The sequence below is a fragment of the Lactuca serriola genome, chromosome 3, assembly GCF_051521515.1.
Source record: "Lactuca serriola cultivar US96UC23 chromosome 3, Lser_US96UC23_V15, whole genome shotgun sequence".
Taxonomy (NCBI): domain Eukaryota; kingdom Viridiplantae; phylum Streptophyta; class Magnoliopsida; order Asterales; family Asteraceae; genus Lactuca; species Lactuca serriola.
This window is the reverse complement of record NC_136410.1, coordinates 1,319,984-1,392,072: the sequence shown is the minus strand read 5'-3', so window position 1 is coordinate 1,392,072 and position 72,089 is coordinate 1,319,984. Positions and strand designations below refer to the sequence as shown.

The 72,089-nt window shown below is 37.7% G+C and overlaps 1 protein-coding gene and 2 long non-coding RNA genes across 5 annotated transcripts in view; 2 read left to right on the top strand and 1 right to left on the bottom strand.

The window, feature by feature from the left end:
- The window catches only part of LOC145091311 (uncharacterized), a 2,147-nt gene extending 1,734 nt beyond the window's left edge, over positions 1 to 413 (bottom strand). Inside the window, exon 1 of the long non-coding RNA XR_013702117.1 lies at positions 1 to 413. This exon is cut by the window's left edge and continues 332 nt beyond it. This is a non-coding gene — a long non-coding RNA (uncharacterized LOC145091311).
- A 39,805-nt stretch (positions 414 to 40,218) lies between these two features.
- LOC145091309 (uncharacterized) lies at positions 40,219 to 64,011 on the top strand. 3 transcript variants are annotated; one of them, XM_079029003.1, is made up of 4 exons: positions 40,219 to 40,503; positions 47,928 to 47,996; positions 62,782 to 63,676; positions 63,769 to 64,011. In XM_079029003.1, exons 3-4 carry the CDS (start codon positions 62,782 to 62,784, stop codon positions 63,783 to 63,785), a joined length of 912 nt encoding a protein of 303 aa, XP_078885129.1. In that variant the 5' UTR covers positions 40,219 to 40,503; positions 47,928 to 47,996; the 3' UTR covers positions 63,786 to 64,011. The 3 variants fall into 3 exon arrangements, 2 of the variants coding, with proteins under 2 accessions (XP_078885129.1, XP_078885127.1); XM_079029001.1 differs by lacking the exon at positions 40,219 to 40,503 and adding an exon at positions 46,459 to 46,889; XR_013702116.1 differs by lacking the exons at positions 40,219 to 40,503; positions 62,782 to 63,676; positions 63,769 to 64,011 and adding exons at positions 46,475 to 46,889; positions 48,349 to 50,337.
- Positions 52,468 to 55,036, top strand: LOC145094224 (uncharacterized). The gene is made up of 2 exons (XR_013703227.1): positions 52,468 to 54,728; positions 54,815 to 55,036. It is a non-coding gene; the product is annotated as an uncharacterized LOC145094224 (long non-coding RNA).
- Positions 64,012 to 72,089: the final 8,078 nt, after the last annotated feature.

Below are 72,089 nucleotides of genomic sequence, written 5' to 3'. Positions count from 1 at the left end.
TTTAGCAATGTATAGTACGAAAAGTGTTCATTTCGAAAAAATTGACATATCAGGTTACTCCTCATGTAAATAGAAATCAATCCAACTGAAGCAAAAGAAGGCCCCAATTGATATTACAGGAGGTGGCGGTGATAGAGAAGAAGCAAAAGGAAACGTAATCTATAGCACCGACCAGTACGACACAACTGATTCTAATTGCCAAATAAGGTTATGGTGACCATTCAAGGGACGGTGGAGGTGGTTGTCGATGGCGGAGGCTGTCGCAGGCAGCGTAGCTGGAGATGGGTAAGAAATCAGAGAGAACGATGAAAGAGAGAGGGAGGGGTGGAATTGAAATGAGAGAAGGTTTGAGAGAAATCAATAAACGGAGAGGCGGTGATGAGCGATCATCAGTTGTCCATGTGTAATCGGGAGGGGAGGCGGGAGAGGTGAGAAAAACCGCATACCAACTAAAATTGATCGTATAAACTGCAACCAAAAAATCGCAATTACAATAAAAACCGATGGTGAGGTTTTCTGTTTTTCAAAAACTGCAAATTTGTGGTGCGGTGCGGTTGTTAGTTTTCAAAAAACGTAAAAAACCACAAAAAACCGCATCGCATATATTTTATATAATTTATTTTTATCAATTATTATTTTATTAAATATTAAAAATAAGACAAGTTTCATGAATGAAAGACGGATAAAATACTAGTAGACAAAAGTGTTAGTTTTTCTTATGTTTAACTTTGAAAAATGATGAAATTAAACAATTTTAAGATATTTATTGTTAATTACTATTGGCTTGACGTTTTTAAGATATTAGTTGTTTGTGGTTTAAATTAAATAGTTAATTGTCTTATGAGTTATGGTTTTTTTATTATTACAAGTAATACGTTTGAACTCTTAAAACTATTTGAGCTCTAAACTGTGGTTAAAAATCACACAAAATAACTGCACCAAATCCATGCGGTTAATAACCGCAACACAGAAAAAACAAAACTGCACCGCAAAAATAACCACCTAACCGCACCGCAAAAATAACCGCATCACGCGGTTTTGAAATGGATTAACCGCATTTACGGTTAGTAGTGAGGTTTTGACTAATAACCGCACCGAACCGTACCGCGCTCACCGCTGTTGGGAGCAGTGAATAACACGTATGCCACCAGAAAGCTACATCAAATGAGTATTAAAAAAATGGTCCAATAGAAAGGAAGTATTGTTGGTAAAAGAACTCAAAATTAATATGATTATAAATGATCATACCAAATTTCTAGTAACTGGAAGCCTAGCCTCTATTTTAGTTTTGGTCGGGCCTCAAATATGTTTGGGTCGACCCTGCTAAAAAATATAACGTGTTTAGTGATCAAAAGATTCATATCACTTGCATAATATCTATCAAAAAACTATTTTGATACATAAATAAATATAATAAAAAATGTTTTTTTGCATAAAATCTCTATTTGACTAGTTTTACTTTTTATATAAATTTTTTATTTAACTTAGTTTACTAAAAAGTTATTTTTACGTAAAAAAATATAATTGGAATCACCTTATCGAAAATTTTAAATTATTTATTGAATCATTATAAATAAAATAAGATATAATAAAAGACAAAAATATTTGTAATAAAGTTATTCCAAACTACCATTTTACTGATATTAAGTTATATTTTGCAAATAGAGTATTTACAAAATCAAAAATATGATTTATAAAATATAATCAAAGTCTGATAACCTATTTTTTATATTACTTAATCGATTAATATATGTAACGACGTAAAAATTAAACAATTTTTTGCAATTGTAAACACATTTTTAACAAAACCATTCATTCATAAAATGTCATAGCATCATGTTTTTGTTCACAAAATATCTCCCAAGATCAAAATACATCAAATCCCATATTCGTGTGTACGAATCAAGCCGGCGCCTTCCCGCGGTCATCACTGATACCTGAAACACATAACACTGAACACTGTAAGCAAAAGTTTAGTGAGTTTCCCAAAATACCACACTAACACATAATAGCCACTCGAGGCTGTAACTCTGTTGACCATCTGGTCAATGTGTCTCAGTGGGGCCCTCCAGCCCCAACTCTCTGTGGGCCCTCTGGCCCTAACTCTAGGGACCCAAAAGTCCCAACTCTATAACTCTGAATCATGCATATCACATATCACCATAAATCACAACACATAAATAACATGCAATCACATTGGCATATAACTCTATAGTACTCTGTCACATAACTCTATTAACACACTAGGTAAAGTATAGTGAGAAGACTCACCTCGGTATCTCGGTAAATCTCTGACCCGGTAAACGCTGGCCTAGCCTCCCCCTAATCATATGAAATAAACACTTTATTTAATATAACTCTCAAAGGCTAGGCTTTGCTCTCTTATGACACTCTCAGAATGGTAAAAGACCATTTTACCCCTCTCATAACTCAAAGGCCCCACAGTAGACCATACCCTAAAAGTCAACCAAAAGTCAACTCTTCGGGTTACGCTGCGCGTACCAGATGTGTACGCTGAGCGTACCCGGCTGCACCTCAGAATCGGGGAGCGCCACCCAGTTTGCGGTGCGTACTAGGGATTACGCCCGGCGTACTCCCCTACTTCAGCCCTTTAGCTCTTGAGGTCTTAAACAGTTAAGACCTACGTCCATATTTTAGATCTGACCCCATCTAAGCCCCTTAATCCATAAAGTTGATGACTTTAAGCCTTTGCATGGCTGAACAAGTCACCAACTCTCACAATGATCCAACCTTCAACTCTAGAAGGCTAAATACACATGCATGACTTCAAACTAACATCCAAGATGGAAACTTTATGACTCTAAATCACCAATAACACTGAAAGGGGACAGATCTCGGACCATGGAGCACTTTACACTCATAAAGTCTCCACCTTTGGGGTTTTTAGCCCTAAAAAGGGCACATACAACAACAACCAAAAGAAGAGGAAAGTTTTGAACTTTATACCTCCAAGTGTAGCCCTTTTCTCTGTAGATCTCAGATCCAAAATGGCACCTCAAGCTTTAGCTTCCAAGAACTCCCTTCCTTCTTCTTCACCAAGTCACTAAAGCACCAAGAAGCTCAAATCAACACTCTCACACACTAAGGACGATGGGGCTCTCTTTTAGGGTTTCACTCACTGATATGGAGGCTAAGGAATGAGCCATAACACCCTTTAAATAGTGCACAAGGTGGATTAGGGTTTTGCACCTGGGCCGGGTACGCCCGGCGTAACTCTAGGTACGCCCCACGTACCTTGGCGACTCCGCGTCCAAATTAAGCGCATGAGTACGCGCAGCGTACCCCTATGGTACGCCCAACGTACTCACTTGCTACAATCCCACCACTCAAGGACTAAACATGCCCAATCAATAAAGAACAAGGATGAAAGAAATATACCTGAATCTCGGGGTGTTACAATATAATCAAAAATTTTCATCTCTAATCTCTAAATATTAGTAAAAATGAACCATTAGTTCACCAATGAAGCAATTAGGGCCCTTGATTGTATTTTAATCCTATTTTTTTCACATTTAGATTAAATTACTGACATCATCTTCTCCAAATAGAATTCAAACGCAATTATATTTAATTATAGAATCTTTAAATTCAATAATTATGTTAGCAATTGAAACATATCATTCTATTTATATACGAGATATCAGTTTCTTTAATTAATATTGCTTTTGACTTCAAAAAAATAACATTGCTTTTAACTCCTTTATTTATAGCTTTTGACTTTAAAATTCATAACCGTTTAGGTTTTTTTTTTTTAAAAAAAAAACTCATTACATAAGCATATCGATAATTCGGTTATTAACTTATAAAATCTATTAAATCAACAAAATATTTGAGAGTCAAAATTAAAGTCAATATTATTCATAATTTATCTCTCAGTATATCACATGTAAAATGAATCAGTTTAAAATAATGATTTGAATTTTAAAGCTCATTAGCGACAGTAATTCCTAGCTCCATCACACAACAGACACACCACAAATCCGACATTGGCCTCGACCAAACAAAAGTTGGCAAGAAAGGCACTCTCAACATCGGCGATCCAACGCATACTGTGACATCCCCATTTTCACGGCCAGAAAAGACCGATTTGTTTATGCTTTGTTTTATAAAATCAGAGTAATCTTTTAAAGAAAACAGTTGCGGAATTTGTTCCCAAAACAAAATATGATAAAAATTATCAAAGCATTTCTTTAAAGAAATGTATTTTCATTATATAACAAAATCTCGGGATGTCATGTTCAATACAGACCAAAAGCATAAACAGAACAAAATAGACCTTACAACAGTTATTCATAACTACTGGCCTATAATCCAAAATCTCTCGTCAAGTCCACCAACTTATACTCTTGTGCCATTACCTGTAATGCAAAGAAAACTGAGTGGGTCAGTCTTGGGAGCCTGGTGAGCATATAGGGTTTTCAACCCACAATAATATAATTATTATATTCAACCATCAAACAATCAACTCAATTACCCATCCCTATTATCTTTCTTAGGATTTTACCCTAGGAATTCAACTACCCGTCATTCATTCATTCCTAAGGATTGACCTAAGGAATTAGCACAAACTTCCATTGCTACATAAGGTGCATCTGCCAACATTATCCTTTAAGCGCCTCTGCCAGGATTACGTCATACACTATGAGGCGCGACTGCCAGGTTTATGACATTCTCTTTTAGGCGCATCTGCCGACATTATCCTATAAGCTCATCTGCCAGGATTATCCTATAAGCGCATCTGCCAGGATTACGACATTCACTACTTGGTGCATCTACCGATATTATTCTTAAGCGCATCTGCTAGTATTATGATATTCTCTAATTGGTGCATCTGCCAATATCATTCTTAATCATCTTTCATACCTCATCGTTTTATCACATACCAACTATCTCATCTACCCATGTTCTACCCAACATATTTGTAGATACAAAATACATATACAGTTTAACTCATTTAAAAACTATATAAAACATCCATTCCACACTCATCTCAAATAAACAACAATATATAAACACATAGCACGTATTTTATAACAAATACTTCATATTTATGTGTTAGAAGAAAGTAACCACACACTCACCCAAACATATACTTAATACATTCAAACAATACTTGTATTATACCTGTGTTTATGAAAGGGACTATACACCCACACATATAAACAACTTCATATTATACACATAGCACGTATTTTATAGCAAATACTTAATATTTATGTGTTAGAAGAAAGTAACTATACACTCACTTGATCAGAAGATGATCGGACAACACTACGACTTGTAGAAGTAGTATTCTTCGGCAGATATGGAAGATCTTCACAAAAACCGGACTCCTCGCGGGCAGAGCTTCGACTCGGGAATCTCACTTCTCGGGATCCTCGGGATTTCGGAACTTTCTTCGGGGCTCGGGAATAATATCGGGGCTTCGGGATATGATTAGCACGCAAATCGAGGCAAAAACTAGAGAGAAAGTAAGAAAAATCGCAAGGAAAATGGCTGATCTCGAGTTCGATTTATAGGCTGCTGGGTCTGGGATTACGCTGGGCGTACTCGGGTTACGCTGGGCGTACTTTGACGTCACTGCGTGCGTCGACTGGTGGCACTCGAGTATTGGTCAGACAAGTTGCATCCGACTGAGTACGTTGGGCGTACTTGACTCGTCAACTTCTAAATTGCGTAACTTTCGCATACGAGCTCCGTTTTCGACGTTCTTTATATCCACACGTAGGTCAGACCATACTCTACAACTTTTATTTAGACTCCGTTGGCTAATTTTGACTTTATTTTTATTATATTATTTTTAGTAGGCCGGGACGGGAAAACTTCGTTATAAATTCATAACTTCTTCATCTGACGTCTATTTTCGCCTATCTTTTTTATCGTTTCACTACAATTGACGAGATCTTCGATTTTCGTTTAGATTGTTTTGGCTAAAAACCGCTCGATCTCAAATCGAGTATTCGGGCTGTATACCGCTAAGTCGAAACTTAGAAAAGTCATAACTTCCTCATACGAAGTCAGATTCGGACGTTCTTTTTATGCATGCTCATGGTTTAACGAACTCTACGACTTTTGTTTAGATCGCTAAGGCTAAATATCTCTCTAACGTAAATTCACTATTTACGTCGCGCTGTGTCGTGCCGGTTCAGTCGCAAAACTTCGACAAGTCATAACTTCTTCGTTATAACTCGGATTTCGGCGTTCTTTATATGCACGGAAACCTTGTAACATATACTATAACTTAGTTAAGATTATTCATTCTAAATAATATTTCATCAAAAAGTCATTTTTTTACGCTTAACGTTTCTAATTGACTAGCCCGGATCTACGGGCGTTACATATACCGACGATGGGCTCCCTTATCCACATAAATCGAGGATCCCCACAAGCATCAAAATCTCGGAAGGTGACATCATGAGTCTTGAGTCGACCAACCTCCAAATCAGCCCGAAGAATCCTAAATCGCTTATCTATCACTAAAGTCAACTCATCCTTGACCAAACCGATCATGCTAGGAAAATCCTCCAGCATGAACCTCGAAACCTCTGCAGGTATAATGTTGCGGACATCCCTCTCACTCAGGCCTAAACCTCCGTCACGAATGGTCACTATACCGACTATGGAAGATAACGAAAAACACATCAAAATTAATGCGCAGAGCTAACTTACACTATACATACATGTCCACAAGTTTTTTGGTATCCTTTATAACACTTCCTTGAACTAGTTATGGATCATGTACTTTCAATAATACGACCCATAATACCTTCCACACATATCCATACTTTTTTCAAGGATTGTTCCAAGACTCACAAGTCACTTTGCATGACTCCCTTAAACTCCTGGCACGCATGCATATGTCTAATGATGGCCAAAGTATTGGACATCATTAGAGTGACAGGCCCAGGATTGGGTCTTAAACTAAATATCATGAAAGTCGAACTATTTTGGCCTTCATGTAATAGTAGTAAGCTTCGTGTAGGTTTATTCCCTGGTAACATTGAGAGACCGTTATTTGGGGGAAGCTTCTTCGGGGAGCTGTTATTAGAGATGCGAGTTTTATTAGTGAGTTAGCCATGAAGAGAGCTACAAACACTGTTGATTTGATAACCTTCTTCCATAGTTACCGTGACATCCTTTAATTTCAAAACCATTTAAAACTTTTCTTCACACTTTTAAAATCATTTATTTATATTTGCGGAAAATCCCAATACAAAATATCATTTTGATTTACAAATGTTTGTTTCCAAAAAGTAAAACCCTAAGGATGTCATAATCAATACATATACATAAGTTACAACGTAAAGACCTAATGGTCCTGAATACTATTGCGGGTTGTCTCTTAATCACTTAACATCCTAATCAAGTTCCACTAGCTTAAGTCTTAATACTTGTGATACATATAAACTGAGTGGGTCGGGTTGGGGAAACCAGGTGAGATACATAGGGATTTCAATCCCACGATATTGATATGATATATCAGACCCACAAAACCAACTGTTACCATATTAAATTCATATTGGCTTACATTCCTACATATCTATTCCTACCGATCCTCACATATCATAGTCCAAGATTATCAATGAGAAATTATCTCGCCTGATGAACCATTAAAAGATTGACTACACAACTAGGGGCTTCCTCTGCAAATGTAAGTCATAAAGGCATATGGGCCGTTAGAGTAATTGATGAATATGGTTTTCCAGTTCATATACTTCTGTGAGTAATGAGCTCACACTAGTAATGTAATTCACAAGATTGTCGAGAATGATCAAATGTTGTCACCTACTATGTGGGGTGACTAGACATGCTGCTAACAGTTGCCCAATCGAGACCCACCATTTCTGGTCATCTCGTACGGAGCTATCGTACATCGACACCTGATAGTGTCATGGAGCATAACTTTACTCTCCATTCCTAGGTTACACACATTCTCCTAGTGAGACTACCTACTATCAAACTTAATTGAGCTAGGTAGTCTAAGTTTATCCCTATACTAGATTACAGTGTCTATAACCAACCTTAACACCAACTCTATTCTTGGGGTACACTAACCTAATTCTGGTGTATTTATAATCCCTACAGTGCATTAGGTATTATTATTCTTTTATCTTCTTAGCAATGTTACGTTTAATACTATTATATGATGTTATCTATTTAATCCTAACATAAAATAGAACCGTATCTAGTTTGTACATAACACAACATATATCCAAGCAATAAGTACATAATTCACATACGAATTCCAACAAATATTTAATATCGTAATCAATACTTGTATTAAATCATGTTCATGAAAGGGACTATGCACTCACTTGACTTAGGTGGGTGACTGATGATCTGGGCAAAGTTTTGCCTAACACCTTAGATATTCCTTGACGTGACCTAAGTATAACTAATACAAAGTTTTAGTCTAATGATCCCTAGAGAATAATAATAGTCTAGATCCTCATTAATCCCAATGTCTACATCAGGATCTATCAAGTAAGGATCAGCCAGGCAGGACAGTTGGAAGGTTGGATCAGTCAGGCAGGTTAGTTGGTAGGTAGGATCATTTCGACATAATAGCTTTTCTGAAATAAAAAAACCAATCCAACGTATCCATTCAAGACCCCTCTCCCGTAAGTAGATAAATCAGTATTACGACATGAAATTACTGATAAATCTTATTTATAGGTTCATATTAACGGCTTATGACCATAATTATAAGTTACACAAAAAGTGATAGAGTGTAGCTTAACTTACAGAGATTCTTCCTGACCAAAGCCTAAAAATTTGCAATGACAGAACTCTGGCCTGATAGCTACTAGTCGGCGGGCTCCTAGGAATCTCAAGGCTTTTTGTTACTAACACTCCAAAAGTTAATAAAATCGGCTCCTAAGAGAGGAAAACCGATCCAGGGAGAAAGGATATGAAACGTTGTGTGAAAATGGATGGGAAGGAACATTTATTTATAGGAAACGGAGGGTACGCCGCGTAGGGACAAGAGGCGCACCGTACACTCTTGCCTTGTCGGCTCCTCCATCCTCATGTCACGTGTCACATGCTCGTTCGTCTGTGTCTTAGCCTTCTAGAAACCGCCACGTGTCACCATTTCATGGTGCCACGTGTTGCCATTTTTCATGTGACACGTCGTCTTGTCTCAAAAGAGAGAAGGGCATCCGACACTACCACGTATTGCCCCCGGAGAGTGCCACATCATCGGTGCACGGGACACACCCACATGTATGCGTAAATTTCCAGATTTTCAAATTTCCATAAGTTCTTCATACGAGTTTCGTTTTTGACGTTCTTTATATCCCCAAAAATCTCTCGACGAGATCTACAACTTTCATTTAGACTCTGTCGGCTAATTTTCATTTTATTTTCAAAACTATATTTTTAACATGATTAGACTGTTAAATCCCGTTAAAAAATCATAACTTTCTCATATATTATATATTCTCGACTGTCTTTATATCGACAAAACCATATGGACGAGATATTTAGCTCTCGTTTAGATTGTTTTTGCTAACAATCAACCGATCTCTACTTTGGTTTCTGAGCCGTATACTGATGCGTTGAAACTTCGAAAAATCATAACTTCCTTTAATGAAGTCACATTTGGACGTTCTCTATATGCACGCTATCGGTTTACAACTACTATGAATTTCGTTTAGATCACTTAGACTAAAAAGTAATCTACTGAAAATTTACTTTTTTTTACGATATGTAGAGACATGTAGGTTTTATAGTGAAACTTTGAAGAAGCATAATGTCTTCATACGAAGTCAGATTTTAGCGTTCTTTATATGTACGGAACCCTTGTCGCATACACTATAACTTTGGTTAAGGTTATTTATCATAAATAATCTTCAATCAAAAAGTCATTTTTATAGCTTATTCTATTTAATTGACTGGCCCGAATCTGCAGGCATTATAGTTACATGACCCCTAGAGTTAGCTTATTTTGCTTCGATCTTTTATGGGGATTGCCAAAATTTTATTTGGCCAAAGGACGCACCCACGCATTTACATGGAGGAGGCAACTTTGTATTTTGATAAAGGGTTACATGGGTCGATTGAGGACATTATGGTTTGTATGGGTCCTTTTTTGGGGACTTTGAATGGCGACTTGCTTCCTTACCAATTAGGTTTGGTGGTTTGGGGTTGTACCCAGCGGTAGAGGCTTCCTCTTATGCTTTTTGGCCTCATGAGCTCAATCATGGGTGTTACAAGACCACATCTTATGAGATAGCAACATATGTGGTATAGATTTCGATTATGTTTGTGATTTTGCATGTCTTCGTGATTCGATTTCGACCTTTGAGTTTAGAGGTTTCGCTAATAAGGACACCTCCCTTCCAAAAGTCCAACATTCGTTGGCAATTGCCCATTTAGTAAAATTGTCCAAGTCATGGAAGTTCACTTCAACATGAATATTAGCAAGAAAGCAGTTTTGAGTGTCTGAGAGCACCACATGCTCATGATTTTCTTATGACTATTCATCTTAACGGTCTTGGCCAACAGATGTCGCCAATGGAGTATCGTGTTATTCTCAAGTATCATCTTCTGATCCTTTTATTTTCGGTTAATGAGACATGTCCTGTTTTGTCGCAAGGCATGACTAGACTCTTTTGAGGAGCATGCAGTTCATTGTAGAGAGCTCTCAGGTTTCAAGTAATGACATGATCTGGTTAGGGAGGTTCTTTTCAACATATTTAGGTGCGCCGATGTTTTTGCCAAGAAAGAGGCACATGTGAACTTTCTAATTGTCTTGTTGGAAGGAAGTTCAATACTTAGACCAACTCATCTTGTTTTGATTTGCATTATTCATAAAAAATTTACATAGACGTAGAGGGTAAACAAGCAACAAAATACGCCACAGCCCCTTTTTAGATAGCAAACCTAATTCTTTTAAAAACAACATCCATAGATCTTAGGGTCATAACATTATTATGTATGATCCATTAGAATCTATTGAGGAGCTTTACAACATCTGGCACACGGAAACCGAAAGTACCAAATGCAAAAGGTATAAACATGTGTTGATTTCCATGCACACTTTCAGTAGTATTAGTCAATGATTCCACAACACATATTTCAATCAACACATATAAGGCATACGATGCATCTATACAATCAAACAATTCTAGCATGCAATTCCTGAACACATTCTTAATCTATAATCTTGCATGCATATCAATCCATTGAAGGGTTTTGAGCACTATAACAATCCTATGGTGCACATACAACCCTAAATGATTTGGATCTAAGTTTTATCAAGTTGTATATACAATTTCATTTTATCCAAAGCATAAACCCTAACTAGCACACAATTGGAGATTTACAACATAAAAACTAGTTAGATGAATACCTCTTGTTGTAGCTTGTAGTTCTTGGAGTTTTAAAAGCTTAGTAATTCAAATATGATACCTCTAATAAGTTACAAACACCAAAAGCAAAAGGAGGCTTATAAGAGAGAGGTTAGGAAGCACCAAAATCAGCTAGGGTTTCACCTTGGAAGTCTTGGCCGATTTTAGGGGTGCTAGGGGTTACTTTTGTAGTGTGGAATTCCTAGAGTTTTAACTTGTAAACCCTAATTCATCATGACTCTTCACATTTGATAGGCCCTTTGGACCAAACCTTCATGGACTCTCATATAGATTTAGTCCATCCCTAATCAACATGGATCATTAGCCCAAACTATAAGTATTACTGATTTACCTAATCAGTCGCCGTAAATTTAATTAGTCTCTTTTAAACTCTAAATTAATTCCAAATTAATTATTGATTAATACCAATTAAATAATATGATTTCTCAATTAATATATTATTCATATAATATATTAACAAATCACAAATAACCTCTTTCTCAAAAATCCGTCCTATCAAATTTTTTCGGTGAAGGCAACCCAAAAGGACAATGCTACTATCGGGTCAAGTACATACCAATTACAGTTATTGGCTTAGACACCTAATCCAAATAGTCTCCCACTTGGATAAATCTAATAACTATAACTGCCAATGCGACTCCAAAATCCGATTAACAATTGTAGCACTTAAAAGCCGCTTTCCAACTCTAATCTAGTCAATGACTCGTCCTTTAGATAAGGGATCATATAATCCTCTGTTCTTCAAGATATCGTGTGGACAAAGACATGGAATAAATTCATACTCATTGTCCAACATTTTGTTTCCCGATTTCGGATTTGTTTAACATAGAACTTAATTGAACATATCATTTGAGTCCTGACCGGGCCCGACACATAAGTCAAAAAAAATCATCGATGGGCCCAAGATATCGTTTTTAATCCTCTTAGGATAAAAGGAACAGATAAGCTTTGACTTATATGCTTGTACTAATTACTTGTTAAATTATACGCAACAACATATTTTATAACATCAAGTTACTGATGCATTTTGGTACTATCAATGCACAACCAACTCGTAATCAACAACTCATATATCTTGGTTTGAAGACTATACGATATTATCATCTCACAATCACTTGTGATAAATTCCATGAAGTGATTCATGCTGTCACACCCCCAAACCAAGGATGGCGAAAACGTCCGGGGGTGAAGGACTTCATGTACAGTATCACAACAACGTGTATAATAGTGCTCAAAGTAAATACAACCATCATAAATATAATTGAAAAAGTTACACCAAAGTATATGTTTACATGTTTCAAAATCAATTACATTATGATGACAAAAATAAATTGTTGACGGTTTAACGTCCCATCCTCAAGGCGTTGAAGTTTTCCTGTTTCACTGATTTCCTGAGAATACAAGTAGTTTTGAAAAAGTGTCAAAAATTAAGTTGGTGAGTTCATAAGAGTTTTGTTTGAAGTAGAAACCGTTTTCCTTGTAAAATCGATAAAGTTTGATTTCCAAAAAATCCAATATTTTCTTAGTTAAGTATGAACAGAATATTTCTATATGATGTGTTAATAAATCCTAAAATGTCCCGTAGATTTCCTGTAACGCCCGCAGATCCGGGCTAGTCAATTTAGAGGCAATAGGGGTCGAAAACGACTTTTTGACAAAAAGATTATTTAGAATAAATAATCTTAACCAATTTGTAGAATATGTCACAAGGTTTCCGTACATATAAAGAACGCTGAAATCCGAGTTATAACGAAGAAGTTATGACCCGTCGAAGTTTCGCGTCGGAACCGGCACGGCGCCGGGAAGCGTAAATAGTAAATTTATGATATATAGAGATTTAGCCTTAGCGCTCTAAACAAAAGTCGTAGAATATGTTAAACTAAGAACATCGATAAAAAGAACGCCCAAATCTGACTTCGTATGAAGAAGTTATGATTTTTCGAAGTTTCGGATTAGCGGTGTACAGCCCGAAATTCGAATTTTAGATCGATTGATTTTTAGCCGACACAACCTAAACAAGAATCGAAGATCTCGTTATTAGTAGCGTAACAATAAAAATACAGACGAAAATGGACATCGAATAAAGAAGTTATGAGATTTTAACGGACCAATCCTGTCCTGGCGTGTTAAAAATATAACTTTAAAAATAAAGTCAAAATTAACCAACGGAGTCTAAACGAAAGTTGTAGAGTATGTCTCCACCTACGCGTGGATATAAATAACGTCAAAAACGGAGTTCGTATGAGCGAGTTACAAATTATAGTAGTATATTTACGTATTAAAATAAAGTATAAATCATGTATACGTACATATATATACATATGTATATATCATTAGAAAGGTATCGACGATGCGGTTATTATAAAACTAATGTTGAGTTCTTTCGACATTAGTTTAGTACAAAGATCATTAAATCCATTTAAAATAGTATTATAGAGGGGTGTTTAGTTGTTTATATAACTAAAAGGTCATTAAGTAATTATGGAGGGTAGTTTTTGAAAATTCAATTAGTATAAATAAGAGCCTTGGGCTCTCATATTTCTTGCACCATTCTCTTGATTCAAGAGTCTTTCTCTCCTTATCCCCCGAGCATTTCGGTCCCTCGTGATTCGACTTCTCTTTCTGTAGTTTTAGTATAGTAAGGTGAGCGCTGAAGCGCTGCACGAATCTTTCTTAGAAAGATTCAGCGACGAAGTTCTGCCCCTGCAGAGCCCGACTCCTAGCTAAAATCCCCTTGAAAGTAAGTTATGTTTACCCTATTTTAAATATAGTTTATATTTAAAATTAGTATTGTTATTATAAATTTATAATAAATATTTGGGCTATTATTATGACTTATATAAGTGTCGTTATAATATCTTTTAACTACTCGCGGTACGGGGAATCTGGTTTAAAGGGCCGCATAGGGTTGTTGGATTTCAGAAGTGCTATACGCCAAAATGGTCCTGCCCTCCGGTGTTTTATGTCTGGCCCCTGTCTGTACATAGTAGTTGGAAAGTATTGTTTAAACGCTTATATAATAATAATAATAATAATAATAATAATAATAATAATAATAATAAGACTAATAATTAGTCACGGTAATATTAGACTAAAATCTAGTGGTGATAATACTAGGTTTCGTCAAAGGAAATTATTTTAAAGTAAACGAAGCGCTGTCCGAGTACCGAGTCACCACCTTCTCAGGTGAGTGCATAGTTACTTTCAGCTTACACATAGATATGAAGTATTTTATATAAATTACGTGCTGTGTGTGTATATTATCTGTATACTTGTTATCTATGCTGGATGAACGTTTTATACATGTTTTCAATGATTTAAACTGTATATGTATTTTATATCTACAAAATGTGTTGGGTAAAACATGGGTAGATGTATTAGTTGCTGTGTGATAAAATGAAATAATGAGATGCCTCGTTATAGATGTTCTTGATGATCTAGTCATCTAGCGGAGTATAGATGACGACCACGGACTATTCTAGACAGTCCAGTGGAACACTAACAGGCTCGCAACCTGTAGGTGTTTATTCGAACTTTGTGTTTAACCGAACTGTGTGTTTATTCGAACTGTGTGTTTATTCGAACTGTGTGAACTGTGTGCTCACCAGATATACTCCATCCCAATGATAGTCCTTTGACTAGGTCCCTTGTGTTAGATGTTTTAGGGACGTAATGTGAGGATAACGGGAATGGGTAATTGGGTTGATTGTTTGATGTTTAAAAATAATAATTATATTATTGTGGGTTGAAAACCCTATGTGCTCACCAGGTTTCCCAACCTGACCCACTCAGTTTATTTTTATCACAGGTGTTGATATGAAGTCACAATACACTGAGAGATTTAAAGAGATGTAGATCACTAGTGTAAATAATTGTAAGTTCTGTTTATGCTTATGTTTCTGTATTAACGATGACATCCCAAACGTTTTAAAATGAAATAAATACGTTTCATCGAAAATGTTTTAATAACGTATTTACCATGTTTTTTTCTGGGAACAAATTCCGCAACATTTTTATAAAATGAAGTACTCTGATTTTTATAAAGCATAAACAAAATCGGTCTTTTCTGGCCGTGAAAATGGGGATGTCACAGTTGGTATCAGAGCATTAGTTTAAGCGAACTAGGAATATGGATTTATTTCTAGACTTAAACTTAGAATGCTAAGCGATGATTGTGAGGTGTGAGCACTAGCTTATTTTAGGAATTGTGCCTAAAATGCTTTTATGTGCTAAATACTTGTGCCTGATATGCTGTTAGTTGTTCGGATCTATGGTCTGTTGCCGACCGGATCTGGAAACCTTATGTGTTTAGGATTCTAAACGTACGACTATGATATTAGAACTAGCATATAAACATTTCGGAGTGATAAGGATGATTTAACCGTCAATCCTAAGTAAAGATCTGGATTCACCTTATTCGGTGTATAGATCAAGATGGAAAGAACCCGTAGTGGAAACGTGAATGCAAATGGGAACGGACACCAACCCCCCGTGATCGAGCAAATACCAGTTGTGGAAGCCGCTGCCGGACCAATAACGATGGCCAGAGTGCAAGCGATGATCCAGGCAATGTTGGATCGTCAAATGGAGGAAACTAGACGTTTGCTCCAGCAAAATCGTGAGGAAGCCACTATTCAGATCGAACAGCCCGAGTTGAACGAAGGGCAGACTGAGGAAGGAAACTACAGTGGGACTGTTGGTCAAGTCAACCCACCAATAGTTCGACAAAACAACCAAGATGACAAAGTCGAGAGGAATGGATGCAAGTACAAGGATTTTCTGACTTGCAAGCCATCGACTTTCACTGGAAAGGAGGATCCGATCGGGGTCATGGATTGGATCTCGGAGATGGAGTTAGCCTTCATGACATGCGGTTGCAGAGGGAAGCTACAGACCACATTTGCAGTGCGTCAGTTTCGAGGAAGTGTTGTACGTTGGTGGAATACCTTGGGGAAGACTCTGAGCCCTAATGAGCCCCTGCAACTGACATGGGCAGAATTTCTGGTGCAATTCAAACGAAAGTACTGCTCAGCTCAAAACCTGCTTGAGCTAGAGAACCAGTTTCTAACCCTGAAGAAGGGAAGCATGTCAATCGATGAATACACGAACAACTTCACGGAAAAGATGGAGTTTGCCTTGCGTCTTGTTCCGGATGAGCTGACGAAAATCAACAAGTACGCAAAGGGACTTCCATGGGAGTATGCGGTGCCAGTGCGTCAGGCACCTACTCTGGAGGCAGCTATCTGGGCTGCCAAGTCTGTGGAAGATATGATTAAGGGAAGAGCTGCCAACAAGATTGAGGTTGGCGAAAAGAGGAAGTTTGAGGAATCTACGAGGCCCAATAAGAAGATCAAGTCTGGTTCAAAGGAGTCTGGCGGAGAAGGAAACAAAGTGAAATGGTGCGAGAAGTGCAAAAAGAATCACTTTGGGAAATGTAGCGAAGAAGTGACTTGCTACAAGTGTGGGAAGACCGGACATTACGCCAACGAGTGCAAAAGGGTGTGTTATGAATGCCGTGAAGAAGGGCATGTTGCTAAGGATTGCCCGAAAAAGAAAGAGGCGGAAAAACCAAACATTCCGCCAAAACCGAAGGCAAGAGCATTCCATATGATCCTAGACGAAGCAGATGACAATGCGAGGATTCAGGAATGACGGCTTGACATCCAAGGATCGAGTTATAATGTAGCCATAGAATCATATGATTTAGCCTGTTAGAGGCATAGTCTAGGGTGAACTTGAACACCTATGTAATCGTTTCAAGAAATAATATGAAACCTTTGTTTTGTTATCTGATGTGTTAAGTTGTTTTTTTTTTCGTGTATGGTGACTTGGAGAGACTGCGGGACAATACTTGGGACGAGTATGAGTAGGTGTGAATGGTAGTAGAGGCCTATACTACCGGAAGCACAGGACTCACACTTGGATCAGGGAAAGTCACAAGGTTACCAAGAAGCTAGTAACTGATTCTGTTTTTTTTTCAAGTATGTCATTACCATCGTTTCGATAATGACTAAAAAGATTGTTGATTTCCGACCCTAGTGGTCATACCGAATTGAGTCTGACTACGATGAGTATGTTGCGTGGTTCAGAGAACCAAGTTTGATGTAGCGTCCGACTTAAACCAAACGATTGAAATCAAAGCAATCAATAGAAGTATCGTGTTCGTTGTTAAAGAAGTTGGTAGCCAGAAACGCTACATGTTAAAGTGTGATTATATCACATTAGAACATGAAGGAAGGCATAGTCTATTTTAGAATTTAACTCTAAGAGACCTAATTCTAAATGTGCATCACATGATGATAGGTCATAATTTGAAGTCTAGCCCGAGGTAGAGAGCAGGTGCACGATCGAGTACTGCTTACAGTCAATGAGTCTAAGAGATAGACTTGAAGGAATATAGAAGTTATAATTATTAACTAGGATGAAAAGATGACGTATGGAGTCATTATACGGGCCCTGTTTCGTTGATGATTCCGGGACGTAATCATCCTAAGGGGGAGATAATTGTAACGCCCGCAGATCCGGGCTAGTCAATTTAGAGGCAATAGGGGTCGAAAACGACTTTTTGACAAAAAGATTATTTAGAATAAATAATCTTAACCAATTTGTAGAATATTTCACAAGGTTTCCGTACATATAAAGAACGCTGAAATCCGAGTTATAACGAAGAAGTTATGACCCGTCGAAGTTTCGCGTCGGAACCGGCACGGCGCCGGGAAGCGTAAATAGTAAATTTATGATATATAGAGATTTAGCCTTAGCGCTCTAAACAAAAGTCGTAGGATATGTTAAACTAAGAACATCGATAAAAAGAACGCCCAAATCTGACTTCGTATGAAGAAGTTATGATTTTTCGAAGTTTCGGATTAGCGGTGTACAGCCCGAAATTCGAATTTTAGATCGATTGATTTTTAGCCGACACAACCTAAACAAGAATCGAAGATCTCGTTATTAGTAGCGTAACGATAAAAATACAGACGAAAATGGACATCGAATAAAGAAGTTATGAGATTTTAACGGACCAATCCTGTCCTGGCGTGTTAAAAATATAACTTTAAAAATAAAGTCAAAATCAACCAACGGAGTCTAAACGAAAGTTGTAGAGTATGTCTCCACCTACGCGTGGATATAAATAACGTCAAAAACGGAGTTCGTATGAGCGAGTTACAAATTATAGTAGTATATTTACGTATTAAAATAAAGTATAAATCATGTATACGTACATATATATACATATGTATATATCATTAGAAAGGTATCGACGATGCGGTTATTATAAAACTAATGTTGAGTTCTTTCGACATTAGTTTAGTACAAAGATCATTAAATCCATTTAAAATAGTATTATAGAGGGGTGTTTAGTTGTTTATATAACTAAAAGGTCATTAAGTAATTATGGAGGGTAGTTTTTGAAAATTCAATTAGTATAAATAAGAGCCTTGGGCTCTCATATTTCTTGCACCATTCTCTTGATTCAAGAGTCTTTCTCTCCTTATCCCCCGAGCATTTCGGTCCCTCGTGATTCGACTTCTCTTTCTGTAGTTTTAGTATAGTAAGGTGAGCGCTGAAGCGCTGCACGAATCTTTCTTAGAAAGATTCAGCGACGAAGTTCTGCCCCTGCAGAGCCCGACTCCTAGCTAAAATCCCCTTGAAAGTAAGTTATGTTTACCCTATTTTAAATATAGTTTATATTTAAAATTAGTATTGTTATTATAAATTTATAATAAATATTTGGGCTATTATTATGACTTATATAAGTGTCGTTATAATATCTTTTAACTACTCGCGGTACGGGGAATCTGGTTTAAAGGGCCGCATAGGGTTGTTGGATTTCAGAAGTGCTATACGCCAAAATGGTCCTGCCCTCCGGTGTTTTATGTCTGGCCCCTGTCTGTACATAGTAGTTGGAAAGTATTGTTTAAACGCTTATATAATAATAATAATAATAATAATAATAATAATAATAATAATAATAATAATAAGACTAATAATTAGTCACGGTAATATTAGACTAAAATCTAGTGGTGATAATACTAGGTTTCGTCAAAGGAAATTATTTTAAAGTAAACGAAGCGCTGTCCGAGTACCGAGTCACCACCTTCTCAGGTGAGTGCATAGTTACTTTCAGCTTACACATAGATATGAAGTATTTTATATAAATTACGTGCTGTGTGTGTATATTATCTGTATACTTGTTATCTATGCTGGATGAACGTTTTATACATGTTTTCAATGATTTAAACTGTATATGTATTTTATATCTACAAAATGTGTTGGGTAAAACATGGGTAGATGTATTAGTTGCTGTGTGATAAAATGAAATAATGAGATGCCTCGTTATAGATGTTCTTGATGATCTAGTCATCTAGCGGAGTATAGATGACGACCACGGACTATTCTAGACAGTCCAGTGGAACACTAACAGGCTCGCAACCTGTAGGTGTTTATTCGAACTTTGTGTTTAACCGAACTGTGTGTTTATTCGAACTGTGTGTTTATTCGAACTGTGTGAACTGTGTGCTCACCAGATATACTCCATCCCAATGATAGTCCTTTGACTAGGTCCCTTGTGTTAGATGTTTTAGGGACGTAATGTGAGGATAACGGGAATAGGTAATTGGGTTGATTGTTTGATGTTTAAAAATAATAATTATATTATTGTGGGTTGAAAACCCTATGTGCTCACCAGGTTTCCCAACCTGACCCACTCAGTTTATTTTTATCACAGGTGTTGATATGAAGTCACAATACACTGAGAGATTTAAAGAGATGTAGATCACTAGTGTAAATAATTGTAAGTTCTGTTTATGCTTATGTTTCTGTATTAACGATGACATCCCAAACGTTTTAAAATGAAATAAATACGTTTCATCGAAAATGTTTTAATAACGTATTTACCATGTTTTTTTCTGGGAACAAATTCCGCAACATTTTTATAAAATGAAGTACTCTGATTTTTATAAAGCATAAACAAAATCGGTCTTTTCTGGCCGTGAAAATGGGGATGTCACATTTCCCCTATAATCGTCCAACGTATATAAGTTATATAAGATTTAAGTTAGATAAAACGTTGAATATAGTGGGTCTGCCCTAGGTCCACAACCCAACGAGGAACAGGAGATGAGGCGGGCCCCACCAATTCTAAGCCAATCAAGACTAAATTCTTATATGACTCAAGCATATATGCTCAACGATTATGGTTGAAGTCTAATAATTCTAGATGAAATATAGTTTTAATATCAAAATAACTATTCTATGTGAACCCGGTACTTTGGAATGTACCCCATTTAAATGAAGACCCGGTACTTTTCCTCAAAATGTGAAATGTAAGTTTCTATGTTATGAATTAGTGCATCCTAGAATTCCCTATAGATCCCTTTTATAATTTCCTTGTGTATATAAGTTATATAAAATTAAAGTGAGATAAAACGTCGAATGTAATGGGTCTACCCTAGGTCCACAACCCAACGAGGAACATGAGATGAGGCGGAACCACCAATTCTAAGCCAATCACGACTAGGTTCTATATAACTCTAGCATATACACTTAGAAATTATAGCTGAAAACTAACAATGTGAAATTGAATGTGGACTTAAATAAAAAAAACGGAACCAATCCTAGTGTAGTGTACGAAATAGTAATAGTGGCTGCGAACATAAACTATACATATCATAGTTCATCGGATAGTGATAGTGACTAGTGAGCATGAACTATGCATATTATAGTTTACCAAAAGTGGTGGTGATGGTGAATATAACCTATACATATCATAGTTCATCAAATAGTGATAGTGGTAGTGAACATGAACAATGCATATTATAGCTTATCAAAAGTGGTGGTGATGGTGAATTCCTTTCTTGTAATTAAGTTCGTAGTGTAGATGAAACATAAACTATACCTATTATAGTTTATCACTTTGTTTGTAATATATATATGCCATACTATACCGATTTATAACTAGCGTGTTCGTTTGTGGGGGTATAATGGGCTTAACTATACTTATTATAGTTTATCATAATTATTCATAGTGGTAATAACCCTTTTGTATGTGTAATACCTTTAATAATGTGTTTGTTATGTAAATGAACCCTAAACTATACCTATTATAGTTTATTAAATATTTGTTTGGGTAGTGAGCATAAGCTATACTTGTCATAGTTTACCAATGTTTGTATTTTAATGGATATAGCCTTGTAATACCATTTATATATTTACCGTACTTATGGAGGTAAGAATCCATTTGTTTTCTGATGTATGTCTATATAATAAGACAAGATGACATATATGGTAATAACATATCATCACATGAAGGTACACACCTTGCTCAACAAGTTACAAGGTGTAAATGTAATTGAAAACATTTTTCTAGTATTTCCATTTCTATTCCGTTTTTAGAAAATTCATAGAAAAATAATTAAAGGTGCAAATCAAAATCCGTAAATTCTGAGAGTTTGGAAAATGAGTCTAGTTTGTTCATAATTTTTATTATAAATTTTAATGACCTCTTACTTGTGTGAAAAAGTCCATAATCACAGACTGGTCCGGATTGATGTTTGAAATGATAGGCAGTTTTGTAAAAATCACCATAAATTGTAGAAAAATCGTATGGAGATGTGAAAGTAGTCATTTTAAAGCTAAGAACTGGAACTACTTACACCTAAAACAGTTTTGAAACCAAAAATGTTTAAGTTGTCCAAAACAGTCTGTGAATGGAGTTGAACTTTTATGATGAAGGCTGTTAGAAAAGTTTAGTTATGTTCTTGGTGTTTTAACTTGTATCCCCCCCCCCCCCCTAAAAACTTGAGAAAACATGAAAATGTAGGGGTATGAACTCACCTTGAGTGATTTCAGTAGATGGATGATGGAGAAGAGAAGTGTTCAACTCAAGAACACTTTGGAAGATTGATTGAAGATTCGAAAATCTAACATAAATATGATGGAGTTTGTGTAAGATATCTATGATTTGAGTAAAAAGGGAGTGAAATAATCTTTTGGAGAATGAATATACTTACCAAAAGTGAGAGAAAACTTGGAAGGAGGCCCTTGAATCTCAAATTTTTGGTAAGAGGATTGAGAGAGAAGAAAGTGTTCAATCTTTGGTGAAATGGAAGCAAGTGAGTGAGAATGAGGAGAGAGGATGAATGTCCAGCTCTAAGAACGTGGGAATAACTTGTGAGAGAGGTAAAAAGTACAAGGAAGTGACAAGGTATGGTGGGGAGGAGTGTGGGTTGGTCATGGAGTGGGTATGGGGTTGCTTGTGTCATAAAATAAAGGAAGGTCAACACTCTACCTTTGTACTTCACCCACTCTCTTTTGGATAAGATTTTATCCTTAAGAACATGATAAATCATTAATTAAAGGGTCTTATATGTTAAAATAAAGTTTGGGTGAAAATCTCGTGTTAAAACAATTAAAAACGGGCCTAAAATGCAAAATTAGACGAAAACTGGGAGAAAAGAAGCTTCCCAGCGAGACCTCTCGGTCCTGGCCAAGGTTCGGTCCTCCTGAGGTTGGGTCCGAAGCGAGGAGAGGCAACAAGGAAGCGAAGGGCTCGGTCCGAAGTCATCAGAAGCGAACTGGACCGAAGTGAATAGTACCTTCGGGTTCGGTTCCAGGAGCCTTCGGGTTCGGGTGTGTAGGCGAGGTTCGGGCCCGAGAGGACCCTTCGGGTTCGGTTCAGCAGCCTTCGGCTCAGAAGGGTTCGGTCCTTAAGAGGGGTTTCGGGTCCTTAAGAGGGGTTTCGGGTCCTTAAGCCCTTTTTGTCCGTTTTTGCTCCGTTTTAAGCCGTTTTTGACCCGGTTAAGGGTCGGAATGACCCGAATGACTTCAAAAAGTTACGGAAACTTTTGAGAGAGATTTGGGAGAGATTCACATTCTTGGAGAGATTTCTCATACAAAGAGATATTTGGGAGAGATTTGACATTCTTGGAGATATTTCTCATACAAAGAGATATTTGGGAGAGATTTGACATTCTTGGAGAGATTTCTCATACAAAGAGATATTTGGGAGAGATTTCACATTCTTGGAGAGATTTCTCATACAAAGAGATATTTGGGAGAGATTTGACATACTTAGAGAGATTTGGGAGAGATTTGACATTCGTGGAGAGATTTGGGAGAGATTTGACATTCTTGGAGAGATTTCTCATACAAAGAGATATTTGGGAGAGATTTGACATACTTAGAGAGAGATAGAGTGAAAAAGACTGAGAGTGGTTTCATGTGTGACAATTGTGAGTGTTTGGCTCTGCAATGCAAGGTCCGTGAACCCCGTTAAGCCTTGTTTAAGGATCTTACACACTCCCGATAAGTATGCAACATTGATTTATCGGTTTGGCTCGCCACTCATCATAGTTTTAGGTTAAGGAGATCTACATGTACGTACTTTTCGATTTATGATCTCTCATTAGAATAGCGAGTTGTTTAGTAAATACATAACGTAAGCCCTAGTACACAAGGGTTAGTTGGGTTGACCGGCTTGACTTGTTGACTTTATTTGACTTTGAATTGACCAGAATTTGATGGTTGTCACACATGCGAGCATTGGTTTAATCCAATACTGAAATCTTATTTCAGGAGCACTCATGAACGTTGTAGCAAACTTTTGTTGTGTCTAAACACCTTAGACAATCTACAAACCAATTAATGACAGTCTAATTTCATAACCTACTTCCAAAGTATGATCGATTGTGGATAGTTCGAATAATAATATTATTCTGGAAGTTAAAACATGCAAAAAGTGAAACATAAAATAAACAATTGACAACAGACAGTAAACTTTACTTATAAACAAAACCCCTTATTATTTAATCATCAAATGTCAATTATATTTATTTATTTACTAGTTCTAGCTACCTATCTAATCACTAAAACTGATATCATCTCTTAGGCCAATGCTCTTAGCATGCTGCAAATGTTTAACCCTACTCAATCCCTTCGTAATGGGATCTGTTGGGAAATCCTCTGACGATACCCTCTTCACTACGAGGAGTCCCTCTTCTACTCAATGTCTTATGAAGTGATATTTTCTGTCGATTTTCCTGGATCTGCCATGATCCCTCGGTTCCTTGGTTAAGGCAATCGCACCCTATTTGTCACAAAAAATTTTCATAGGCTCCTTTACAGCTGGTACAACTCCAAGGTCTCTGATGAAGCTCTTTAGCCATATTGCCTCCTTCGACGCTTTGCTTGCTGCTATGTACTCTTATTCGCATGTTGAATCGGCTACAATCTCATGTTTGGAACTTTTCCATGTTAATGCTCCTCTATTTAGGGTAAACACTTAGTCCGACTGAGAGCTGAAATTATCTTTGTCGGTTTGAAAGTTGGCGTCACTATACCCTGTCACTCTCAAGTCATCACTCCCACCGAGGGTAAGGACCCAATCCTTAGTCCTCGGCAGGTACTTAAGAATGTTCTTTACTGCTATCCAGTGAGTTCTACCAGAATTCTCTTGATATCGACAAACCATGCTCAAAGCAAAAGCCACATCAGGGCGAGTACATGTTATAGCATACATGATCGAGCCAACGGCGGAAGAATATGGTACTCGACTCATTTATGCTATTTCGGCATCGGTACTCGGACTCTGAGTCTTACTCAGTTTGGTATTTCTTTGGATAGGCAATTCTCCTTTCTTGGAATTCTTCGTGTGATGGGTTTTGAGCATTCTAACACCCCTAAGTGTATATGCAACCCTAGAAAACCTTGGATCTATGTTTGTCTAAAATACATGCAAAATATGATTTCCAACGTTCATAATCCTATCTAGCATACATGGGGAACTTTTAATCTATAAGATGGCTAGAATTACATACCTTGTAGTTGATTTGATTCCTTAAAAACCTTGAGAGCCTAGCACCCCAAGTGTGATGCCTCAACTGCTTCACACAACACCAAATGCTTTGGAATAACTTTGACAATGTATAACACTTGTATAAATCGGCCTAGCCCTCTTGCAACCACTTGTGTAGCCGATTTTGGTAGATGACATGTTCTTTATATAGTGTGTCACATCTAAGGTTACACCATGTAAACCCTAATGTGACATGTCTCTTCATTTCCATGACCCATGGGTTTGTAACTCCCATGGAGCATCTTATGGGTTTTACCCAAATTGATAATCCATGGAGCCTTTTAGCCCACTATATAAGTTATGGATGATTTACATAATCAACCCATATATTTAATTAATTATCTTTTGATCATTTAATTAATTCCAAATTAATCTTTGATCAATACTAATTAAATAATACTATTAATATATTAGAACTTATAATATATTAATAAACCACAAGTGTTATTTCTCTCATTTAGTTTATCCAAATGCATGCTGCCATACAACCCAAATGGACCATGCCAGGTCGGGTCAAGTACATACCAGATATAGTTATGGACTTAGACACCTTATCCAACAGCCTCCCACTTGGATAAGTCTAATAACTATAACTGGAAGTATGACTTCAGGAACCAACCAGCAATCGTAGCTCTTTTCTAGATATCAGCCGGACAAATACATGGAACAATGTCGTACTTATTGTCCAACAGTTTGTTTCCCGATTTCCGATTTGTTTGACATAGAACTTAACTGAACACATCAATTTAGTTCTGACCGGGCCCGGTACATAGGTCAAAACAAAATCATCGAGGGGCCCAGATATCGCTTCTAATCCAAGAAGGAAAAGATAAACTTCGACTCATATGCTTGTTCTACTATTTGTTAAATTACACACAAAGGTATGTTTTATAACATCGAGTTACCAATGCGGTTTCGTACGATCAATGCATAACCAACTCATAGGGAACAAGACATATCTCATGACAGTCTTAATTCATATCTACTTCCAACATATGACCGACTGTGGATAATTTGAATAATACGTAAAACACAAAATAAATACTCTGGAAGTCAAAACATTCAAAAGAAATAATAGTAAATGATTGACAAAAGATAGCAACACTTTACTCATAAATAGACATAACTTTTATTCATCATCAAATGTCAATTACACTTTACAAATTTCAAAATTATCCAACTACTAAAACTAATATCATCCTCCAGCCCTATGTTCCTTGTATGCTGGAGATGCTTAACCCTGCCCAATCCCGTCGTTAGGGGATCTGCCGGGTTCTCATCCGATGATACCCTCTTTGCTACGAGGAGTCCTTCTTCTATTCGATGTCTGATGAAATGGTATTTTCTGTCGATGTGTATGGATCTCCCATGATCCCTTGGTTCCTTTGCTAAGGAAACAACACTTTCACTATCACAGAGATTTCCATAGGCTCCTTAAAAGATGGTACAAGTCCAAGATCTCCAATGAAGTTCTTCAGCCATATTGCCTCCTTTGCTGCCTCACTTGCCGCTATATACTCTGATTCGCAAGTTGAATCAGCCACTGTCTCCTGCTTGGAACTTTTCCAAGTAATTGCTCCTCTGTTTAAGGTAAAGACCCAGCCCGACTGAGAGCAGAAATTATCCCTATCAGTATGGAAGCTTGCATCACTATACCCTACAACTCTCAAGTCATCACTCCCACCGAGGGTAAGGACCCAGTCCTTAGTCCTTCGCAGGTACTTGAGGATATTCTTTACCACAGTCCAGTGAGCCTTACCAGGGTTCCCCTAATATCTGCTGACCACGCTCAATGCAAAGGCCACATCGGGATGAGTACAAGTCATAGCATACATGGTCGAGCCTACTGCAGAAGCATAAGGTACTCGACTCATTTCTACTATCTCTGCTTCGGTACTCGGGCTCTGAGTCTTACTCAATCTGACATTACTTTGGATGGGTAACTCTCCTTTCTTGGAATCTTGCATGCTGAACCTCTTCAGCACCTTATCCAAGTATGTACTCTGACTAAGTCCAATTACTCTTTTTCTCCGGTCTCTCAAGATCCTTATCCCTAGGATATAGGCAGCTTCTCCAAGGTCCTTCAAAGCAAAACACTTCCCAAGCCAGGACTTAACTTCCTGCAGAGTTGGGATGTCATTTCCTATGATTAGTATGTCATCCACATACAACACCAAAAAGCTGGCTTTACTCCCACTAGCCTTAACATATACACACGATTCATCTTCACTCCTCAAAAAGCCAAACTCTTTGACTTTCTCATCAAAACAAAGATTCTATCTGTGAGTTGCCTGTTTCAATCCATAGATGGGTTTCTCAAGCTTACACACTCTATTAGGGTACTATGTGCTAACAAAACCCTCTGGCTGATTCATGTAAACATCCTCAGCCAACTTTCCATTAAGGAAAGCGGTTTTGACATCCATTTGCCATATTTCATAGTCATGAAATGCAACAATGGCTAACAAGACCCTAATAGAATTAATCTTGGCTACTGGTGAAAAGGTCTCATCATAATCAACTCCCGGAGTTTGAGAAAAGCCCTTTGTAACCAGTTGTGCCTTATACGTGTGTACATTACCATCCATGTCGGTCTTCTTCTTGAAGATCCATTTGCACCCAACTGTCTTACGACCCAGTACATTGTCAACCAAGTCCCAAACCTGGTTGTCATACATGGACTGTATCTCGCTGCCCATTGCCTCTTTCCATTTAGCAGACTCGGGGCCTGCCATGGCTTCTGCATAATTGTTTGGTTCATCCAGACTTACCAATGTCTCATCACTAATAAGTGTCTCACCTTCTGCAGTAATATGGAACCCATAATAATGCTCAGGTGCATTCATAACCCTTGTGGAACGCCTTAGAGGTACAGACTTGTCAATTGGCTCAACATGAGTTTCCTCCTCAGGTTGAGTGCTAGGGTTTGAAGTTCCTTCACCACTTGACTCTTGAATTTCTTCAAGATCAATTTGCCTCCCACTGTTTCCTTGGCTTATGAACTCTCTTTCTTGAAAGACATCCCTCCTTGCTACAAAGACCACATTCTCACTAGGTCTATAGAAGATTTAACCAAAGGATTTCTGTGGGTAGCCAATGAAAATACACCTCTCACTTCGAGATTCGAGCTTATCGTGAGTCTCGCATCTCACGAAAGCCTCGCAACCCAAAATCTTGATGTGGTCTAGTTTGGGAACTTAACCAGTCCAAATCTCATGAGGAGTTTTGGCAACTTTCTTTGTAGGGACCGGATTAAGGATATGGGCGGCAGTCTCTAAGGCATACCCCCAAAATGAGATTGGTAGCGAAGCTCGACTCATCATGGAAAGAACCATATCCACCAAGTTTCGATTACGCCTCTCAGCCACACCATTCAACTGTGGTGTCGTGGGAGGTGTCAATTGTGAGATAATCCCACATTCCTTAAGATATTCGAGGAACTCTGTACTAAGATACTCACCACTACGATCGGATCGAAGCATCTTAATGTTCCTGCCCAATTGATTCTCTACTTCCTGTTTAAACTCTTTAAACATTTCGAATGTCTCTGACTTATGCTTGATTAAGTAGACATATCCATATCTACTATAATCATCCGTAAAAGTCACATAATAACGATTAGCATCCCTTGTGGCAGTTTTGAAGGGTCCACACACATCTGTATGTACTAGATCCAACAAACCTTCACCCCTAGCACAAGAACCTGTGAAGGGTGACTTTGTCATTTTTCCAAGTAAGCATGATTCACAACTATCATCTGACTTTAGGTCAAATAATTCCAAAACTCCATCCGTTTGGAGTTGGCCTATGCGTTTCTTACTTACATGTCCAAGACGACAATGTCATAATGATGCTTTATCCAAGTTATTATCATTAGTAGAATCAATACACAACACATTATTTCCTAAGTTATCTACAACAGACACAACTTCATACACACCATCACAAGGTAATGCTTTAAAATAAAACACATTATTATATAAAGCATTTATTCGACCAACTTCATTATCAAAAGAAAAGGTAAACCCTTGTTTGTACAAAGCATGAAAAGAAATAATATTCCTTGTTATTTCAGGCGAATAATAACATTTATTCAAATCTAATGTAAACCCACTACTTAGCAACAAAGTATAAACTCCAATCTTGGTGGCAGGTGAAGCTTTCCTATTCCCCATGATCAAGTTTATCTTTCCATGCTCCACATTCTCACTTCTTTTAGTGTGACTTATTAGATAATATAGTGTAAATACCTGCATGGTATCAAGGACCCAAGAGTTAGAATAGGGTGAGTTAGAATAGAGTGAGTTATTAAATAATATCTGTTCTAGTCCCTGCAAATTAGAACAGATATGAATACCACAGCCGGTATCAAGGACCCAAGAGTTAGAATAGGGTGAGTTATTAGATAATATAGTGTAAATACCTGCATGGTTGGGTTTTACTTTCCCATCCTTCAAATCTTGCTGGTACTTTGGGCAGTTTTGCTTCCAGTGCGCCTTTTCATGACAATAGAAGCATTCAGCCTCCTTGGGATCAGAAGAAGGAGTAACGGAACCTTTCTTGGTTCCGCTCGAAGAGGAGCCATCAAGGGTCTTACCCTTAGTACCCTTCGAAGGTTTCTTCCTCTTCTTCCCTCTACCTTTCCCGATTGCCAGGACAGGTGCGGAGTTTGGAGTAGGAGTAGGATTGGTAACAACCGACTTACCCTTTAGACCACTTTCGGCGGTCTTCAAGAGTCCTTGAAGTTTGTTGAGGGTGACTTCTTCCTTGTTCATGTGATATGTCATGCGGAATTGATCATAACACGATGGTAAGGAGTGCAAAATGATATCTATTGCTAACTCCTCGGGGAAGTTCACATTCATCTTCATTAAACGGTCCACATACCTTTGCATTTTCAGCATGTGGCCCGTGATGGGTTCACCGTCCTTCATTCGGGTTGTTATCATGGAGGAGATGATTTCATATTGCTCTTGACGAGCACTTTGATGGTAGCGGTCCATCAAGTCCTGGTGCATCTCAAAAGGATAGTAGTCCTCATAAGACTTTTGGAGCTCGGCTGTCATGGTGGCCATCATGATGCATGCCACATTGGTAGCATATGTTTCATGTACCTCATATTCAGCAAGCTCTTCAGGAGTAGCATTTGCTCGAGTACCTTAAGCTCCTTGTCGATAACGTATTCTTTGTTCTCATACCGAGTGACCATCCTGATGTTTCTGATCCAATCTGTAAAGTTGGATCCATCAAAGATGACTCTCCCACAGAGGTTCATGAGAGAGAAGGAGCCGGTAGGGTTTGAGCCAGAAGCAACATTGTTGGAAGACATCTGAAAAGAAGAAAACAAGTTTAGTTTAGATATAGAGATAGTCCTTAATAAAACACCCAAATGTAATATTAAGGCTAGGATCCAATCACAATATATTATAGCTTAGAAGAGGGATTGTCGTAATCCGAGCCATAACATATTTAAAAGGTAGGTGAATGACGATTCACCAATTTCCACCGTGAAAATGAAATATGGTTATTAGGTTTTATTTGGTTTTAGAAACTCCTAGATTCTTTGAAATTCACTGAACTTTTCAATGGCATGTTTCAATCTCGAGTGTGCCCTTCATGTTTTGTGACTGGGATACTGAGGATCACAAAACAAGGTATGAAGTAACCATGCAAATTACTAGGTACCCTTAATTTTTTCACTTAATCGTTGTGCCGGTAAACCACACGCGCCCCTTCCGACCTCATGAAAAACCTTAAGTCACCATTTGCCTACCTTGTTAAGTCCAAGTTAGTGTGCCGGTAAACCACACACGCTCCACCAACGACTTAAACAAGGTGCAAAGTGTAATTTCATGGATTAGCACCTTATTCACATTTTCCTCAAGTAACTAAGATTGAGAATTTATAAAAAAAATTTAGTTACTTTATAATAATCATTATACTTTTATTGAGAATTTTAAGTCATTGTCCTACCCGTTCGGCTAACGACCCTCCACCAGTCAAGGAAGCGGTGGGTGAGAGTGGACACCCATTAAGCTGCCATTTTATAGGCAACAACCTTATACCCCCTTATAGACCGACTTCATGAATGTGGCCTACTTGCGGTAAAATGACTTGATCTTATATATATATATATATATATATATATATATATATATATATATATATATATATATATATATATATTATTAAACTTATAATATTATAAAATATAAGGGTTGAATTTTAACTTTTTAAAATTCTAAGGATTGGAACTAAAGTTTACTAGGTGACTTTACATGTTCCAAAATTTGAGGACAAGTTTTGTAACTTTACAAAAACCTTTCAATTCATAACTTATGAGTTATTAAAATGAAGACTCTTCATTTTTTTTGTAACTTACGTGTTCCTTTAATGGAATTAATACAAAGTGACTTTTGGTTATCCATAACTTGAGGACAAGTTATGGACTCCATTAAAACACATAAAGATCATGAATTAATCATTAAACAAGTGATTCCTATGATCTATCAAGAACTCATAAGAACATGAATATTCATATCAAAATTTCAAGAACATATGAACACATATAATCATGTAATTTTGATATTAGCCATTGTAAATTGATTAGAACAACTATTACACCATCTAAAATAAGTGTTATAACACCAAAACAGTTTGGGGTAATGTTTCTAGTCCATTTCCAGCAGCACAAATCGAATTTCTGCATTCTGCATGGCCAACTCGTCGAGTGCACGAACTGACTCTCCGAGTTGGTTGCATTTTCACTTGGACTCGTCGATTCCTCCCCATAGACTCGTCGATTCTCCTGTGCAGACAACTAAAAATTCGATTTTCAACACTATTTTGCATCAAGTATTCAGAAACAAGCCTAGGCTCTGATACCACTGACGAGTTTTGAGCATTCTAACACCCCTAAGTGTACATGCAACCCTAGAAAACCTTGGATCTATGTTTGTCTAAAATACATGCAAAATATGATTTCCAAGGTTCATAATCCTATCTAGCATATATGGGGAACTTTTAATCTATAAGATGGCTAGAATTACATACCTTGTACTACCTCCGTCCCAAATTGATAGTCCACTTTTGAGTTTTGAAGTCTTTTTTCTTCAACTTTGACCTTAAATATTTTTGTTTTTGATAGATAATATTTGATGCAAAATATATGAATGGATTGTATTTTAAATGTTTTTTCATTGTTATAAGTTTTATCAAGTAATATACAACACAAATAAAAATATTTAAGGTCAAAGTTAAACAAAAAAGACTTAAAAAGTCAAAAGTGGACTATCAATTTGGGACGGAGGGAGTAATTGATTTGATTCCTTAAAGACCTTGAGAGCCTAGCACCCCAAGTGTGATGCCTCAAATGCTTCACACAACACCAAATGCTTTGGAATAACTTTGAGAATGTATAACACTTGTATAAATCGGCCTAGCCCTCTTGCAACCACTTGTATAGCCGATTTTGGTAGATGACATGTTCTTTATATAGTGTGTCACATCTAGGGTTACACCATGTAAACCCTAATGTGACATGACTCTTCATTTCCATGACCCATGGGTTTGTAACTCCCATGGAGCATCTTATGGGTTTTACCCAACTTGATAATCCATGGAGCCTTTTAGCCCACTATATAAGTTATGGATGATTTACATAATCAACCCATATATTTAATTAGTTATCTTTTGATCACTTAATTAATTCCAAATTAATCTTTGATCAATACTAATTAAATAATATTATTAATATATTAGAACTTATAATATATTAATAAACCACAAGTGTTATTTCTCTAATTTAGTTTATCCAAATGCATGATGCCATGCAACCCAAATGAACCATGTCTGTTCGGGTCAAGTACATACCAGATATAGTTATGGACTTAAACACCTTATCCAACACCATGTTGAAACGTTTCAACACCTTGTCTAAGTAGATACTTTAACTAAGTCCTATTAGTCTTTTACTATTATTTCTCAATATCCTTATCCCTAGAATGTAAACAACTTCCCCGAGGTCCTTGACAACAAAACACTTCACAAGCCAGGACTTAACTTCCTGCAAGGTTGAAACATCGTTTCTATGAGTAGTATGCCATCCACATACAATACCAGAAAGCTAACTATACTCCCACTAGCCTTGACATATATGCATGACTCATACTCGCCTTCTCGAAAAACCAAACTCTTTGACTTTCTCATTGAAACAAAGATTCCATCTGCGAGATGCTTGCTTTAATCCATAAATGGATTTCTCAAGATTACATGCTCTATCAGGGTACTTCGCATCTACAAAACCCTCTGGCTGACTTATGTAAACATCTTCAGCCAACTTCCCATTAAGGAAAGTAAATTTGACATCCATTTACCATATTTCATAATCATGAAACGCAGCTCTGGCTAGCATAACCCTTATAGACTTGATATTCGCTACTGGTGAGAAGGTCTCGTCATAGTCAACTCCAGGAGTTTGAGTAAAGCCCTTCGCAACCAATTGCGCCTTATATACGTGTACTTTCCCATCTGTGTCGGTCTTCTTCTTGAAGATCCACTTGCACCCGACCGTCTTACCACCTAGTACATTGTCAACCAAGTTCCAAACTTGATTGGCATACATATATTGAATCTCGTTGTCTGTCGCCTCTTTCCACTTTGCAGACTCTTAGCCCGTTATGGCTTCCTTGTAGTTGTTAGGTTCATCCAAATTTATCGGCGTGATATCACTGATAAACATATCACCTTCACTTGTTATATGAAAACCATATAACACAGGTGGAACACTAACTCTACTAGAACATCTCAGAGGTAAGGACTGGTCAACTGCTTCAACAGGAGTCTCATCCTCAGGTTGAGTGCTAGTGTTAGAGGTTCTTTCATCGCTTAACTTTTTAAGCTCTTCAAGGTCAATTTTCCTCCCGCTATCCTCTTGGCATATGAGTTCTCTTTCACAAAAGACACCCCTTTCGTGCTACGAAGACCATATTCTCACTAGCTCTATAGAACAAATATCCAAAGGATTTATGTGGGTAGCCGATGAAAATACAATACTTACTATGAGGTTCGAGCTTGTCGTGAGTTTCTCGTCTTACGAAAGCCTAGAAACCCCAAACCTTGATATGTGCTAATAAGGGAACCTTCCCTGTCCACATTTCATGAGTTGTTTTGGCAACCTTCTTAGTTGGGACTAGATTAAGGATATGGGCGGCAGTCTCTAAATCATACCCCATAATGAGATAGGTAACGAAGCTTGACTCATCATGGAAAGAACCATGTCCAAAAAGCTTCGATTGCGCCTCTCAACCACACCATTTAGCTGTGGTGTCCAAGGTGGCGTCAATTGTGAAACAATTTCACATTCCTTAAGATAGTCGGGGAACTCAATACTAAGATACTCACCACCTCGATCAGATCAGAGCATCTTTATCTTCCTGCCCAATTGATTATCCACTTTATTGCTTAAACTCTTTGAACTTTTCAAAGGTTTCCGACTTATGCTTGATTAAGTAGATATATCCATATCTGTTGTAATCGTCGGTAAAGGTTACATAGAAGCGGTTAGCATCCTTTGTGGCGGATCTGAAAGGCCCGCACACATAAGTGTGTATGAGATCCAACAAACCCTCACCACTTTCACAAATACCAGTGAAAAGGTGACTTGGTCATCTTTCCAAACAAACAATATTCGCATGTGTCATCCGACTTTAAGTCAAATGAATCAACACTCCATCCTTTTGGAGTTGGGCTATGCACTTCTCGTTGACATCTCCAAGACGACAATGTCACAAGCATGCTTTGTCCAAACCATTGGACGAATCAATATGCAATACATTATTTCCTAAGTTGTCTACAACCATCACAATTTCATATATACCATTACAAGGCAATGCTTCAAAATAAAATTTAACATTATAAAAAGCATTAATAGAACCAATTTCATTGTTAAATGAAAATATAAAACCTTTTTTCATACAAAACATGAAAAGAAATAACGTTTCTCGCCATATCCGCCAAGTAGCGACAATTGTTCAAATCTAGCCCTAACCCATTACTAAGCAATAAAGAATAAACTCCAATCTTGGTGACAGGCGATGTTTTCCTATTCCCCATTATCAAGTTCATATTCCCATGCTCCACACCATGCTTCTTTTTAGACCCTGCAAATCAGGACAAATGTGAAACTGTTGGATTAGGTGTCTAAGCCCATGACTATAATTGGTATGCACTTGACCCGAGAGTAGCATGGTTCATTTTGGGTTGCATTCACCAAAGCAATTTGATAGGATGGATATTTGAGAAAGAGGTTATCTGTGATTTATTAATATATTATAAGTATAATATATTAGTTGAGAAATCATATTATTTAATTAGTAGTGATCAAGAATTAATTTAGAATTAATTTAGTGATTAAAAGAGACTAATTAAATTAACGGGGACTGATTAAGTAAATCAGTGATACTTATAGTTTGGGCTAATGATCCATGTTGATTATATGGACTAAATCTTTGTGGAGTCCATGAAGATTTAGTCCAAAGGGCTTATCATACGGATTATTAGATTAAAGGCCCAAGGAAGTGGATTAGGGTTTACAAGTTGAAACTCTTGGGATTCTACACTATAAGTGTAACCCTAAAACCCTAAAATGGGCACTTGTGCATTCCAAGAAGATGCTATCCGTTTTGGTGGTTCATAGCCTCTCTCTCATTTGTCCTCCTCTTGCTCTTGGTGTTTTGTGAACCATTTGAGGCATCACACTTGAGGCGTTAAGCTCTTGAAAGGCCAAATTCTACAAGCTACAATATAGAGACATTCATCTAACTTGATTTTATGTTTCAAATATCAAATCGTATGCTAAATGTAGGTTTCATGCTTTGGATAATTTTTTGTTGCATGTATAAATAGAGAAAAACTTAGATCCAAAGCATTAAGGTTGTATGTGCACTATAGGAGTGTTATAGTACATAAAACCCAACAGTTGTATCATAGACATGGGTTGTTTTCTGTTATATTGATGCATGGATAATTGTTCAAAGTTGAAGCAAGTCGAAAACTGCACTCTGACAGGAGGACTCGACGAGTCCATACATGAACTCGACGAGTCAGACAGTCTATTGGCAGATTTTTGGGGGTTTTGGCCTGTTTTGGATTAGGATCATTACTACAAACTGTTTTGGTTCATAAAATTTGATTTTGTTGGTATGGTAATGATTATCCCCATCCAATAACATGATGATTGCCAAATTTTAAGATAATTACTTGATTTTGTAAAAAAAAACTAATTATTTATAAAATTTGAATCATTTTGCTATGAGAGTTGAATTAGATCAATTTAGTAAAAGATAACATGATATGATTATTTTATGAGGTTAAAATTTGATCTAAATGTTTTTTAGAGGTTACAAAACATGCCATCAAGTTTTTGGAACTCAAAAGTTTTTTTTAAGGAGTTACAAAACTTGTCATCAAGTTTGGAATCCAAAAAGTTTTTCAAGAGTTACAAAACTTGCCCTCAAGTTTTGGAACTTAAAAAGCTTCTTTTATGAAACATTAACTCTAGTAATTGAAAGGTTTCAAAAGGTACAACTCTTGGGTTCATAACTTAAAAATTAATTAAATAGTTTTTAATTTTGAATTTCTATATTTAGAACATTGATGATTTTGAATAGTTCAATTACACTCTTATGGATTTTATTACGTTAATTGTAAGTCCCTAGAAATGTTTGTGTATCAATCAGATCCGTTTGATGGTGCGGAATCCCAATCAAACGGATGATGTCATATCAAAATAGAAGAGAATGAGAAGAAGAATAATATGAATCTTGAATGATATGATTAGAATTAAGTTCCTTAAAATAGATTCACACACACAAAATGCTCTCTTCTTCTCTCTAGTTTCTCTCTTCTCACGTTCATCAATCGGCTCCTCACACCCTAACACCTATATTTATACATAAGAAACATGAGCTTGGTTAACATGGAACGTGAATGGGTTTACGGCTGGGCCGTAAACATGTTTACGACCGTAAACACCTCCCTGGCCGTAAACCTGACCATAAACTCATAAAATATTACAGAAAAACACAATTGCCCAGAAAAGCAAAGTATAAACCATATTTTTTGACCCAACAATCTCCCCCTTGGTTTATAGCTTTCTTTTCTTAATTGACCCAACAAGCTCCCCTAAAAAGTAGTTGGCTTTTCTTGTCAATCTTCAACGAGAGCTTGAGATTTTCTTCAGAATTTGATATTGAACGCACATTGGGTGAGGAGGCTTCTTGAACTGATTCTTGAAAGATAGCGCTTTCAGCTTGAGAATCTTCAGAGAGAACTAATCTTCTGGATCACTTCCGCAGGTTTAAGATAGCAGCAGACTGATTGAGGAGGCTTCAATGCAATCCGTTACATAATCTTCAATAGCAACTTCACCTTGATTTTGGGGTTGAAGGATTGAATGTCGAAAGAATAATCTTCATTTCTTGCTCCTTCGAATGAGAATTCTTTGATGATCACGGATGAAGCCTTGGCTCAGAAATCTTCGACACAAACTCCATGAGTTTCATCTTCACCTGAATTCACTTTTCAAGACAAAACAAAACTAAAAGAAAATTTTAGCATACAATATTTTTGGGTTTTTCATATTTTCTGAAAAAAAAATATTTTTTATTTTCTGATTTTTGTTTGATTTTTGAATTTTTTTAATTCTCCCCCTAAATTTGTACATAGAGGAAAACTATGAACAAATTTAACAAAACAAAAATATTTGGGATCAAAGTTGTGAGACAACCTGAACTTGTTTATCAGAACCTTCACCTTCATGAATAGATCTGGTCAATTGTCGGTATTGTGGTCCACTTAAACACAAAGAGTATCGACAAACTTTTCTAAATAAACCATTTAGCTGACGACGACAACGGGTATTGTCGTTCACTTAAATTAAGCAGCGAGATCTACAGACAACCTCTAAATGGTTCAATTTTAGTTGCACTAGAACGTGTTCCCCACTTCCCGATATACCCTGGTTATCAAGAACTTCCAAAGAACTCCTTACTTTAGGTGAGTAAACAATTATTAAGGAGGAAGTCAGATTTAGAGATAGATGCATATGTTGTGTCCCAGGTCGGATATATTTCAATCACGCAGAGGGGACAACATATGGCTAACTAGGATAGAGGGATTGAGAGGTAATATGTTGTGTCCCAGGTCGGATCTTCCAATCAAGCAGAGGAGACAACATATGGCTAACAGATAGAAAGAATTTCATAGATAAAACAGATAGAAAGAATTTCATAGATAAAGAGATGCGTAGAAATAGAGTTGCATATGTTGTATTCCAGGTCGGATATTCCGATCACGCAGAGGAAGCAATATATGACTAACAGACAGAAAGAAAGAAAATAATCTTCTACATACCTACTTTATCAGAACCCCCCAGTCGCCCTATCAGAACCAGATTAAGAACATAAGTCCGTACATCAAGGAAAATTTGAACCACTGTTCTAGATGCGTATTACTTTAGTGTATCTTGTAGGTTCCCGTGTTTATCTCACTGCTCAATCTACCCGAGCGTTGTATGGTTAGTCCAAACAATCCTATCTAAATCCAGATTTTTAAATTCTTCGTGCCTACCAGCACATTTAACACAGAGTCTAGACAATTCAGATTCAGTCCCTTACACATGTTTTAGACTGCCCGTTATCACTTTATCTTTATATCACTTCCCAATAATAACTACTAACGAAAAACTATTAAGAAAATGAAAAATTGTCTTTAAAACGAAGCAGAGTAAGATAAACTCAGGAGTATAGAGAAAAAAACGCAAACCGTAATTCACAGATTGAATTCGCATTAAGAAGGTCTGAGAACAGCACGCACAATCTCAAAACAAATCCGAATATTCTTCATGTCATTAAGCACTAACCCCATGAGTGACCTCTTATTTTCTTCTCTTCTTTCCTTTCCCGCAAAGGACACATACTCTCGAATAAAGTTCTGAGTGTTGTACAGTTGAGAGATGTCTCCTATCATATGCCTGGAACAACCACTACAACCAAACCAAACTCTGATGATATGCCTCCATAGCTGCTCTGACACAAAGCGGGATTAGTTGGTATTTGGAACCCAATCCATTTTGAAACTGGGTCGACCTTTGTCATTGTAACGACCCAGAAATCTTCTTGTCAGTGAAGTTAGTATTCCGTTATGTGTGATTAAGTGTTACATGCATTTGGGGTGTGGGATTAATTGTTTAGTAATTAATTAAATAGATTAAAGTTATATAATTAATGGTGGGATTTATTCAAATGATAATATGTAAATGATTGGATGGATAAAAAAATATATGTATATATAAATAATATGTATGAAGGTAAAACATAATTCAAATGAAAATGGAAGGGTGGATTATGAATAAAGAAAAAAATATGGAGGGTAAATGTTGTAAGTTGGCTTTATATTGCATTACTTAATCGTATAGATCTTTACGATCAACATATATTGAAGACTATTAAGTTGAGAAGGGTTGTTTATGTGCAAAGGAGGAAAGTCTAAGTGTTGATTACGTAATATGGAAATTAAATCACATTAAATTGGCCTTATGAAACGTAGCTTTAATACTTTCGCATTACATTGATTAAAAGCCTCGTCCGTTTCTTTATTCACTTTGGCCTATCACGTACGCATAAAAGAGCTAGCCCATCTTGTGCTGGGTTGTTGAACGATCAAACATGAGGAAGGTAAAAAAAAAAAAGATATAATAACAATTTAGGGTGAAATAATTTAATTAGGTGATTATAATTCATGGAAGGGTGTAAATCAAGTTGAGGGGTTTAAGTGTCATAAAAAAAACTTGTATTGTCAACTTTGGTTGAAAGGTGCTAAAAATCGAACTTTAGGGGTTGGGAGGTGAAAATCGGACATAATCCCCCCCCCCCCCCCCCCCCCCCCCCCCCCAAGGGGTCGAACCGATTCTGGTCCCTCATCCGTTTCCCTCTCGTGCGAATTAAGAAGCGATCCCATACCTTCGGTTCCCGCTTGGCGTCGACAGTGAGCGAACAAAAAAAAACAATCCCGATTCTTGGCCATTCGTCCCAGCAAGCGTCGACTGGAAGAGGGAAGAAAAGAACGAGGGCAGAGGCAAGGATCGGACGTCTTCAAGTGGCCCCAGTTTTGCTGTGGGACGTCGATCACCGTAGCAGGGGCTGTGACTGCGATTCTCTTGTTTCAAACCTGTGAATTGAATCACTCATCTTGGTAATTCCTTGAATCTCTTTTCTAATATGTTCACATCTCAATTGGGTTGTAATTGAATTTGATTTTGAGGTTGAATTGCTCATCAATTGACTTCTTGTACACGATCTCAATCATAGTGTCGATTTTCAAATGTTCCCTCGTAAATTGGAATTGGTATTCCTGAATTGATTCCAATCTTGGAGAAAAATTGATTCGCTTTGGGGAAAATCTTGTTTTTCTTGTCTTCAAGTTTAGTGAATAATTTCCTGCATTGAATTCATGTTTTGAGGACCCTTTATAACCCTCAAAGCGTGATACTGAAAGACTGTCCTTGGATGAAAATTATTTTGAAAATCGAGGCAGGTTAAGAACCGAATTTCTTGCTGATAAACAAAGTTATGAGTCGACTGGTGGATGCACGGGATGAGAGAGCAGGTATATATCTTATCTAGAGAAAGACCAAGCAGCAGTGAAGGAAACGAGTCAAGCCCCTCAAAGTCTAGTGGAAGGACTGGTACAGGTCATAAGTGACCAAGGCTGTCGAAAAAGAAATGAAGGTTTGTTTGATGCAAACATTACTCAAATGGTCAAGAATCACAAATGCAAACAGAAAAGGTCTCCGTCCTTTCTTTTCATCAACAATAAAAAGATCCTCCCAACACAAAAGAAGATAAAGCCTAATCCCTAATTAATAGGTCTTTTAAAATTAAGATAAACCAATCTAAAAATAAAAATCAAATTATTAAAATGTGAGATATTGCCCAAAATCAGCAACGTGAGTTGCCTCTGCATCGGCATCATCCTCCCGGGCTTGAAAAGGACTCGATTCCGAGTCCACCTCCTCGTCGCTGGTCGATTCATATGGCGAGAGATCAGCAACATTAAAAGTAGCAGAAACATTATAGTGACCCGAAAGCTTTATCTTATAGGCATTATCGTTAATACGCTGAAGTACACGAAAAGGACCATCTGCACGCGGTTGTAACTTGTTGAAACGACCTCTCGCGAAACGCTCTGGACGTAAGTGAATCCACACAAGATCGCCTTCCTTGTACACAACCTGTTTACGATGTTTGTTGGCTTGAACTTGATAACGCGCGTTGTGTTTAATGATATTGTCACGTACCCGTTGATGCAACTCTTTAATATACTGGGAGCAATCTATCCTATTACTACTAACAACCTTATCACGAGGTATCGGAGAAAGATCGAGGGGAGTTATGGGATCGCGACCATAAACAATGCGAAACGGAGACATTCCTGTTGTACGGTTTACTGAACGGTTATAAGCAAATTCAGCATGCGGCAAAATAAGGTCCCATTTCTTAGGTTGTTCCCCCACGAGTGTACGAAGTAAATTCCCTAAACTGCGATTTGTCACTTCCGTTTGCCCATCAGTTTGGGGATGGTGGGAGCTACTGAATTGTAGTTTCGATCCCAACGATTTCCACAAAGTGCGCCAAAAATGACTGACGAACTTGACATCACGATCTGACGTGATCGTCTTCGGGATTCCATGAAGTCTCACAATCTCTGCAAAATATAATCGTGCCACTTGGCTTGCATCATAAGTTGTGACACACGGTAGGAAATGTGCCATCTTTGAGAAACGATCAACAACAACCATAATCGAGTCTTTTTTCCGTTGCGTACGAGGTAAACCTAGTACAAAGTCCATACTAACATCCTCCCACGGAGCTACAGGGACAGGTAATGGCATATAAAGCCCGACATTTGAGCCTCGAGTCTTAGATATATGGCAAATCCGACAATGGTTGACAATACGCGATACATCTCGTGCTAGTTTAGGCCAGTAAAATCTTTCCTGAAGTAACGCGACCGTCTTGTCCCGACCAAAATGACCCGCAAGGCCTCCTCCATGGCTCTCCAAAATAATAGCATCCCGCAAGGAACAAATAGGAACACACAATCGTGATCCTTTAAATAAATAAGCATCGTGCATCGAGAAATCATTGAGGGGCTGAATTTGGCATTGTCGCCACACTTCCTTAAAATCTGGATCATCTGGATACAAGGAGCAAAATGAGTCAAACCCTTGCACCTGCACCTGCATGGATGAGAGGAGAGCATGTCGGTGGTTGAGTGCGTCGGCAACAATATTAGATGCCCCAGCCTTGTGTCGGATAACAAAAGAATAAGCTTGTAATGTCTCAACCCACTTTGCATGGCGGGGTTTGAGTGCATGTTGGCCATTAATAAACTTAAGAGCCTCATGATCAGAATAGAGGATAAACTCGTTAGGTAATAAATAGTGTCGCCAATATTCAACTGTGCGTACAATTGCGTAAAACTCTTTATCATAAGTAGAATATTTGCGACGAACATCATTAAACTTCTCACTAAAAAATGCGATTGGACGTTTATTCTGACTCAATACTCCTCCAATACCCAGCCCTGAAGCATCACATTCCACCTGGAACACATCACTAAAGTTAGGAAAAGCTAAACACGGTGCTTGTGTCACCCGATGTTTTAATGCGACAAAAGCATCATCAGCAACTTTTGACCACTTAAATACATTTGCTTTCATACACTCTGTCATAGGAGCTATAATACTGCTGAAGTTGTTAATAAAGCGTCGATAAAATGAAGCCAAACCATGGAATTTTCTAATATCATTAATTGAAGTGGGTGTGGGCCAACTCCAAATTGCATTAACTTTATTGGCATCCATGCGTATACCTTCTGAAGATACTAAATACCCAAGGAATGTAACCTCTGTGGTAAAAAAATGGCACTTACTTGCATTTGCATACAATTTTTGCTCCCGTAGAACCGTGAAAACTTGTCGAAGGTGGAAAAGGTGTTGATCGACATTCTTGCTAAAGACCAATATATCATCAAAATAAACCACAACGAAATGGCCTATAAAAGATTTAAACACATGGTTCATGAGACGCATAAACGTGCTCGGAGCGTTTGATAACCCGAACGGCATGACCATCCATTCATAAAGTCCGTCTCGAGTTTTAAAGGCAGTTTTCCACTCATCTCCGGGTCGCAACCGGATTTGGTGATATCTGCTCCTTAGGTCAATTTTAGAAAACACAGATGATCCATGAAGTTGATCTATTAAGTCGTCAAAACGAGGAATAGGAAAACGATATTTTATAGTAATTTTGTTGACGGCCCGACTATCAATACACATACGAAAAGCACCCCCTTGTTTAGGTACTAATAAGGCGGGAACCGCGCACGGACTCATACTTTCTCGAATAAGGCCCTTTTCAAGTAGCTCTGACACTTGTCGATGTAATTCTACATATTCCGTCGGGTTCATTCGATAAGTGGGTTTGTTTGGGATGACCGATCCGGGTATAAAATCAATACAATGTTGAATCTCACGCATCATGGGCAACCCCGGGGGTATGTCGTCGGGAAATACCTCCTGAAATCCAGTGATGAGAGGCTGGACCGCAACTGGAATTGTAAGCTCAACTTTATTAGTTTCTTGTATGACTAATACGAATAGAAGATCAAGTGGGTTGAGCCTGGTAAGACCAGCAACTTCAGATCTTGTGATAAGTAAATCATCTTTTGTCACATGGCGCGTATCAAGAGGTGCTAGGGTGATATGGATGTCGTCCTTTATAAACGAATATGTATTTTTGAACCCATCATGTTTAGTCTTTCAATCATATTGCCAAGGTCTTCCCAACAATAGATGGCATGCGTCCATTGGAATCACTTCACACCAAACGTCATCAGAGTACTTTTGACCAATTGAAAAATGTACCAGACACCTCTTAGTTACTTTAACAGTGTTTCCTTTTTTTAACCATGTAAGTTGATAAGGCGCAGGATGATCTGTAGTGGTAAGGCCTAATTTCTCAACCATGCTGGTAGCCACCATATTCTCACAACTACCCCCATCTACTATGATATCACACACCTTTCCCTTAGTTGTGCACTTAGTGTGGAAAATGTTATTTCGAAGCCATAAATGTCCATCAGTTGGCTCTGATACGGCAACATTAAGTACTCGTTGGGCTATCAATGCTTCCCCTTGATCCGCATAAAGAACTTCACCCTCATCATCTGTTGCCTCCTGTTCGTTTACTGTATCATAAATGGACATTTGGTCGTCTATCAAGGTTGCTAATTGCTTGTTAGGGCAATCTCTTGCGAGATGTCCTATGCCTTGACATTTAAAACAACGAATCACACGTTGCATAGACGGAGCAGAAGTAATGTCGGGTGTAGTCTTACCTGAGTTAGTGTCAGCAACCATTGGTGCAATGAGTTTTGAGTTTTGTATTGTAGAAGGTCGAGACGAGGAAAAATGTTTACTGGTCGTTGCTCGTTCCCGTCCCTTTAACTGTTTTTCTACCCGTAAAGTCAATTTACAAACATTTGTATAAGTCCAATATTGTTGCAGTTGGACCACTTCTGATATCTCAGTTCGAAGACCACCAAGAAAACGAGCAATGGTGTGTTCTTCTTCCTCGTCCATCGCACACCTCATTCGCATCTGATCAAATTTAGTTATAAACTCTTGGACCGACAAGTCAAGTTGTGCTATACTATGGAATTCAAGAAACGCCTCTTGGCGATGATTAATGGGAAGAAACTTTGTTTGCAACAACTTTTTCATTTTTACCCACGTCTGCACTTTAGACTTCCCTTCTTGCATGCATTGTTTTTTCACGTGATCCCACCATAATGATGCGTATTTACGAAGCTTAATAGCAACAAGTTTTACCTTGAGATGATCGGGTATCTCCCGCAAGTCGAAGACTCGTTCCACTGTGCTCAACCAATCAATGAAATCATCAGGGTGGGCGGTACCATCAAATTCGGGAATCTCAACTTTGATACCCAAAGTGCGTACATGATCTTCATGCGGATGCATCTGAAAATTCCGTTGGTTTGCAAAAGGGTTCATCTCCTCATATTCGCTCCTTCCTCCCGCGTTGGAATCTGTCTCAGTCTCCTCTTCTCGCACCTCTCTTAATAGTTCGAGCTCTCGAATCCTTTGTTGAAGGCGCTCTATCTCAACATCCCGTGGGTCTCTCAGTTCTCCAGCGTTGCCTCCGTCGGCGTCTCTACGAGGTTGATTGCGAGGGCGTCCACGTCCGACCATTTGCAATACCTGTGCTCTGATACCAAATGATGCAAACAGTACTCAAATGGTCAAGAATCACAAATGCAAACAGAAAAGGTCTCGTTCCTTTCTATTCATCAACAATAAAAAGATCATCCCAACACAAATAACAAATAAGATACTTATGACGAGCTCCAAAGTCCGGCCTAATCAAATGACATCAAAAGAAGATAAAGTCTAATCCCTAATTAATAAGTCTTTTAAAATTAAGATAAACCAATCTAAAAATAAAAATCAAATTACTAAAATATGAGATATTGCCCAAAATCAGCAACGTGAGTTGCCTCTGCATCGACATCATTGTTACCCTAAGTTGTTTGTATGAGTGTTTGATTCCGATGACGGAATCATTTTAAGGAGTGTTTGATAATATGTAAATGATTGGATGGATAAAAAAATATATGTATATATAAATAATATGTATGAAGGTAAAACATAATTCAAATGAAAATGAAGGGTGGATTATGAATAAAGAAAAAAATATGGAGGGTAAATGTTGTAAGTTGTCTTTATATTGCATTACTTAATGGTATAGATCTTTAGGATCAACATATATTGAAGACTATTAAGTTGAGAAGGGTTGTTTATGTGCAAAGGAGGAAAGTCTAAGTGTTGATTATCGTAATATGGAAATTAAATCACATTAAATTGGCCTTATGAAACGTAGCTTTAAGACTCGTCCATTTCTTTATTCATTTTGGCCTATCACGTACGCATAAAAGTGCTAGCCCATCTTGTTCTGGGGTTGTTGAACGATCAAACATGAGGAAGGTAAAAAAAAAAAAAAAGATATAATAACAATTTAGGGTGAAATAATTTAATTAGGTGATTATAATTCATGGAAGGGTGTAAATCAAGTTGAGGGGTTTAAGTGTCATAAAAAAAAACTTGTATTGTCAACTTTGGTTGAAAGGTGCTAAAAATCGAATTTTAGGGGTTGGGAGGTGAAAAATCAGGTATAACCCCCCATGGGATTGAACCGATCCTTTTTCCGCATCAGTTTCCCTATCTCATGCGAATTAAGAAGCGAATCTAAACCATCTCCTGCCTTCGTTAGTTGCTGGACGTCGAAGAGAAGGAACGAAACAAAAAAAAAAAAAAAAAAAAAACGCGGCAGTGTGGTGGGATCGAGCAAGGGGGATTGTCGATATCTTGGGAGTGGGGAGCATCGACGTGGAGAAAAAAAGGAAGGGACGTGCGATTCTTGGTGTTGGTCGATCAACAGGAGGGAGAATCGGTGGTTGTGACTCCAATTGAGGCTAGGAATCAAACATACGTCTTGGTAATCCCTTCAATTTGTCTTTCTTTGAAGTTCATACCTCAATTAGATTCAAATTGCTTGTTATGTTAGAGTTTAAGCATCTTCCACTTGTGTTTTTTATCAGGCACTCTTTCACTTCAATCCATATTCGTTTGTTCTACTGTTTGATGAATTAATTGAATTCATGCTTGATGAATTGAGTGAAATCATGGATTGAATTGCTTTCTTTTGGTAAAATTGCCTATTGATTCTTGAATCACCAAAAACTGTACATTCCTATGTAAGAACTTTCTTCATAAAAATAATGTTTGAACTCTCCATAAGACCCTCAAAACAGCCCCTAGAAGTTTTGATATGTGGGAATTTATGTTGTTGTTTGGACTAGCAAAAATTTATCAAAAGTCTAGCTTGGAAGTCCTCAAAATTCTTGGTGGTATTGTTTGTATTTTTTTTTTTGTCTTCAAAACCATGACTTGGAGGCTGAAACAACAAACTTGAAAACCACATAATGTGTGTCTAAAGCTCACTCAAAGTTCATCCCAACATTCATTTTGATTTGAACCAAAAGAAGTCTTTATTGGTGTATGTAGATTTTGGTGTTGGTGCATTAGGGCATCTTACTTTCAATCATCTTTTAGTCAATTCTTTGGTCTTTTCATAAACCACTTAATTTATGTGTTAATACCTTCATTCAAGCTTTTGGTCTGTTAATTCATATGTCTTTAATCCTTTGTCCAAGTCATAAATCATATGGTGATTTTTGGCAATTATTGGAAATCTGCACAGCAACTTTGTCCCATCTTGCTAGGGCTGTAGCTACTAATTTGAGTAGAATTGGCCGATGCCCCTCTCTGGATAAAATGTAGGAAATCGAGTCTAGTTTTCAGAAAGTCTGGATTCAGCCCGATCGGAGTTACAGATTCTGTTTTATGACCAAAACACCGAACAATGGTCAAGCTGTGAAACTTAAAAAAAAAATATGTAACCCATTAAGAAATTAAAGGTGTTAATGAAACTTGGACCCCATTTTGATGATTGCTTGGTATGTGTGATTATTAGGTGAAAACTTGACAACTTCAAGAAGGGTCAAGGCTTGAATTAGAAAGGAGAACTCGCTTCAAACATAAGGTGAGTCGACAATTTTTGTTGACTTTAGTGCATAACCGGAAACCACATCTCGTGGGTGGATTGTTGATGCAAATTAGATTCATGCTAGATTTTTATAAATGCTTGTGATAATTATTGAAAATATGTTGTTTGCATCTTATGTGTGGTTATTTCTTGGTATCAGTTGCTATGGTGATATTCATGTTATGTGAACGTTGTAAATTGCATGCGGATATGATGTTTCATGAATTGGTAGTTATATGCTAATGTATGGTGACATCTTAATGAACTTCATTACATGGTAATTACTCGTTTAAGTTGTGAGAGTAACATGATTATTATGGTGTATGCATGCTTTTGCGGGGTATAACAGTGACATGGGTAGAACCTTGCAAGTCTAAAAGGGTGAAAGAGCTTAAGCCATAACGGTGATTAGTTACACGAACTTTTCTAGATGGTCGTGTGACGCGTGGTTCGTGTGCACCTCGGTGTACGGGAACTGGAGTGGTGTTGGTTTTATGGTGTGGCCGGATCAAACATCACGTGGAAATCGGGAGGTGTATCGATGGAATTGGCACCGTTTGTACCGATCCTGAATGACACCGTAAAGTACTTGTACTTTTCAAGTCGGAGTAGCGAAAGTGGAAGTCTTGGGGTTGGTGTATTCGGGTGGAAGTCATGAGCCATTTAGAGCACTAAACTAGCTTAGCACACGAGTAGTGAACGGGGTTAAGTTGTTGGGTAGTCTCTCCCTAAGGAACCCCAAAATAGTTAATCGGTTGAATTAAATATCACGTATAATAAACGGTGAATTAAATTATATGTGATAATCGGTTGAGTTAAGTTGAAAACTATATGATTGAATTAAATTAAGATATCATGATATTTGTTTTTCTTGACTATGCTATTATCATGATTTGCATGGATGACCCTTACGGGAATTGTGTGTTTTCTTTTTGGTTGTGTACAACTTGTCGGCTCACGTAGCGGTTGCTAACACTTGTTTCTTTGTTGGATGCCTTTTGATTGGCACATGTAGCTTAGGAGCATGGCTTGGTGAGGTTGGGTTCCTTTTGGGTAGTTAGTTTTAATGAAAATGCCACTTGAGCACGTTTGGTTTTTATTTTTCTTTGAACCCCTTTTTGCCATAATTAGAAGGTTGAATGTTGGTTTATGAAAATGGTAACGTGTGGTTTTTGGAATGGTTGAAAATAATAATAATAATAAAAAAACTAAGTCTTCCGCTAACGTATTCTGTTAAATAAAAGTTTTAAAAAAAATGGAGTAAAAATCACGACGTTACAGTCATCCTTACACGATACTCTCTCCCATGACATATCCTGCTTATCACACACAAAAGATGTAGAAATATTATAAGCATTAGTTGATTTGGAAGATTGAGCCTTCGGAACCCATTTGTAATTGGGTTTAACCCATTTCTTTTTCGATCCGATGGGTGGCTCAGTACTTACTTTTGAACTTGATGTCGGCTTGTGAGATGAATTTGACCGAACCGGTCTTTGTTTCACTGGAGCATCTCTTGGATTGGGCTTCTTGGCCAGCATTTCCTTCTTGCTCTTGGGATTCGGATTCTTGGTCTCCTGCGCGTTCCAGTCATCATTGTCTGAATGTGACCCGGAGGAGTTTCTTTTGAAGTATCTCTCTCTTGGTGTGTTCTGCCACCCTTATGCATAGTAGGGAACGTATGCGCGATTAGGACAATTTCTGGCAATGTTTCCAGGTGTTCCATAGTGAAAACAAGTCTTTTTTTTTCACTATGAAGTTGTTTCTTCCTGCCCCTGGTGGCGTATCTTTGCCTTGTCTCTTATGGTTCCCACAAGCACAATTACAACAGACACTCTGTTTTACTGGAATTGGTGGCCTATATTTCTCAACAGCAGGTTGATCAGAAGCAGTTGAGTTCGAAGCAACAAATTCAGAGTTCAAGGAGATGTTGGTTTGTTCAATGGTTTTCTCCTTGTTCTCATCTTCTGCTACTTTACTATCAGACACACTCTCTTCAGTTGCTTGCTTGGATTGATTTATGGATTGATCTGCAGGGGAAGTAGAAACGTTAGTATTTTCAACATTAATAAATCCTCCTGAAACAAAACTAGATGGCTTGCCATAAACCATGAATGGTTCGTTGGCAATCTCCTCTTTAGACAAAGGTTGATAGTGATATGTATGATTAAAAGGAGGAGGTACATTATCGTATCATAAACCCTTTGACTGATTATGTTTAAATTGCATGCAATGGTCTATCATGTTGACAACTACTTCGCTTGATACATCAAACTTTTTAAAATCAAAATTTGCAGTTTCAAATTGCCATTTTAATGTATCAAGCTCAATAATTAACTCAACATTCTATCTCTTGATATAATCATAATGTTCACATTTTTCACTGTAGTCTTGCTGAATCTCTTAAAGTCCTTTATTTTTGTTTGTAATTCAGCCTTCAGGGGTTTCTGTCATTTCCTGAGTTGATATCCTTCATATCTCAGGTCCTCAATTTCTTTTTTTAATAAATCAATTTTGTTCCCGAAGAAATTTAATTGTATCTTCACTAGATAGTGTACATGAAACTTCGCATGATTGAGAACATGAAACTTCATTGACTTTACGGAACTCATTGTTTTTCCACACTTCAAAGCGTCAAATTCTTCAATAACAGTAGCAAGACTAAGACGATTGAGATCTTTTGTCTTCTTGATGACAGCTACGTTCATATCCCACGATTTCGGAAGTGAATTCAGTAGTTTTTGTTTATCTCAGATTTGGTCAAAAAGACCCCATCTATATTCATCTCAGTAGTGAGTGTGGTAAATCGCTGCAACTGAGCTTCCAGGGTTTCTCCGGGAATGTAGTTGAACATGTTGAAATTTTGTCTTAACATATCCTGACGATTCTCTTTCATGTCTTCAATTCCCTTGTTGACCTCAAAAATCATTAAAAGCACAACTCGAAGCTAAAATAAAACTTAAACGACAAACTAAAATTAAAAAAAATGTCTTTTGACTATAAACCTCAAAAGTCAACCTTAAAAGTCAAACTCGAAAAGTCAAACTTAAAAGTCAAATCTAAAAGCTAAATTCGAAAATTCAAAAGTTAAACGAAAAAGTGAAAGTTTAAAGTCAAAGGTCAAACTTGAAGGTCAAAGTCAAAATTTTAAATAAAAAGTCAAAAATAAAAGTAAAAAAAATTAAAAACTAAAATTATTATTATTATTATTATTATTATTATTATTATTATTATTATTATTATTATTTGGTTGAAAATGGAATTTAAAATTAAAACAAATTTAAATTTTGGGCTAAAAGTGTAAAAAATGCGAAATTAGGAACGAAAGGGAGTGCTTTTGAATTAAAATTGGGAGGGAAGGAACAAAGGCATTGCTAGAGGAGTTGGGTAAAGCGCTGAGGTAATGAACCAGAGGTCCTGAGTTTGAATCCCGACACCTCCGCTTCTGTTTCCTATTTTTTATATGCGAAGGCGATGCGAGGAAGCTGCTGCGAGGCGAGGATGCTGTGCGAGGACGAGGTCCGAACTTCGGACCGTATGTGACGTTGGCCATAAACCGAGGTCCATAATCTCGGGCCGTGAACTCCGAGGCCGTAAACTCTGAAGCCCTAGCCGCCGCCGCCGAGAAACCCTAGCCGCAAACTGTTTACGACCGAGAACCCTTCAATGGCCGTAAACCCTTCAAAAAACAACGTTTTCACCCTTTTTTGCTCAAAAACTCAATCAATACTCGTTTTTATCAAAAATACAAAGAAGAAACGCCCCTTAATTTTCAGAGATCTATCCAAAAACGCAAAAGCTTTTCGAAAATAAGATCAAATAAGCTCAAGATCTGACAAAATTGACTGATACAAACCAGGCTCTGATACTAATTGTAAGTCCCTAGAAATGTTTGTGTATCAATCAGATCCGTTTAATATTGCGGAATCGCAATCAAACGGATGATGCCAGATCAAAATAGAAGAGAAAGAGAAGAAGAATAATATGAATCTTGAATGATATGATTAGAATTAAGTTTCTTACAATAGATTCACACACACAAAATGCTTTCTTCTTCTCTCTAGTTTCTCTCTTCTCACGTTCATCAATCGACTCCTCACACCCTAACACCTATATTTATACATAAGAAACATGGGCTTGGTGAACATGGATCGTGAATGGGTTTACGGCTGGGCCGTAAACAAGGTTTATGGCCGTAAACATGACCGTAAACTCATAAAATATTACAGAAAAACACAATTGCCCAGAAAAGCAAAGTATAAACCAGATTTTTTGACCCAACATTAATTAAATGTTTAATTAAGAGAGTATTATTAAATCTATAATCACATGGTTTAAAGTTAATTAAATTTAAAGTTTAATTTATTAATAGATTAAACCACCTAGTATTTCAAAAGTGTAAAATACACCCTTATACTATATAAAATTATAAGTTTAATATATTATATATGTATAAGTTAAAAATCAGTCTTACCGTTAATACGCCCCATTCATGAAGCTGGTTTATAAGGGGTGTTTAAGGAAGCGGCCTGTAAAATGACCGCCATTGGGTATCCATTCTTACCCATCGCACCTTTGACCAGTGGAGGGTCGTTAGCGGAACAGGTTTGATAAGACACTTAAATCCTCATTAAAAGTATAATTAAATACAAAGTAACTAAATACTTATATATTCCTAATCTTAGTTACTTTAGGAAAAATGTGAATTTGATGCTAATCCATGAAATTGCACTTTGCACCTTACCAAGTCATTAGTGGAGCATGTGTGGTTAACCGACACACTAACTTGGACTAGTAAGGGTGGCAATGGGTTTCTCGTAAATTATCATTGGTCAATGGAATGTGTGTGGTTAACTGGCACGTTGATTAGGTGATTAATGACATCGAGAGTACCAAAGCTAATTTGCATGGTTATTCACACCTTGTTTGCGATCCTCGGTATCCCAGTCACAAACATGAAGGGCATAATCGTGATTAAACATGCCATTGAAAAGTTCAATGAATCTCATAAGAATCTAGGAATTTCAATTCATTTAAAACCTAATATGATGGGTTTGAGCCATAAGAACATTCCTATGTGTACATGTAAACCCTAAACACTTGGATCTAGGTTTCACTATTGAACATGCAATTCATCCAAGATTTGGAACCCTAGATCTAGCATACATATTACAAAACCAATGTAACTAATGATATCTAGATGATTACATTTGAATATCTCTTGATCTTCTTCTTCCTTGAGCTTAGAGTCACAAGTGTAACTCCTCTAATAGCTTACAAACACCAACTAGCAAGATGGTAGAATATGAGAGAGGGAGGAGGCACTTAAAATTGGCTGTAGGAGAAGCAGTGGCCGATTTCTGTAACCCAGGGGTCCTATTTATACTGTGATCGGCTAGGGTTTCAATCAAAACCCTAATGGATAGCTTAAACATTAAGCAACCTGTGTAACCTTCTGGAATAAGGCCATGGATAAAAATATGATGGGCTCCCATCATAATTTCATTCACCCCTTAGTCCATTAGGTTCCCCAGCCCAAAAATAGAACTATCAAACATTTGACAGTTTAAGCCCCCTTATTCAATTAATCTCTTTTAGTTACCAAATTAATTCTTAATTAATTTATGACTAATATTAATTAAATAATATGATTTCTCATTTAATATATTATTCTTATAATATATTAATAAATCATAATATCTTCTCTCTCTCTCTCTCTCTCTCTCTCTCTCCATAAATTACCCTGTCAAGTTGCTATGGTGAAGGCAACCCAAAAGGACCATGCACAACCAGGTCAAGTTCTTACCAAATATAGTTACAGACTTAGACACTAATTCAACATAATATTCATTTTTGTTTTTCATGGTGGAAATTGGTAAATCGTCATTTACCTACCTTCAAATATTTTACAATTTGATTACGACATCCCTTTTCCGAATTGTAGAATATTGTGTTGGGTCCTAGCCTTAATATTTCATTTGGGTGTTATATTAAAGAAATTAAATCAACTAACTTGAATTTCTCCCTTTTAGATGTCTAGTTCAGACAATTATGGTCTACCTTATCCTTTTGGAAAAAGCTTTCCTCATAAAGATGATATTCCACAAGACGATCGAGGTTAAAGATTAATCCCTTATTCGTGTTGTAGTGAAATTTCTCTTCCTCCACCTCCTCCAATAATTCTCCCTGACCCACATGTTCGTCGACTTCAAAAGTTCAAGATCACTCAAGCCCTATTGGCAAGCAAACACAAAGATGGCCAGTTTGTGTGTGCACACGTATTGGAGATGAAGTCACACATTGACAAGCTGGGAATGTTAGGTGTTGTTCGAGGAAGTTGGTTGTTGACTTGGTTCTTCAATCACTTCCTAAGCCATATAATGAGTTTGCTAAAGACTACTATGTGACAGACCACGACGTGACCATTGTCGATCTTGTCTATTTGCTAATTGCTGCTGAATCAACAATGATTTGGCGCACTGGTAATGCAAATTTGATTGGAATATCTACTTCTCAAACTTCCATGGACATTGACATTGGAAACATTAGAAGTCCAGAAAAGATATCTCTTCCCAAGGGAAAGGGAAAGGCTAAGTCTGAGATTGTCCTGTGTGCCAAAAGAATATGTTTGCTTCTATTGCCAAGAGAAGGGGCATTAGTTGCGAAGCTGCCTTATCTACCCGAAGGATCATAAGGATGGTAAAGTCAGAGTGTATAACTCTGTTTCAGGTAAGCCCACTATCTTACTCTATTAAGTTCCTATTTGGAGATTCTTATTACATGATGTAATAAGATCGCATTTTGATGTTTTGTAGGATCGAAGAAAAGAAAGAAAGCTTAAAGGAAAAGCATGATGAGTGTGATCACGAAGAGATGGATTTCGATCGCATAGTTCGATGATCAGATTTTTGAGCTGCTACTTAGGAGTTATGATAGATATCTTAGAAACATGTAGTAACATAGTTTTTAATTGTAATTGCATTGTAAGGACAAGATTTTCCGCAGTTTTTATAAATAAAGAAAAAAATTTGATTTTATCTTATTATATATTTCCTTACAATGACATTTGTGAAAATTAATGATTGTATGTTTCTATATGGATTTGATTATTTCATTTGTGGTAGTGTCAAAATTTACCAAATAAGGAAAGATTCTCATCACCCAAGTTTCAATTGGATAAAAACTTGGAATCATGCGACTTGTATTGTGTGATGAATGAGAACCTTCGTCTTTGGGAAATTAAGACTAATCCCTTGTTCAGATGTATATGTGAGTCAAGTGAAGGACTAGGGGATCAGGTACACTTGGTTGTGCACTGGTTAGGTCCACCACAAAGAACGATAAACTATTTGTCATGATTTACTAAAAGTTAATAAATATGGTTATGCTGAAAAGATTAAGTGTAATTCTGAAACATTGAAAAAGTTTCAATGTATGGCAGAACGAATAAGAAGAATCAAATTAGGCAGAAAGATAAAAGTTTCTCCAATTTGAAAGGAAAGGAGAATACTTGAGTATCGTGTTTTATGATCATCTTAGTGATTATGGAACCATATCACAATTAATCCTCTAAGGACATCTTAGTGCACTTGTATAGCCAAGAAGAGGAATCGGTAATTGTTGAAATGGTTAAATTAATTAAGGTGAGTCATACTTCGTTTCAAAATCAAGTCTGAGAGTCATACTCCAAGATTGTGACTTGAGTGACATAATCTTAAGAAGGTTTATAACACATTTAGAATTGGTAGTTGTGATGTCTTTAAGACAAAGACCAACTAAGACCAATTGTATGAAGTGTTTTTCCTTGATAAGAATCTGCACTAACTCTTGAATATTTGTTTGTCAAGGAGTGTTTCTTGACAAGAGAATCTTGTATGTCAAGAAGTCAGTGGGAATCTTAAAGATCTTGAAAAGTGTCAAGAACTAATCAATAATAAACCTATTGTTTATTACTAGCACACGACTTGAGGTTCATAACCTATCGTGTTGACATGATCTTGTTTATGTGCCCATTCCAGTTAAAAGTTGACTATGCATGTGACTTCTATGAGTTCTCAATTGTTTGCATAAGGCGAAGGACCTTGATCAGTGAAAGTTCATTGATCTGTATAAGTGAGCTGCTTAATATCTTGGAAAACATGGTAGGCCCTTGTGGTGCCAAGTGGCAAGAAATTAAGATTGAAAAAGTTCAGTCCATATGAGTTTGAATTTGTCATAGACCTTGTCTTATGAGAATGGTTGGAAATGACAAATTCACATGGATAGGAACACATACACCGTTAAATCTAAGTGGTAGGTTTTCCCCCCAATTCATGAAAATGATTGTGAGGAAACGCTTTCACTAAGTAGATTTTAAAGAGCTAGCAATTGTGATATTTGCATTCTTAAATTCGATTATGATTACGACATCCCTCTTCATAGTTCGAATTGTGAGAAATGGCAAATAGTTTGAACATTCGGGACTTATTGCCATATGTTCTGAAATAGTTTAGATACACATATGAGCTTTCTTATTAAAGGTGTATGAGCTTAGATAAAGGATTATCGAAGAATCTCGAATCAGAAATCTGAACTATGGAAAGAAATTCAATAAATATTGAATGCTGGAAGTCCAACTGATACATGTCAAAGCTAGTGGGAGCATAAGTGTTATGCTAGTAACAAAATAATTGTTATGCTAGTGGGAGCATAATTATTATAGTAAGTGTTGCGAGTTAGCAATACTATTTATAGGAAATAAAGTTCTAATTTACAAAGTTGCAAATGTTGAAAAGTTTTTTCGCTATAGTAAGGGAGAAGATACTTATACCATGTTGAAATATTTCAACATTGGAAATTCTATATATGGAAATATTATAGCAAAAGACTGGTCAAGTATCATATCTTTATGTAAGACATTATGAATCGTATTCCATATGCTTCAAATATAGGATCGGTTGCAAATGCTATGATATTCATGTGCTCTAATTTTCCAAATTCCTAGGGCATTAAGAGGGAAAAATAACTAGAACCGGATATGACTAAAATGGTTGAACAACTGTCAAGGACGATCTAAGGTACGCTAAGGATTGGTTGCTTAAGGACAGTTGGAAGTATAGTAATGGATGGACCATATTGACATTATTATGAATAGACAAAATTCTATTAATGCATTGTCATATGGAAAATATGGAAATGGTTTGATAACGGGAGTTGGATAGTAAGAATCTATGTGTAGTTTAGAAACTTTCATGCAAAAAGGATGTTCAAAGGAATGTACTTTGAATTTGGGACTTCTCTTCCTTAGAATTTTTTTGTTATCAATATCCAGTGGAAACTTTTGTAATATCATTGGCAAAGTCTCTATGACTTTGGTACCATGACATTACAAAATGAATCATTGCATGATAGTTTAGAATCTTACACTTATGATAAAGATTTGGAACAGTGAAATGAGTTTGTGTTTATTTCACAAAGAAAGGACCATAGACAAACATAGTGTGCATGCTTGGAGAATGGGATAACTATTGTTTTAATTCAAGTATTAAGTTGATTAATTGAAAAATTATACAATGAATAATGTGTAATCAATATGGTGATTAATTAAAAGATGTTTTATTTATATTCAAAAGTTTTGAGACCATATTGAATTCGATTATTCTTGTGTTTCACTTTGTCTGTTTTGACTTCCCGAATAATAAGATTATTCAAACTATCCACTGTCGATCATACTTTGGAAGTAGGTATTGAGGTAAGAATGTCATGAATTCCTTTGTAGATTGTCTAGAGTGTTTAGACATAACACAAGTTTGCTACAATATTCATGAGTACTCATGTAATAAGATTTGAGTATTGGATTAAACCCACACACATCTGAATCACTTCATGGATTTCATCATGAGTGATTGTGAGACGATAATATCATATATTCTTGAAAAGGAGATTAGGTAAAAACATAGTTCAAACATAGTTCAAACAAGAGATTAGGTAAAGAGTAAGCTTGATTTTGCCTTGATTTTTGTAACGCCTGTGTTTCTGGGCTTGTCATTAATGTTGATATAATAGTCTAGGTTAACCTTTGTAACCCGTTTTGAAATAATAGACGTGTATTATTTGAGTATTATGTGTTTTGTGCTGAATTGCTTAATTATGTGATTTGATTAATTAAGAATAAAATGAGCGTCAAAATTTAAGTGTAAAATAAACTTGATATCTTTGGATAATGTTGTAGTAGTTGAAACGAGGTTTCCGAATATATATAGAACGCCCAAATCTGACTTCGTATGAGGAAGTTATGATTTTCTGAAGTTTCAACTTAGCGGTATGCAGCCCGAATACTCGATTTGGTATCGAGCGGTTTTTAGCCGAAACAATCTAAACGAGAATCGAAGATCTCGTTGTTAATAGCGGTACGATAAAAAGTTAGGCGATAACGGACGTCGGACGAAGAAGTTATGAATTTATAACGAAGTTTTTCTGTCCCGGCCTACTAAAAATAAATAATAAAAATAAAGTCAAAATTAGCCGACGGAGTCTAAACGAAAGTTGTAGAGCGTAGTCTCACCTACGCGTGGATATAAAGAATGTCGAAAACGGAGTTCGTATGTGGGAGATATGAATTTTCAAAGTTTATTAAATATTTAATAATTAATTTAATTCCAAATCTTGGTATTATTCGAAGAGGAGTCAGCGGACTCATCAGAAGTACGCCCAGCATACCACTCGAGTGTTCGGAGTTCGTATGTGATGACGTAGAGGGCCGATGACGACAACCGAGGCATTACGCCCCGCGTACCCCGAAGTTACGCCCAACGTACTTCCGAGGATCAGCCCTATAAAAGGCTTGCGAAGGCATCCTTAGTTCTTTTACAATTTCCATCCTTTTCTCTCTAGTTTTTCCTCGTTTAGCGTGCCATTTATACCCCGAAGCCCCGGTAATATTCCCGAGCCCCGAAGAAAGATACGAAGCCCCGAGAATCCCGAAGAGCGTTATTCCCGAGCCGAAGCTATGCCCGTGAGAAGTTCGATTTTTGTGGAGATCTTCCAGATCTACGGAGAAACACTACTTCTGCAAGCCGTAGTGCTGCCCGACCATCTTCTGATCAAGTGAGTGTGTAGTTACTTTCTTCTAACGCATAATTATGAAGTATTTTATACGAAATACGTGTTATGTGTATAATTTTGTTGTTATGTGTGTGAATGTATATTCACTCTGTTCTATCTCATAAATCTGATTTACTTTCTATGAAATACGTGTTATGTGGGTTTGCCTCATCTGTTATGTGGAATATGTATTGAATGAAAATGTTATACAGGTTTTAAACTATGTATAAAAATATATATTTTTATCTACTAATATGTTGGGTAGAACATGGGTAGATAGTTGGTGTGTAATAAACAGATGAGAGGTCTCGATGTTGTTGTTGTTGATCTAGTTATTCAGCGGAGTATGGATAACGACCACAGACTCTTTCTAGACAGTCCAGTGGAACGCTAGCAGGTTCATAACCTGTAGGTGTTGTGAACGATGTGTTCACCGGTGTACTCTATCCCCCTCATGGTTGCCTTTAGGACACCTATTGTTGAGGAAACCCCTTAGCAGTAATGTCTGTCCCGATGAAAATCCTAGATTAGGTCCCTTGAAATAGATGTTGTTTTAGGGACGTAAAGTGATGATAGCGGGAATGGGTAATCGGGTTGTTGTTGGTTGGTGAAATTAAATATAATTATTTATTGTGGGTTGAAAACCCTATATGCTCACCAGGCTCCCAAGCCTGACCCACTCAGTTTTATTTGTATTACAGGAAGTGTCGCAAGGGCATAAGATGGATGAATCATCGAGTTGTTTTGTTTACAAGTCTGTATATGTATATATTTGTTGAATGACTTGTAATGTTATCGTTTATGCTTTATGGTCTGTATCGAAACATGACATCCCGAGTTTTGATTATATAATGAAAATGCATCTCTTGATGAAATGCTTCGATAAATATTATTTTATCATATTTTGTTTTGGGAACAAATTCCACAACTCTTTTAAATCAAAAGGATTTACTCTGAAATTATTTTAAAAAGCATAAATGAAACCGGTCTTTTTTGGCCGAGATTTTGGGGATGTCACAGTTGGTATCAGAGCATTAGTTTAAGCGAACTAGGAATTTGTAGGATTTCTAGACTTAAACTTAGAATGCTAAGTGGAGATTATGAGATGTGTGTCTGATATATTATAGACACGAGCACTATTTTATTTTAGGAAGCTGCCTAAAATGCCTTTATGTGCTAAATGTTATATGTTGCCATATATGATATTAATTGTTCGGATCTACGGTCTGTTGCCGACCGGATCTGGAAACCTTATGTGTGTAGGATTCTAAGCGTACGTCTACGACATTGGAACTAACATGTAAACGTTTCGGAGTAATAAGGATGATTTGAATATGTATCGTGAATGAGGATCTAATTTCACCTTATTCGGTGTGTAGATCAAAAATGGTGAGAACAAGGAGTGGCGTTGGAAACGCGGATGAAAACAGGAATCAACCGCCAGTGATTGAGCAAATACCTGTTGTAGCAGCAGCACCAGAACCAATAACTGTTGGAATAGTGTCTAAGGCTGCAACTAAATTAGGTAAGTATTTGACCCGGTTGTGCATGGTCCTTTTGGGTTGCCTTCACCATAGCAACTTGATAGGATGATTTATTAAGAGAGAGTAAATATTATTAATATATTATGGGAATAATATAAAGAATAATATATTGTTATTTGATTAATATAAGTCATAAAATTAATTGGAATTAATTTGGTGACTTAAAGAGGTTAATTAAATAAAGGGGTATAAACTGTCAATTGTTTGATAGTTAAGCTTTAGACTATAAATCCTTATAGATATATAGTGGACGGATTCTAGAAGCTAGGATAGCTTCAAAATCGTCCATGACTTATCTAAGGATTTGGATAGCCTTAAGAGAAGATTATCCAATTAGGGTTTAGGTTGTAACCCTTAAGGAGTCTACAGGTATAAATAGATCCCATGGGCAAGGGAAATCGACACCTCACCTAAAGTAAGAGAACCTTGGCCGATTTCCTCCCCTCTCCTCTCTCCTAAATCATCTTCCTTGCTATTGGTGTTTGTAAGCCATTAGAGGAATGCCAATTGTGACTCTAGAAGCTCCAAGACAACAAGATCAACAAGGAATTCAAAGGTATGGTTCTAGATCTGTTTCAATGTTGTTATTTAACCTAATTAGCCATTAGAAGTCTTGGATTCAAAGCATGTTTAATTAGAAAGCCTAGATCCAAGCATTAGGGTTTTGCATGCGCACATAGGAAAGTTCTTATGACTAAAACCCATAAGTGGTATCAGAGCCTAGCTTGGTTTTCTTTAAATTGTTGCTTGATTAACTGAAACAAACCTGCAAAATTCGATTTTTGGTTTCTGAGTCATGAACTCGACGAGTCCCATGGTGGACTCGACGAGTTGGCCTGACTCGACGAGTCCAGTTGGGAACTCGACGAGTCCGAGCGTCAGGAATGGCCAGATTCGGGATTTTTTCATAATTATCTTATGGAAACTTACCTTAATCATAATAGATCAACCTAAATCCGATTTTTTGATATATATGACTATTATCTTGATCTAGTTAAAGGTATTTATCAACTAATAAAATATTTAATTTCCTTATATGATAATTAATTAATTATTTTAATTATTTTGGTAATTATCTTTCAAAGAAATCTTGAATAAAATCAAATATAGATAATTAGTATATTAATTGTTAATTGGAATTATTTGTTATTTGATCCTCTATGTTTTAAATGTTTAAAACTTGCCCTCAAGTTTTGAAATTTATATTTGTGATTAAAAGTTTTAATTTAGACAACTTAAATTTCAAACCCTAGATTTTAAAAGGTTTAAAATACAACCCTATACTAATATGATATTACTAGAATAATATATATATATATATATATATATATATATATATATATATATATATATATATATATATATATGTATGTATAACTAAATGCTAGTCTTACCGTTAGTAGGCCTCATTCACAAAGCCGATCTATAAGGTGGGTATAAGGTTGCGGCCTATAAAATGGCGCTTAATGGGTGTACACTCACACCCACCGCTTGCTTGATTGGTGGAGGGTCGTTAGCCGAACGGGTAGGATAGGGCAACCTCATCCTCTCATTAAAAGTATAATAAGAAATACAAAGTAACTACACTTTTTTTTTAAAATTTCCCAATCTTAGTTACTTAAGGAAAAGTGAATTGATGCAATCCCATGAAATTACACTTTGCACCCTTGCTAAGAAGTTAGTGGAGTGTGTGTGGTTTACCGGCACACTAATTGGTTCTAAGCAAAGGTGGCAAAGCGTGATTCATTGTTTATCATAGTTCGATGGAGCGTGTGTGGTTTACCGGCACATCGAATAGGTGATCGTTACAATGAAGGCACCATGTAAATTTGCATGGTAATTCACACCCGCTTTGTGATCCTCGGTATCCCAGTCACAAACAATAGGGGCATATCGAGATTTAAACATGCCATTGAATAGTTTCAATGAATCTCACTCGAACCTAGGAATTCTCAATACACTTAGGACTAATAGTTAAGTTTTGATGGAGAATTAGTGAATCGTCATTCACTTACCTTCAATTTATTTGCATGTTAGATTACGGCATCCCTTTTCTAGTATGTAAATGTTATTGTTGGATCCTAGCCCTAATTTTCTTATTGGGTGATAATTAGGGATTCTTATTCTAATCTATCTTTGTCCTTTTTCTTTTGTAGATGTCGAACGCAAACAACGCTGCTGCTAGTTCTTTCACGTTGATGAGCCTTTGCCAAAAGGTCACCTTCGATGGAACGAACTTTAGCGAATGGATAAGATACATTCGCACCATTGCTCGCTATGAGGATAAGGAGTATGTCCTCGATGAGAAGATCGAGAAAATCAACCCCGAAATCGCTACTCCGTCCGAAATCACCGCTTTTGAGACTCATGAACGAGATGCAACGAAGGTACATTGCATCATGATTGTTACCATGAACTCCGAATTCCAAAAGTCCTACGAGGACATGTACCCGTACAAGATGCACCAAGACTTATTGGAGAGGTACCACCAAAACGCGAGACAAGAGCGTTATGAGATTTTCACCAACATGATTTCCGCTAAGATGGGTCATGGAGAATCTCTTACCGTGCACCTGCAAAAGATGCAAAGGTATGTCGACCGCCTTCGCAAGTTAAATGTTGACTTTGGGGAAGACTTGGCGATCGACATGGTGCTTCACTCTTTGCCTCCGATGTACAACCAATTTAGGATGACCTACCACATGAACAAAGAAGAGGTCACCCTAAGCAAACTCCAAGGTCTCTTGAGGGTTGCTGAGAGCAACTTCAAATACAAGTCTGTTGCGCCGACTCCCAATCCGCCTGCTGCTCCTGTCTTGGCTATTGGTCAAGGAAAGGGAAAGAAGAGGAAGGCTTCATCGAAGAACTATCGCAAGGTCAAAGCCCGAGATGGTGCCTCTTCTAGTGGGACCAAAGTTGATCCCACTAAGCCCTGTCCTAACCCGAAGGAGGCAGAGTGTCACCAATGCCACAAGATAGGACATTGGAAGAGAAGCTGCGCAGAGTACCTGCAAGCAATCAAAGAAGGAAAGATCAAGCCACCTTTCGCAGGTATATACACAATTAAATCTAACGATTCTAATCATGCTATTTCTTGGGTTCTTGATACCGGTTGTGGTTACCACATTTGTTCTAATGTGCAGGGACTAAGAAGAAGTAGGGATGTGGAGCAAGGAGGGATCAATATAATCATGGGGAAAAGAAGATCGTCGCCTGTGACCAAGATTGGAGTGTATTCTTTAGTGCTTAGGAATAATTTGTGTTTAGATTTGAACAATTGTTGCTATTCTCCAGAAATGGCTAGAAAACATCATTTCATTTCATGGTTTATATAGACAAGGATTTAGATTTTCTTTTAATAATGAGAATGGTTCTATTTTGGCTTATCTAAATGGTGTCTTTTACTTTGAAGCTATACCGTGTAATGGAATATATGAAACTGTTATGATAACTTAGGAAATGATGTTTTGAATATAGATTCTTCCACTAGTATGGATAAAGCATCCTTGTGGCATTGCCGTTTTGGACATGTCAACAAGAAATGCATAGCCCAACTCCAAAAGGATGGAGTATTGGAGTCATTCGACCTTAGGGAAGATGACACATGCGAGTCTTGTTTACTTGGAAAGATGACTAAATCACCCTTCACGAGTACGTGTGAAAGGGGTGAGGGTCTATTGGACCTAATACATACCGATGTATGTGGATCGTTTAGATCAACCACGAAGGATGGGAACCGCTTCTATGTGACCTTTACCGATGATTATAGTAGATATGGGTATATCTACTTAATCAAGCAAAAGTCAGAAACTTTTGAAAAGTTCAAAGAGTTCAAGAATGAAGTGGAGAATCAATTGGGCAGGAAATCAAGATGCTTCGATCCGATCGAGGAGGAGAGTACCTAAGTCTTGAATTCCACGATTATCTCAAGGAGTGTGGAATAGTTTCGCAATTGACGCCTCCTAGGACACCACAGTTGAATGGTGTGGCAGAAAGGCGTAATCGAACCTTATTGGATATGGTTCGCTCTATGATGAGTCGTGCTTCACTACCTATCTCTTTTTGGGGGTATGCCTTAGAGACTGCCGCCCATATCCTTAACCGAGTCCCTACTAAGAAGGTTGCCAAAACACCTCACGAGATGTGGACAGGGAAAGCTCCCTCGTTGGCACATATCAAGGTTTGGGGTTGCGAGGCTTTCGTAAGACGAGATACTCACGACAAGCTCGAACCTCGAAGTGAGCGATGTATTTTCATCGGCTATCCGCAGACATCCTTTGGATATCTCTTCTATAGACCGAAGGACAATGTTGTCTTCGTTGCAAGGAGAGGAGTTTTCCGAGAGCGAGAACTCATAAGCCAAGGAGACAGTGGGAGGCAAATCGAACTTGAAGAGATTCAAGAGTCGATAGATGAAGGAGCCTCTACCGCTGGCACTCAACCCGAGGAGGAAACTCCGGTTGAACCGATTGACGAATCCTTACCTCTTAGACGTTCCGATAGAGTTAGAGTTCATCCCCAGTTTTATGGTTTTCATATTACTACCGAAGGGGAAACGTATATTAGTGATGGTACACTAATAAATCTTGATGAACCTAATAGCTATAAGGAAGCCATGGCAGGCCCGGAGTCTGCAAAGTGGAAAGAGGCAATGGATAGCGAGATCCAATCCTTGTATGATAACCAAGTTTGGAATTTGGTTGATTATGTGCCCGGACGTAAGACCGTTGGGTGCAAATGGATCTTCAAGAAGAAGACCGACGTGGATGGAAAGGTACACACATATAAAGCACGATTGGTTGCGAAGGGCTTTACTCAAACTCCCGGAGTTGACTATGATGAGACCTTCTCACCAGTTGCGAAGATTAAATCTATTAGAGTGATGCTAGCAATTGCCGCATTTCATGATTATGAGATTTGGCAAATGGATGTCAAGACCGCTTTTCTTAACGGAAAGTTGGCTGAGGATGTTTACATGGCTCAGCCAGAGGGGTTTGTGGATCCGAAGCATCCGAATAGAGTGTGTAAGCTTGAGAAGTCCATTTATGGACTTAAGCAAGCATCTCGCAGATGGAATCTTTGCTTCGATGAGAAAGTCAAAGAGTTTGGATTTGTACGAAGAGAAGACGAATCTTGTGTATATGTCAAAGCCAGTGGGAGTATAGTAAGCTTCCTCGTTCTATATGCCGATGACATATTACTCATAGGAAACGACATCCCGACTCTGCAGGAGGTTAAGTCCTGGCTCGGGAAGTGCTTCGCTATGAAGGACCTCGGAGAGGCTTGTTACATTTTGGGAATAAGGATAGTAAGAGAAAGAAGAGACTAATTGGACTTAGTCAGAATACTTACTTGGATAAACTACTAAAACGATTTAGTATGGAAAACTCGAAGAAGGGAGAATTACCGATACAGAGTAATGCCAAATTAAGTAAGACTCAAAGTCCGAGTACCGAAGTTGAGATAGCAGAAATGAGCCGAGTACCATACGCTTCCGCAGTTGGCTCAATCATGTACGCTATGACTTGTACTCGCCTCGATGTAGCCTTCGCTTTGAGCATGGTTAGCAGATATCAAGGGAATCCTGGCAGAGCACATTGGATTGCGGTGAAGAATATCCTTAAGTACCTTCGGAGGACGAAGGAATGGTTCTTAGTCCTCGGAGGGAGTGATGACTTGAAGGTGCGAGGGTACAGTGACGCCAGTTTTCAGACCGACAGGGACAACTACCGTTCGCAGTCGGGCTGGGTCTTTACCCTAAATGGAGGAGCAGTGACATGGAAGAGTTCCAAGCAGGAGACCGTAGCTGATTCAACGTGTGAATCAGAGTACACTGCAGCGAGCGAAGCGTCGAAGGAGGCAATATGGATGAAGAACTTCATCGGTGATCTTGGAGTTGTACCCGCCATAAAGGAGCCTATGGAGATTTTCTGTGATAACGAAGGAGCGGTTGCCTTGACCAAGGAACCGAGGGATCATGGTAGATCAAGATATATCGACAGAAAATATCATTTCATTAGACATCGTGTAGAAGAAGGACAACTCGTAGTGAAGAGGATATCATCAGAAGATAACCCAGCAGATCCGCTTACAAAGGGACTGAGTAGGGTTAAACACTTGCAGCATGCTAGGAGTATTAGGCTGAAGGATGATATTAGCATAGATTAGATAGTATTAGAAACGTGTAATAGATAAATATAATTAACATTTGATGATTAAATAAAGGAGTTTTATTTATGATTAATGTTACTGTCTTATGTTAATTGTTTAACTATTCTTTCACTTTGCATGTTTTGACTTCCAGAATAATTGAGTTTATTAAGAATAATCGAATTGTTCAAATTATCCACAATCGTTCATATGTTGGAAGTAGATATGAATGAAGATTGTCATGAATTGGTGTATAGATTGTCTAAATGGTTTTAGACATAGCAAAGGGTTGCTGCAACGTTCATGAGTGCTTATGAACTAGTTTTGAGCATTGGAACAAACCCGCGCTTGCTGGAATCACCTTGTGGAATATGATATAAAAGGGTGATCGCAAGACGATAATATCATATAGTCTTAAAACCTAGATATATGGTTTGCTATTTGTTAATTGATTGTACATTGATAATGCGAAAACGCATCAGTAACTCGGTGTTATAAAACACATTGTTGTGTATAGTTGATTAATGAATAAGTAAATGCATATAAGTCAAAGTTTATCTGTAACTTTTATCTAAGAAAGTAAAAGTGATATCTCGGCCGCTCGATGATTTGATTTGACTTATGTGCCGGGCCCGGTCAGAACTGAATTGATGTGTTCGATTAAGTTCTATGTCAAATAAATCAGAGATCGAGAAACCTAAATGCTTGACTAACCATTCCATAGGATTGTCAGCATGATATCTAACAGAGGACTGTACGATCCCTTATCTAAAGGACAAGATTGATTAGATCAGAGTTTGACAGCGTCTTTGAGAGCTACGATTGCAAACTGAATTGTACTTGTGCATATAGTTGCTAGACTTATCCAAGTGGGAGACTGTTGGAATAGTGTCTAAGGCTGCAACTATATTAGGCAAGTATTTGACCCGGTTGTGCATGGTCCTTTTGGGTTGCCTTCACCATAGCAACTTGATAGGATGATTTGTTAAGAGAGAGTAAATATTATTAATATATTATGGGAATAATATAAAGAATAATATATTGTTATTTGATTAATATAAGTCATAGAATTAATTTGAATTAATTTGGTGACTTAAAGAGGTTAATTAAATAAAGGGGTATAAACTGTCAATTGTTTGATAGTTAAACTTTAGACTATAAATCCTTATAGATATATAGTGGACGGATTCTAGAAGCTAGGATAGCTTAAAAATCGTCCAATGAGTTATCTAAGGAAATGATTTGGATAGCCTTAAGAGAAGATTATCCAGTTAGGGTTTAGGTTGTAACCCTTAAGGAGTCTGCAAGTATAAATAGATCCCATGGGCAAGGGAAATCGGCACCTCACTTAAAGTAAGAGAACCCTGGCCGATTTTCTCCCCTCTCCTCTCTCCTAAATCATCTTCCTTGCTATTGGTGTTTGTAAGCCATTAGAGGAATGCCAATTGTGACTCTAGAAGCTCCAAGACAACAAGATCAACAAGGAATTCAAAGGTATGGTTCTAGATCTGTTTCAATGTTGTTATTTAACCTAATTAGCCATTAGAAGTCTTGGATTCAAAGCATGTTTAATTAGAAAGCCTAGATCCAAGCATTAGGGTTTTGCATGCGCACATAGGAAAGTTATTATGGCTAAAACCCATCAATAACGATGGCTGGGATGCAAGCCATGATTCGGGCTATGTTAGCCGAACACAGGGAAGAAATGCGACAGATGTTGCATGATAATAGAGACGAACCTATCATACCTATTGAGGAACCTGAATTGATTCCCGAGCAATCGGAGGAAGGGAACAATAGTCGCATGGTAAGTCAAGTTGGGACTCAAGGAGAACGAAGGAACGGTCCGGAAAGGAGAAACAACAAGGATGGGCGAATGTACAAGAACTTCTTGGGCGCCAAGCCGCCAAGTCTTTCTGGAAGCCCAAAGCCTGTTGAGATAATGGATTGGATCTCCTAAATGGAGATGGTATTTGAAAGTTGCGACTGTAGCAACAAACAGAAGACTGTCTTTGCAGTTAGAGAACTGAAGACTGGAGTCTTGAGTTGGTGGAAGTTGTTGGCAGATACTATGCCACAAGGAGAAGCCCTGAAAATGTCATGGGAGGAGTTCTTGGAACAGTTAAGGGTACAATATTGTTCAGAGATAGATCTGATTGATCTGAACAATGAGTTCCAAAACTTGAAGAAGGGGAGGATGAGCATAGATGACTATGCTACTGCATTCACTGAGAAAATGAAGTTATTTCCGTACCTAGTGCCAACGAAACTCTCCAAGATTGAGAGGTTTGCGAATGGACTGCCTGCCGACTTTGGTCCGACAGTCAAGATGGCAACTACTCTGAAAACAGCTGTTCGTGCAGCTAAGAATGTGGAGACCCAGCAGAAGGAAAAGGGTTTGGAAAGGATAGATGTTGGTGAAAAGAGGAAGTTCGATGGAACTTCAGGGTCCAACAAGAAAAACAAGTTCTCGAAGTCTGGTTCGAGGGGAGGTGGAGGCGAAGCGAAATGGTGCGACAAATGTAAGAAGAAGCATCATGGAAAATGTGAGGTAGTGGCCACATGCTACAAGTGTGGAAAACCAGGGCACTATGAAAATGAATGTACCCTCACTAAGAAAGTTTGTTATGGTTGTGGTGAGGAGGGACACATGTCGAGGGACTGCCCGAAGAAGAAGGAGGCAGCTAGACCCAACATTCCGCCAAAGCCGAAGGCGAGAGCATTCCGAATGACACTGGAAGCTGCTAAAGATGAAGCTGATGTCGCTTCAGGTACCTTTCTCGTAAATAAATTTCCTGCCCAAATTTTATTTGATTCTGGAGCCAACTACTCCTTTATATCGCATGAATTTGGTAGACAGCTAGCTTTGCCTGTTGATAGACTAGATAATGCTTTATTAGTCGAAGTTGCTAGTGGCAAGTTTGTACCTGTTAGTCATCGTATGAAAAACATCTTAATTGACTTGAATGGGAATACGTTCCACAAGGAATTATTGCTTATAGAACTTAATGGTTTCGATATCGTGTTGGGAATGGATTGGCTTAGCGCCAATGACGCCGATATATTGTGCAAGAAAAAGATAGTCAAAGTAAACCCACCTGGGAAAGAGTCGTTTATGGTGTATGGAGATAAACGCAGAGTAAATTCTGGAATCATTTCATTGATGAAAGCCAGAAAGTGTTTGGCTAAAGGATGTACGTCGTATCTAGCATTCGTGATCAATGCTAAAAAGGAGAAAAAGGTGATGCAGAGCATTCCTGTCGTGTGTGATTATCCGGAAGTATTTCCCGAAGATCTTCCCGGATTACTGTCTGATAGACAAGTGGAGTTTAGAATAGACTTGTTGCCAGGGACGACGCCAATAGCAAAAGCACCATGTCAATTAGCACCGACGGAGATGAAGGAGCTGATGATGCAACTTCAGGAGTTATTGGACAAAGGTTTCATTAGACCTAGTTCATCACCCTGGGGAGCTCCGGTGTTATTCGTAAAGAAGAAAGATGGAAGTATGAGAATGTGCATTGATTACAGAGAGCTGAACAAGGCAACCATAAAGAATATATATCTGTTGCCAAGGGTTGATGACCTGTTTGATCAATTGCAAGGTTCGAGCTATTTCTCGAAGATCGATCTAAGGTCAGGATATCATCAGCTGAAAGTAAGAGAGCAAGATATAGAGAAGACTACATTCAGAACACGATATGGACACTACGAGTTCTTGGTTATGTCGTTTGGACTAACCAATGCTCCAGCTGCATTCATGGATTTGATGAATTGGGTTTGTAACCCGTTCCTAGATAAATCTGTGATAGTGTTCATAGATGACATTCTGATTTATTCAAAGAGCCAAGAAGAGCATGGCAGACACTTGCGAGAAGTGTTAGAAGTTTTGAAGAAGGAGAAGCTGTATGCGAAGTTCTCCAAATGTGATTTTTGGATTCGAGAAGTCCAATTCTTGGATCACGTGGTCAACCAAGAAGGGATAATGGTTGATCCAGCCAAGATTGAAGCGGTAATGAAGTGGGAACAACCAAAAAGTCCCACGGAAATCCGAAGCTTTTTAGGATTAGCCGGATATTACCGAAGGTTTATCCAAGGCTTTTCTTCGATCGCTAGTCCATTAACAGCTTTGACCCACAAAGGAGCTACTTATTCTTGGAGTGATAAGCATAAAGAAGCATTCGAGAAGCTAAAGAAGAAACTATGTGAGGCACCGATACTTTCTCTACCCGATGGAGTTGAAGACTTCGCTGTTTATAGCGATGCCTCTGGGATTGGATTGGGTTGTGTTTTGATCCAACGAGAAAAGGTGATCGCATATGCATCTCGACAATTGAAAGAGCATGAAAAGAACTACCCGACTCATGATTTGGAGTTGGCAGCGGTAGTTTTCGCTCTGAAAATATGGAGGCATTACCTCTATGGCACGAAGTGCAAACTTTTCACTGATCATAAGAGTCTCCAATATCTCTTTAATCAGAAAGAATTGAGTATGAGGCAACGACGTTGGCTAGAGTTACTTAAGGACTACGACTGTGAGATACTTTACCACCCCGGTAGAGCTAATGTTGTTGCTGATGCTCTCAGTCGGAAAGTCAATCTTGAAAGGAAGAGGCCAAGAGCGTTGAGAATTGAAGTTGTCTCGGCAATTGTGGAAAGTATAAAGAAAGCTCAAGAGGAAGCTTCTGAGAAGAATGACCGAAAAGAGGAACGTTTGGGCAAAACGTTGGTGTTCGGTATAAACAGTCATGGACGGAAGGTGTTCCAAGATCGGATTTGGATACCTAAGACAGGAGGAATCAGAGATCTTCTGATGGAAGAAGCTCACAAGACCATGTACTCGATTCATCCCAGTAGCACTAAAATGTATAGGGACCTGAAACCCTACTATTGGTGGCCGACGATGAAGCTTGATATTGCAAAGTATGTGGCCGAGTGTGTGACTTGTGCGAGAGTCAAGACACAACATCAGAAACCGTACGGGAGTTTAGAACCATTGCCTGTGCCTATGGGTAAGTGGGAAGACATTGCTATGGACTTTGTCACTAAATTGCCCAGAACAAAGAATGGTCACGACATGATTTGGGTGGTCGTTAATCGATTCACTAAGAGTGCGCATTTCATAGCGGCCAAGGAGAAATGGTCTATGGAAAAGCTTGCGAATTCTTATGTGAGGGAAATTGTGAGGTTTCACGGTGTTCCGTTAACAATTGTATCGGATCGTGACAGCCGTTTCACCTCGCGATTTTGGAAAAGTCTACAAGAGGAATTGGGTACCAAGTGTGTTTAAGTACGCCGTTTCACCTCGCGATTT

Coding starts and splice junctions, on each gene's coding strand:
- LOC145091309 (XM_079029003.1), top strand. CDS start 62,782: ATGTCGAACGCAAACAACGCTGCTGCTAGTTCTTTCACGTTGATGAGC.